This window comes from Miscanthus floridulus, chromosome 8, assembly GCF_019320115.1.
Source record: "Miscanthus floridulus cultivar M001 chromosome 8, ASM1932011v1, whole genome shotgun sequence".
NCBI classification, from domain to species: Eukaryota; Viridiplantae; Streptophyta; class Magnoliopsida; order Poales; family Poaceae; genus Miscanthus; species Miscanthus floridulus.
Genome location: NC_089587.1, coordinates 51,439,512 through 51,511,181, shown reverse-complemented (window position 1 = coordinate 51,511,181; position 71,670 = coordinate 51,439,512). Strand labels below are relative to the sequence as shown.

Genomic DNA, 71,670 nt, shown 5'->3' with positions numbered 1-71,670 from the left:
AGTTGTAGAGTACACATCCCTAGTATGGTAACTAGTTGCCATCTGTAAGCATGATTTTGGTTAGAATAAATGTCAATCAAGATCCTCAAACCAGCATGGAATGCAATAATAAGTTCATACAAATAGTACGGTTTGATATGAAGCACGTTACCTTAATCTAGATCCTCAAATCAGCATGGAACGCGGTTGGGAAAATGCAAACGGGTGAGGGAAGGGGGGAGCCAGAAGGTAGGCAATTGATGCAATGTGCGCTATCAGATGAGGGAAGGGGGACGCCCCTTTCATATAGACCTTACATGACTGATGAGAGTGAAGTGAATGCGGTAGGAAAGCTAGACACAAGAAGTGAATCAAGAAAAAGAGCTTTTGACCACCATGACACGCTTGACACATGAATGCCTGGTGTGGTTGTGATAGGTCTTTTCTGTACTTATTTCACTACAATCCAAGCAGTCATAGCAGTTGAGGGGCAGACTGATTGCTATGACACTTTATACTATCCTACAAGATCAAATACACAGCGGGCGGACTTTCTTGCGTTCGTAGTAAAAGTCAACAGCTATGGCTCATCTGTTCTTCATTAGATCGAGGCAAGACTTGTTTAGATAAACTCCTCACCGCATGGTTCTTTCAAGTTCAACAAATTTTATCAAAGAAAATTTCAACATCCATACACCCACATCCTCCGATCAGAAAAGGCAAACACCGTTAGTATATTAGGGCATCCCCAGTGATAGCAGAAAAATCGCTAGCAGTGCAACCTCCAAAAAATTTTAAAAATGGACATTAGACCGTGAAGCTAGACATGCTGTGAGAAACTTTTTCGATACATGTGCGAGACTAGCTACTGCGCTCTCGCTAGCAATGTGCTCTATTTCTTTCGTAGCCAATAGAATTTAGACTACGCTGGCAATTTGGTTCCTGTTGGGGATGCCCTTACAAATCAGAAAGAGAACCCGAAAGAAATCTACAGGCAAAAGCAACCAATAGGGGCTAGAAACAAGTTACCAAATAACCAAAGGAATTGAGCTACACCACGCTCAATAGAGTTTAACAGACCTAATACGAAGTTCAACAAAAGTTAACACATACATGGATGCAAATAATTAAGACTTCACATACGGTCGGCCCATAGACCATACCTAGTCATGACTCGTACTACTAATATGTCCCACGGATCAATGGTTGAGGCAGTCATGTAGGATCTCGTCCACATTCACCTTCGCTAAGAAGACATTAGTTGTTGGCTCGATGTGCTTGAACAGATCAGCAATATAATCTTCGTCTTCTAGTGCCGGTGGAAAAGCCTGATGTACCATCCGAACTTCCACCACTGTGCCAACCTCAAGCTAGGCAATGACTAGTGCCATGGTAGCCCCTTGACAGACGACTTCGGAAGCCACGGTCCACACTAGTAGGGCTCGGAGGCGCTCCTCTGGTGCAGTGACCGGATCGTCCGCTGTCTGCACTAGGAAGGCGGTGTCACAGGCGGCAGTAGCATCGACAAGCAGGTTCTAGACCTCTGCCTCGGAGGCCGCCTTCTTGTCTCACACCTAGGCAGCCTCTTGTTGGGCGACACCAAGTGCGGCGCACACGGCCTTTAGCTCATCGTGCAGCTTGTCGGCATCCAGACTGGCCCCTGAGTACAAGTCTGTGACCTTGAGGTAAGCCTCCTTTAACTTAAAGTATTCTTCATGGTCTGACTATGCATCACTAGAAGACTATCCGGGGTCAGACATGACTTCATGGTCTGACAATGCATCACCAGAAGACTCTACGGGGTCAGACAGGATCGGTGACAGCGTGCGGCGATGGGACATCTCTCTGCACAATGCAAGCCAAGTTCAAGCCCACAGGATAAAGGGGGAGAGCGATCTGATTGAGAAGGCAAATGACTCACCAGACTGTCTGGAGCAGCATGGGACAGAATCGTCACTGGTGGCGGCCCCCACCAGGGGATGGTTCCCAGGCCGCTTTCCGAGCGTGACCACGAACGAAGAACCCGGCTCTAGGGCCAATGATCCTCAGGACGCCGTCACGCCCATGTCCACCTATTGAGAAAGTAGGCAATTTCCAAATACTAGTTAAATTAAGCAGCATGAACACAAATACTAGCGTGAGCATTGCTTGCAGACTCTAGTTAATTAATGAAGAGAATCAACATGAACAGCGGTACACGAAAAAATCACCTCGTCAGGAGGAACTGGCGGCGGGTGTGAGACCACGCCGATGAGAGGTCCGTCTATCGGTAGAAGATGGCTGACGCTGAAGGCCACTGGGGACTCCCCCCTGCCACGATCCATCGTGTACTCTCCCATAACCTTCATCACCCATTGGTCTAGGTCATCCTCATAGATGGTGACCCTCGACTCGATTGTAGGGTCTGTTAGGCCTCGAACTCCCACTAGGGGTGGTGCCATATCTTCAAGGGGAGGACCCAATGGCCGATGAAGGTACAGATCACCCTCATTCCTGTCAGGCCTTGGTCCTTCAGGTCCGTGATCACATCCAACAAGTTGGGCACATGGTGCCTGTAGGCCTCCAGGGGCGGTAGTTCCTCCCATGACTCCAGGAGGTCACCACACAGCCGGTCAGGAGAATAAGACGGTAGCGGCGGGCTCTCATTGGGGACGTAGACCCATGACTTTTGCTACACCAAGTCCGTGGAAGGGTAGCAGTCAAGGCTCAGGTACCTGTCCTCCAATTTGGGATGAAGTTGGATCAAGGCGCCCCCCATTAGAGGAAGATGGACCCCCCAGGCGCTGAGCGAACCACCCAGAATAAAGACCACAATAGCTCATAGTGGGCAGGGACTCCCAGGAAGCCCTCGCATAGCATGATGAAGACGGAGAGATGGATGATCCCCACTAGGGTCAAGTCATGGAGGTAGAGCCCGTAGTAGTATGGCAACCACCAGAGTAAGGGGTACGCCAGCACCCTAAACCCAAAAGAGTGGAAATGGGCAAAAGAGACGACCTCATTCTCCTTCGGCCTCGGCTCCACTTCGGTTTTTGGTGGGACTCTCCACCCAATCGCGTTAGCGGCCTCTAGGATCACCGTGTTCAGTCGCAGCTTGTCAAATGCCTTGCGGTCGATGGATGACTTCATCCACTACGTGCTCATGGTCCTCGTAGGAGGTGTCGGTGGCGCAAAGGGCGTAGTAGGATGGAGGGCAAAAGCTTTGGGATGGAAGGAGGAGATCTGGGGAGGGAAGGTAGATGATTGCAGAAGGCAACAGATAACCTTCCCTCTCGTGCCCTTGTATCTTTTATAGTTTGGGGGGCATGGAACCACCCCACGCCTCACGACCACTGACACGTTTGTGTGGGCTGGCGGTTCAGCTTTGCCCTGTAACATCAATGTGATGGGCCGCGAGGCGACGTCCCTTCTAAAACTACCTGCTGACACCACCCACACGCGCGCGCCTACGTAGGAATCCAGAAGCCTACAAGACAAAAATGGACGCCACCCGTCTTTCATCAATACTATCCAGGTAGTCACGATTTCAAACCGTCGGACCTTCTGTGATAAACCTTATCGCTCCACTAGTATCCGGCTAGTGAAAATTTTAAATGATCGTTCTGTCTATAGGGTGCAAAAACATTTCAACAGTTGTGCATCCATCCTTTGACGGTTGCAATCAGCCCAAATCTAAATTCAGCTACTCCCTCCATCCCAAATCGATGAGTTAGATTGTCAAATTTGACAAAATAAAAAAACTCAATGTAATAAGAATCAACCGAAGTATATGAAGTATGAAAGAAATAAAGGAAGATAAATATAGTTGGACCAACATAAAAACTTCATTCCATTATAGAGAAAAGTGCATTACGTAGTTTTTCTCTAATCTCTAATATCTAAAATAACTCATCTTACCACGGGGACTCATGTCAGACGGTTGACAAATTTTATTCAGTCGATCAACATGAGTGAAGATGACAAAGTCTCCTCCCATAAACACAGTAACACTACCAAGTCTTTTCATTTGCTCGAAATTCCTAACACGAACAAAAATCTCACCACTATCATAGTCTTTGACAATTGTAACAAAGCAATCTTTACCAAGCATATAACGAACTGTAGCTTCAATAACGATCCATCAGGGCTATTGATGAATATGATGTCCCCAAGCAACAAGCACCCCTTGTACGATACCTGGTGACACTCCTAGCTGCCAAAGCGCAAGCTTGCTGATGGAGTAAACATGGGTGTTGTGGTATGATGACATCTCTCTGTATACATATAGAACAAAAAATACAAGGAAAAAATCATTAGAAAAAATCACATATGAAACACTACACCTTGAACAAGCAAGAACCAGCACAAAGCAATAGAATATTGCCTAGGTCATATCTTAGCCTCGATTGAGATCTTGACTAGAATAAAATGACAAAGAAACTAAAACTCACCTCAACAAGGACGATCACTGTTGTTCTATGGGCAATAGCTGCTAACAAAGTTGTAACACTACCTCCTTTCCTTGGCTAGCAACTTACAAGTGATAAGTAAAAGATACCAGGAAGGATATTTATACTCGACGCAGATGCTAACAAATGTTACAAGATGTGAGTCCCCATAGTGTTACTAATTACTAATAAAATAGATTTAGAATACGAGCAGTTAGAGTAGTAGTCAAGGGGTTGTCACGTTTTCCTGCTCTGATTACGAGAAAGTCTAGCGCGTTAAATACACAGAGCCGTGGACTTTCTCGTTATTAGAGCAGGAAAACATGTCAACCCCTCGACTACTACACTGACGATTCAAGTAGTAACAGTGATGAGCAATGGGAACGTACTCAAGCGATGGCATGTACAACACCTACTGCGACTCCAACGAGGAGGAGGAGGATCTGAAGTACTGCGACTCGTCCAGCGATGAGTCTGGCGAGTCGGCAAATCACCAGAGCACTAGCGAGGAGGATGTTTTTTTTCTCTTTCTCTAGAAACTCAAATCCCCTTAGAATCCATGACTTTTTCCATGTTGGGAAATCCAATAACCCATTGTCGACACAAAATTTTCGTATATGTGCCGAGGACACACGCAGTAAGCCGGAAGGGTCCGCTCGATGGAGCAGATCCGCCTAGCTTCAATGCAAGGGTGGTCGATCCTGCGCAATCCTCTCAAGATGTGCCAGTCAATTTGACCCTACAATTGACAAGGAGAGAAAGCTCATCAGTAATTAAGGGCAGAACGTGCCGGTGTTGCCAGACAGTCCTGAATGTACGGCTCTGAGAGTGATATGAGAGGAGATTGACTAAATAGTTGATCCCAGCATATTTGCAAGAATGAATAGGTTAAAGCTCATGGGGTTATATAAGAAGAATCGGTTATCATTCAGGATAAATGTTATTTAAGCAAATATTAATCAATGGCAATAAGATATCAACGATGATCGGTTTGTACTGAGCCAATGATTATAAGTAACCGAACTCCTTTTTATATAAACAAACAATTCAACATCACTTAACCATTTAATAAAGATAAATCTAATGAACATGTTAGATCTCATCTATCGCCATGACCAGTGGGGCATGAGGCAGAATCATGCAGGCCGTAGAAACAACAATAGACTCGACGACCCTAACTCATTACTAATATTAGTGGGGTATGAGGCAGAATCATACAGGCCGTAATACAATAACAAGATCATGGGGCTAACATATCTTTCAACTTATCTCTACTTCAACGATCTCGTAATGTGAACTATTCGTGAAAGCACTCGATATCGGCTAAACATCCGATTCAGGCATAGCGCACAGTTAAGGTCTTGCCTTCTTAGGAACAGGTCTACCAACTAACGATACCCACTCCACGGTGCCAATAGTGGGGTGAGAGGCAGAATCCCACAGGCCATGATGACGGGCCATGGAACGGTTCTCATTAACTAATAAATCTACTCAAGATCGGACATGCCTTAACCGCACGCTATGCACGATCAAGATTGATGCAAAACAGTCGATAAAAACATAACTCATCGCTTAAGATGTAGATTAGATCAGTTTTAGATTAGCAAATGATGAGTTAAACAAGATGTAAGGCCGATCTAGATCAATCTCAATCGGGTAGAGTGATATTGCTATAATTAGATAAACAATGAAAGCAATAAGCAATATCGGTAACTTAATGAATCTACCAGAGACTGCCATGCTAAGGTAGAGCTGATAACTTGACCTTGATCTAATTCAAGCAGTGGGGTGTGAGGCAGAATCACACAGGCCATACTTGAATTAGACAAGAGTCGATAACTAGCCTATACCAGAGTCGTAGTGGGGGTCGACCAGATCGATGCAGCCATACGAACAGAGGTATAAACCATGACGGTACTTACAGACAAGCAGTGGAGGTTGACCGGATCGATGCAGCCGTACTTACTAAAGAACTCACCGAGATCTACTCTACTCTTACTCCTAAGGGGTGGCCGAAGCCAAAAAAAAGTAATTGACTTTGTATTTGATTGGTTGATGTCTTTACAATAGCCAGGGTTTGATATTTATACCCGGAGTCTAAACACGAACCTTACTCGAGTACGATTCAATACAATCTTTGGCATAATGAAAAAAATTCCTAATTTAAGATAACTTGGACTCTAATCTTTCCCTTTTTGTAGAGTCCAGCATGTCTCGTCCCGACGCCAATCGTAGCCTCTGTCGTCATCTGCTGGCGCTATCTGAAGAAAGTCGATTCTGGTGCGTCCGAATCAACTAGCTCCGATCTCCACGCAGCCGATTCCTTGATGATATGATTTTTGGGAGCTTCCAAATCCCTGCAACTCTTCTTCCTAATTCTGGTGTAAATACCCTTTTAGTTATTTATGTAGGGTTTTCCATCCTTGGGTCTGCCTTCCCCTTGCTTCCAAATTGTAGGCCTTAGTTCAAATAACCGCAGATGCAGTCACACACATAAAAAAATAATCGGCTGATGCAACGCAACAAGCTACATCGAGTAGGTTTTTTTTGGTAATTTTTAGGTGTCAAATTCATGCATCTTTTAATTATTTATTTATTATCATCCTCTTTTAGTTTTATGTTTATTTATATTATTATGAAAAAACCAAAAAAAGCAACAACTAACTCATCGGATATACAAATAGGTGCACAGGAGAAAAAAAATGAAAAGACGGATATTAGGTAAGTAATATTTTATCGTAATCATTTCCTATTAAAACACGGAATAAATTCTGGTCTCTACTGAGCACCGCGCCGAGTAGTCCCACCAACATGCCCTAAAATTTTGATTTCGCACCTTGCCGAGCAGTCTCGCCAACACGCACCAAAAATTAGATGTCTCTCTTTTGACCTTCGCGTGGAAAATAGGTTTACCACGACATCGATTTCAGACAAGGGCATTTGTGGTAATGTGATGGCCACATAAAAGCGCAAAGAGTCGTCATCACCGCCTCCATCTCCATTCTCCACCCGCACCGTCTCTCCTCCAACTCCAAATCCTAGTCCCATGGCCTCCTTTTCTGCTCTCTAGTCGCCCCCTCTGCCACCCTGCTCCGGACCCTAGGCGTCATCGGCACAGCAGCTCGACTCGCTCTTGACTCTCCAGCCGCACCCTCTCTCATATATTTCCAAACCCTAGCCTCGATGATGGTACAAGCTAGATCTAGATCCCCTACCTCGGCACCTACCATGACCAACCGGATCTAAACCCTAGCCAGAGCCAGATATGTTAACCCTGCGTCAACGCCGGCCGCACCAGCTCTGTGACCACGATGACAAGATCGGATCTGAACACGTACACAGAGAAAGAGGTACCCAAATTCCTTTTATGATGTGTGATCTACTGTAGAGGCTAAACCAAGGATATGTAGATAGTGATGGGGTTACGTATTTCCTATAGTTGAGTGTAGCTGACATGTGCTTTATTGGATTAATGACTTCCATATAAGTTGTTGTTACGTACTAGTTAGGCACTTATTTGTAAACTCTTGCTTTGTTGTGTTGACATTCCATAGAAGCTTTAGTTAATAAATGCCTTTGTAATCTAGAAAGATGGAAGAACTTGGAATACGTGTGGGCCCAAAACCTGTGTCTCCAAAGGCAAAAAAAAGTAAAGCACAGAGGGTAGACACGGTGAAGATTTAGAATATATCCCTGAACCAGGGGAGGTAGTTGAGGGATTTGATGTTACAGATGAAACAGATTCAGATTTAGAAGATGAGCCAGTACCCCTAGCAATTGAGGTGCTTGTTCTATCTTGTATTTAGTTCGGAGGGGGGTACATAGCAATGCAATGCTTTACTGTTTGGATAGCAATACAATTTGTACATGCATGCTTGCTTAAGTTTGTATCTCCAATTTTAGTGTCCAGTGTCGAAGGAGCCATAGAGGAGGCTCTACCAGCAGGACAAAAGGCAACGCTGCCATGAGTCCTAGGTGAAGGCACTCCAAGCGAGTGAATTCAACATGACCAGGAGAGTTTGCTCATGGAGTTCGTACTCGGAGGGCTGTCGCTGGCAAAAGGGTGGAGGTATCAGCAGTAGGTGAACATAATTCTCCATCACCACGGACACCTGTATCCAGGGATCAATTCAAACTTTATGAATTAACTAGAGACATTTGTTGGGATGGCTCACTACCTAGCCCTGTGAGAGAGTGCCCACTGGCCAGATGATGATAGCCATGCGAAAGAGGAGCCCTCTGAGCTACCTAGCCCTATGAGAGACTGCCCATGGCCAGATGAATGATAGCCATGCCAAAGAGGAGCCCTCTCAGCAAACTCTCATCTCCACCCACCCATAAAATAATGAAAGTTGCCTAGGTTGATATTACCTTACAGATGTCTATCAATCAATTCGCACAAGCTATTTGATATCCATGTTTCTTTTCTAACAATCTGAATGTATGAAAACTTTGTAGTACCATTGCCTAGAAGTGCAAGGAAGTCAAGGCCTTGAACTCATGGAATTTTGCTAGACAAAATGAGCAAATCAATGGGAGGATTGAGGATGCCCATCTCTATTGCCGAGGGGAACAGAAGGCCACATGATCCAAGTGCAAGTTGCCAAGTTTGCCACAGAGGCAGGTGTAGTAGTCAGGCATCAAATATCAATTTTGACACATTAGAAACTATTACAAGATGCCCTCTGGTGTCGTCCATTACAGGAATTTTGTGGAGAGGCTAACTATATGTATGGGTATCCCTCTCTTGACATTCAACTCTACTTTGAGCAACTTTAACGGATTTACTTTTCATTCACACTACTTCATGCGTACAGTCAAGGATAGGACATTAACAAGGCTCACCCACCAACACAAGAATCTTGCTAGGAATGTATTGTAGTGTGGGGTACGGCAGGCACGCTATAGGTTGAAGCAAACCTACTTCAATGGCGTCCCTGCTAATCAGATCCGTACGACCTCTTCTGTCCCGTGCATGAGCGATGCACAGTGGTGTGAACTTGTCGAGACTTGGTCTAGTGCTAAGAACAAGGTGTGTGTGAACCCATTGATTTCCTATCTAGTCTTGCTATGGTCTACTTGTGCTACAATCTAACACAAATGAAGCTATAGGAAACATCTGAGACGAACAAGCGAAACCGTGCAAAAGTGAAGTACCACCAGTCTACAGGATCTCACTCCTATGTTGTCCAGCTACAAACATTTGTAAGTGATGGTTGTGTTTTATTGTTACTCTTTGCCTTTGTATATATATAAGGGAGAATTGTCTATTGGACATGCAAAGTGATGGTCATTTGCTGGCAGACACCACTTTTTAGCATTTTACCAGAAGACACTCTGGTTCGGTGAAAATAGGCCACACGACACTGTGGACCAGTTGCGGCCAGTTGAGGAGAGAGAACAGTGGTGAAATACATTCTTGCCCTTGTCGCTTTCTTCTTCCCTCTCTCCCTTTCTCTTTTTTCTGTTTCCTATCCCCACCACCCTCTTCGCTCCCGCACCCCACCTTCGCGCATCTAGCGGCCCGCTTCGACGCCGTGCCCTAGCCTCGTGCCTCCGACGGCCTGCTCCGGCGCCGCGCCCCTAGTGCCCAGGACCGCGCCTCCAACGTATGCACCCTGGCACCCACGCTCTAGCCTCGCGCCTCCGGTGGAGCGTCATGGCCCTACATGCTTAGCGGCCACGCCCCCACCCTGCGCCAACAAGCCACGCTTCGGCGGTCGTGCCCTATAGGCCGACGTCCATGTGCTCCCTCCCCTGTTCTCTCTCTCAGTGGGCCATGACGTGTGGCTGGCTGGGCCATGGGCCACGCCGTGGCGGCGGCGCCGAGCAGGTCCCCCAGCGTGACACAAATGGCCTAAAGTGGTGGGGCGGGAGGGCAGTGGTGAGGAAGGGGCTGTGGGAGGTGGGGCAGAGCTGGCTGCACCGGGTGGCGGTAGGGTATGGTCGGCGCATGGGGGCGTGGGCGCAAACACCTCGGCTCTCCTATCGCCGATAGCAGCAGCGAGGGCGGCTGCTCGCACGTGGTGCTCGTGGTCGCGGCAGAGGCTCGCCAGCTCGCCCGCAAGCCTGCATGGCCACGGCTACGGCAGCTCGCCAGCTTCATCCGTGCGCCTGCGTGGTCGAGGCTGGTCGATGGCGGTGGCTGCTGCTCAGCAATGGAAGAAGAGAAGAGGAGAAGAGGAGGAAGAAGAAGATGATAGGTGGGGCCCGCACAGTCAGTGAGAGGGAGAAGGGGCAGGACCCAACTGTGGCTTAGGGGCACCGGATGTCCAAAACAAAATTTTCTCTCTCCTCAACCGGCTGCAATCAGGTCCGTGGTGTCCTATGGCCTAATTTCATCGAACCAGAGTGTCTTCTAGCAAACTGCTCAAAACAGGGGTGTCCGCCAGCAAATGACCATTACTTTGCATGTCCAACAGACAATTCTCCCTATATATAAACAGAAACTCATGTGCAATGTGAACAGAAGGAGAACAAGAGGAAGGCCGCAGAACATGATCAAGGACTTGAATGAACAACATGATGATCTAGGACTTGAACAACATGGTCGACCTGATGATGATGCTTAATGCTGTGGAAGTCTTCAATGACTTCTATACCAGTACAAAAAAGGGCCTGAGCGATGCTGCAAGAGCAGCAGTTAGTAAGTACCTTCATTTGCTTTCCTTAAAATCTACTGAAACCTATTACCATAAAAGAAGGAAACGTAGCAGGAGCCTAATGTGGCAACATCATTTAATTTTGTAGTTGCAATTTTACACCATTCAATATGGTACATGTACATTGTGCTTATGTAATCTCTATCGGCAGTAGGCTGTAAAATACCTATGCATTAGTGCTTATGTAATCTCTATCAGCAGTCATCTAAGGAAGTCATAGTGCATTACTTGTTATGAATTAATCTCTTGGATTTTCAATTGAAGTCCTCTTCCACTATCTGTAACATAATGTTTTACTGATTGAATTTTACATGAAGCTATGGAAGGTATGTAAGTAGAACCTATTGCTGATGGGCAGCAACCAATGACTAGTGTTGATGTTGTTTCTAAGGTTCTCTGCCTCTACCTAGGGCAAGCGCCCCTCCTAGGCAAGCAGCAAAAACCTTTTTTGAAGAATGCGGGTATCTTGAGAAGCTCCATCAGAGCAGAGACATCGGCGAAGATGACACTTCAGGAGCAGCTTGCTGGTGAACATGAAAGTACATCTGAGCTCAGTTGAACTAGTGGATGAACTGAAAGGTGAGGATAGAAAAGGCTGAAAGGGAGCTTGAGGAATTCAAGCAACAGCAACATGAGGAGTACAATAGGCTCAGTAAGCTCGTCATTGCGCTTAAGCTCTCCTGGATAATTAACTCTCTGTCTTCAACTCCTGTGGCTTGATGCGGTGAACATTTATGGTCTGTTGTGTGGACGCATGTGATGGTTTGATGTTGTGATACTCTATCAGTGGTTCGCTGCTGCCGTATGAAATGTTAATTGTGGTTATTTGATTGCCAGGCTGAATTGTTATATAGTCAATCTGTGCAGTTGTGACAATCTCGAATTACTTCTTTGAAGAATTGATTGTACTCCACGTGGTAGAACCTAACATGCCATGTGATCAAATAAAAATGCGACACGTGGAGGAACTAGTGCATGACACGTGAAATAGCCAGAGCACGACATGTGGGCCATTAAAAATCCAACACGTGGAAGGATGTCATCAAGCCACGTGGTCGAGTAAAATGCAAAACATGGATGGACAGTGCCGTGACGCGTGGTCGAATAAGAAACGGCCACATGGACCAATAAAAATATGCCACATGGTCCAATGAAGAAGTGACACGTGATCCAACCGCAACACGACACGTGTGCCCATAGAAAACTAACATGTGGAACAACAGGAACATGACACGTGGTCTAGTAAGAACTTGAAATGTGCAAGAACCAGAGATGGCCACGTTGTAGAATAAGAAGGTGACACGTACCCGAACCATCTCCAATGCAACCGGCTATAGCATGTACACATAGAAAGCATCTCCAACGAAAGCACCCACCAGCGTGGCAGCCCCTCTGCCACTCATGCCAAAATAGTTCTATGATATTTTATTTTCATCACAGATCAAGCCACTTCTATGATGTTTTGCGAAAATCATCATAGAATTTCAAGTGTGACGCGACTTTTATGACGAACCGATTTTCATCGTAAATTCGTCATAAAACTGAAATTATGACGAATTTGGCTCATTCAGTGATGAAAGTTGATCATCATAGAAGTGGATATTCCTACTAGTGGCAACATCCATATGAAGTATTTGCAACATACCTCTGAAACATCAGAAATACTTGAAACAACATGCGCTTTCAGCGCAGCGCAACATCTCCTTGCTGCTTGGGAGAATAGAGGCTCGTCGGCGTGTGGAGTTCACCGAAGGCAGCGGCCCTACGACGCTTGTAGGCAGCAGTCGGGTGATACTTGTAGGTGGCGACGGTGATTGCGCGATGTGATAAGGAGGCAGCGCCCGCATGACTAGGAGAGAGAGCCAGATCTATCGGAGAGCCACTCGTGATGGGCCTGTCGCGCTGGTCCGCCCTTGACTAGGGTCATTGGCTCCGTTGCAACGCCATGTCGAGGGCCACTTGGTCCTCCGCGTCGTGGCTCGCTCGTGCTGAGGCCACTATGACGGGACGCTCACTCGCACCGTAGCTAGAGAGAGATGGAAGGAGTAGCGTTGGAGGCATGCGAGAGCGAGAGAAAGCGTAGGCCGGGAGGCACGAGAGAGAGGAGCGGTGGCTGATATTTTCCAAGGCACGTATGCGGACGAGAGAGGAACGGGTGGTTGATATTTTCCAAGGGGTGCGCAGGTGGACGGTACGTACAGACGTGGGCGGGTCAGAGTCTATCCATCCGTTCGAACGGACGTCCTCATCCTATCATTATCGTTTGACAAAGTGCCTAGTGGAGTACTTACAATTACAGGTTTACTTCAGATATGTGAGTGGCTTTGGATATTAGTTAATTGGGATGAATGCCCCATTACCCCCAACGGCTCCCTGTACTCCGCTGGCATAGCAGCGAGGATAGCCTCCATCGCTGATATTTCGTCTTCTTCGTTGTCGGTGTCCTTGTCAATGGCATTCCAGAGCCGTCGGGCTCTGAGCTTGACCTTCATAGTCACCGCCTACTCATCATAGTTGGTGCGAGTCAGCGTCGGCCAACTGGTGCCGCTGACCTCCCGCACCGTGCTCACGATGACCTCATGTTGTGGCTGGGCAGCCACAGCAGCGCCGCTGCTGTCGCCCATCTCCAAACCGTCCGTCATCGCTAGCGGTTAGTCCGGCGACGACGCTTGTACGGCTCTGATACCACTTGTTGGTCCCTCGGCTGCCCTGTACAGGTAAGCAGTAAGCTTACCAGCACACTCACTCACTATAGCTAGAGGTAGAAGAAGATATTGAGAACAGCTCACACACACAGCACAAGCCCAGCGCTGGCCGAAAGCTCTGCTTCTGGATGTGGCAAACTGAATTAATTTGATGCATTGCCTTGGCATAGTATATATACAGGTGCTAGTACCTCTACCAGGTACATAGTTATTGGTGAGTACATAAACTACCTACTCCTAAGGTATAAGGTTGGTGAGTACACCAACTACCTACTTCTAAGGTACAAGGCTTAACTCAGCCATCTCTACACTACATGGCTGAAATAAGCCATTCCTACTATGGCCTACTGCCTTACTACTACAGCAGCAGGGAGTGGTCAGCCGAGCCGACCAGTCCAATCTCCTGATCTTCAGTCAAGAGAAATGTGGAGCAGCAGATTATGTCTTACGAGAGCTTGCTGACCAACTTAAGAAATTTTTTTACAAAGCAATAGAAGCACTATTCCATGATCGAAGAAAATTCCAATTAAAATGGTGCAATATGCTGGTAATTTTTTTTAAAACTTTTATCGCATTGAGCCAGCAAAGAGCTTGCTCACCAACTTAAGAAAAAAAAATTACTAAGCAATAGAAGGACTACTCCGTGATGGAATAAAATTCCAATTAAAATAATCCCTATAGAAGGAAGGTTCAGTTGAATGGCAAATTTATCTCCATAATACAAAAGGGGTAATATTCAATAAAAATTGCAATTCACATAATGACAAAGGAGCTTTTCACAGAAAGAATTTCAAGCTTTAAACTCCTTTTCCTGCTATCTTCATAGGATAGATATGATAAGTTCGGCGGCAAGAAGAAGCCGCCACTGCTGCTGCCTTCTGCTGCGCGGACAGTGCTTTGCTGTATTTCAGTGAGCAAACCCTGATCACAAAAAACAGCTTCAAGTAGAACCTTTTTGGTAACTTCCAAGCTTCTATAGGATCTGAGGTTTCTTTCAGCAACTCCAAATTTTAGTTAGGTTTCTTTTGATATATCTGATTATTTTTATGGGGTGACAATCTTTATTTTGATCCATATTTTAGAAAGATATTTGAAGTGTGATATGAGGATGTGAGAAGTAGTAGGAGGGGAATAGGAAGATGCTGCCAGTACACAAGACAGACGCTCTGTACTGTCAAGTGTCAACATACTCCAATCACAAGCTCTACAAGTTGTTTGATGTGGGACATGGAGATATTAGCTCATAATTGACAAATGTTTATGTACTTCATGCCTTAGGAGTTTGTAATGTAGTCAATTGTATAGCAGGTTGGTAGTTGATTCTGAATCAGGGTATTGTCCTATTGATTTACAATATTCTCGGTTGTATAGATGAACGTGGGCTAATTTGGCACTGGCAACTGAGTAATGGAATTTTTTCACTTCAAAAAAGTCATAATTTTAATGGCAGCTATGTATTCATCCTCTATGAATGAGTTTTCTTTTGATATCCACGTGCGACACACACGTGCATGTTCACTAGTAATATTAAAAGGCCTAAAAAAAACGTGTGTGAATCCAAATCACAGAAAACAGTAATGGACATCCAAAGGGGAAAAAATGGTAAGTGCAATATTCCCTAACAAAAAAATATAAATAAAATAAAAGGGTGGTGCCATTTAGCTTTGGCTCAACCTGTCGCCATTCAATGTGCAGCATGTAGGTGGTGGTGTTGGTGCATATATTCATTTTAATAAAAGATAAAATGACTGTCCACTCCTTGTTGTCCTTGACAATACAAGAACCAAGATGCACAGTTTCATTGAGGTCGTACAATTCTGCTGCTTTGAAAATGGAGGGAAAAGAGAGGTAGCACTCTCGTCCCCAACCTCCCAAAATCCATCTGTCACCATAACAAATTGTTCGTCAACAAAAGCATGCATGATGCCATTGCTATGGATTCTACAGCCTGCTCGCATGTTTAGCCAGTTCTACATTTTCCGCCACCAGTTCACTTTGTTCTCCTCAAGAACTTTTGAGTAAGATCTTTGAGCGCTTGCCTCGAGCTAAGCACAACTGGGTCTTCGCTCGGAGGAAGATCATCAATGGCTACCGCAGCCAGTTTTGCGTGTTCAGCAGCCAGTAACCTCGTCCTCTCGATTCCTTGACTTTTCTGAAGGTATTTGAGGACCTATAAGTGTATAAAATGAGCACGTCTGAGACCACACTAGCCAAGATATGAACATTTCAAAACCCAAATTGTTGGCGCAATTTTTACCAGAAAGAAGGAAAAAGGTACACTTTCAATACAAACCACATCAACATTTGATGAAGGGTCATCAAATCCCTGTTCGACAATCTCGCGGAGTTGGGGGAACTCTTCCATCGCAAACAGTATGGGAGCCGTCACAATTCCCTGTCCATACATAATTACTTGCATGTTAATATATAAAAAAGTAAAATAGTATCTAGAGATACTGGAGCAATTAATTGTATTACTTGATTGATATCAGAAAAGGAAGCTTTGCCTAGTGAAGCTGATGTGCCTGTGAAATCGAGGATATCATCGATCAACTGATATGCTATACCCTGGCAGAGATTTATAGAGCGTGGGTCATCCTAGCGGTTCATGGTACGCAAGAAAGGCAACATATTCTAAAGGACAGTACCCAGTGCAGAGAGCTCCCGCTCTAGTGCGGGGTCTGGGGAAGGGTGTCAGTGGCAAGCCTTACCCTCGCCTGTGCAATGCGAGGAGACCGCGACTCAAACCCGGGACCTTCCGGTCACAGGCGGTAAGACTCTACAGCTTGCACCAGGCCCGCCCTTAAAGGCAACAGATTCTAGGTAAGGAAAAATACAACATACCAAGTGTCTGCCATACTGATAAGCAAGAGCTTGTACTTCTGTTGTTTGCCCAGAAAGAACTGCAACAGCTTTGCAGCTGTTTGAAATCAACGCAGCTGTCTTGTAGTATGTTTTCTGCAAATAATAATCCATGCTGTACAAGCATTCATGAACAGGTGTCAAATTAAGTAATAAAAGATTAGAAGTGTTGGGTTGTCATATAGTTGATTATTATAGTTTGGTGAATCCATCGACCATTCTTACTTTCCCTTTTCCAATTCCTTCAATCTAGAACTAGGTTAAATTTTAGTTGATGCTCGGGCCTCAAGCACTACTGATCTATTATGGCGATGGGTACAATTATTAGTGAAGATCCTTTGTCTTAATGAAAAAGTAACATCAGTACATATCCAATACAGACAGGTAAACAGCTACTTACACACAGATCAGAAACAAAAAAAAATGAAGAGCTTATAATTGATTGTCCGTAGCAACACATTCTAGTATTCTACAGAACTAATATGATACGGTGACACCATCACACCCGCACCCCACATTACACCTCAACCTTATCAAAGTTGATGAGCACTGTGTTTCATTAGTAAAAACTGCACTCGAGAATAGCTTGATACTAGGAAGTGAGAAATGAATTGGATATCTACCTGCAGCGTTGCGCTGGGGTTATTGTCAATTGCATAAGCTCACCAGTTACAAGATTATTTACAGCAGTTGCTAGTAATGATACAACCTGCAGTGGGCAAAAGTAGGTGTCTAGATGTTATGAACCTGTGAAGATACAGAGTGGAAAGTAACTGACAAAATCTGACGTTGTAGAGATGGATAAAGATGCAAAGTGTCATGGCACATCACATGCTAATAAAAACTGGTTATGTTTTCTCTGTGCGGCAATTCATGAGAATCCCCACTCATTTATTAGCAACATTGTCAATAAATTTGAACTAGAATAGTTTTTTGGCATAAAAATAAAGAATAAACATCACACCTCAGTATTGTCAAGAGCCACAGCAGCAGAAAATGCCCTGAAAAGTAGAAAATCACCAGCCAAAACTGCAAGCTGCAAAAAAGTATCAGCTTTACTATTTTTTTAGTGGTAGTGGCAGATATGACAAAAATATAGAGTTGATTTACATTTGCAAAGTTTACAGCATGGCTTGGAGACAATCTTTACTTATGAGATGAGGATGTGCTGAAAAACAAATCTCTTAATATGATTCATGCACCAAACCAGGGCATTTCATTGGGCCACGTCGCCTACTTCTCACTCAACCGTCAGATCTCAAACGAACATCACCAAACGCTTCATCATGGCTTGTACAGGAGTCCGGTACATTCGTGAAGTCTCTAGAAAGTCCCGGCCAGAAGAGAAAGCTTTCAGTCGCCAGACGGGCGCAGCCAGCTGGCGTCCGTGGTCGCGCGGGCACGAGCCGCCTCCGGTCTAACCAAGGCGCAGCGCGGGTGCGCGCGTGCCCGGGGCAGGCTTTAACACCGCCGCGTCGCCGCCGGCCGCTCTTCCCTTGGCCGGAATTGGCAGTGCCGAGCGTGTGCTCTGCTCTGCTCTCATTCCTTTCATGGGAACTAAGGAGGAGGAAACCTCGTAGGAGCGCGGGGCTACGGCACGATGAAGCACGGGCCGCGCATGGCCGGTGGCGCAGGTCCACGAGGCTTCGAACAGGCAGGGTAGCCACGAGGACGGGCGGCGGCGCGGGGAGCTGCGGCACGGCGGCGCAACCCTCCGTCGTGTGCCCGCAGACCACCTGGCCCTTCAATCATGGCCAACGGAGACTGATTGGGTTGTACCCAAAATCTGGCCGCCGCCACAATGTGCTTCGCCACCGGTGGCTCCGACATCCTCCGGGTCCCTGACCCGGCCAGGCGCGTGTGAGCTCCTGTGTCGCCTATCCACCCCCACCACCCCCCCCCCCCCCCCCCCCCCCCCCCCCGCACGTGCGCTCAGCACGCCGCCTGGCGCCAGGCCGAGCACGGCTGAGCCACGGCCGCCGCGTGCTCTACTCTGTTGCTAGCTTGATGATGATGTCAACATGACATCATGACTTGTCATATACTCCCTTTTCCCTTTGGAATTGGAAATAAAACCCTATGAGTCACGGCGTCACCCATGTGAACTTGCTCGAAGCCACCGCCTCCCCCACAGGCCACAGCACGGACATCCAGCCAGGCAATGACCCACAGACCATGCAGCCTGTTCGGCTGGGGCTGAAACGATAGTATACGATCGTGGATTATTACTGCTGGCTGGTTTGGTGTGAAGAGAAAAATATTGTTCTGGCTGGAAATTTACGATCGTTTACGACCAAGCGAACAGGGCGCATGCAGTGATGGTGTCTTTACTGCTACCTTGATTGACCACAGGAGATGGAAATGGAGATGAGTAGATGACCTGCTGCTGCTGTAGAGCTGCTGAGCCTGAGCGTTGGTGAGGGAAGAAGGTAGAGAAAGATGACGAAAGGAGTTTCCTGCTGCTACTATCCTTGCGCTGGATAGAAGAGGACTACCTGTTGCTGATGCTTGCTGGATGGATAAGAGACAGAGGAACTACTGCTCGGCACAGCAGTTCTCTCAACAGCAACATGATGCTGGGGATAATTTGATCCAATAATTTTGATTACTGAGAATTTTACTTATAAAGTATGGAATAAACATGTATCATCTGCAACAAATAAATACATATCCTACTACACTTGGTAAAACGATACCTACAGAAAAAAAAAAAGAAGGTCCATCAACGCTGCAAGCAGCCTGCCCACACTGGCTATTCGCGGCAAGGCCGCGAGCATTTCTAGTATAACCATTATTTACTTTAACAGGCATGAAACTGGAATACTGGGATTCGCATTAAATAAGAGATTGTTGACATTTTGTTTTTTGAGTAACTATAAAAAGATAAAATAAAGTACCTTAGATGGGGCTACTGAAAAGCAACTGATTGATTTGTACATGTTAAATAAAACATCTACCTTCAAAATGGTAATCCTTCATATTTTCACTTTTTACAGAACAATTATCAAACTACTCTGTATTTGCCTGTTTTAAATACACAAGTTAGCTATACAGAAATTATCATACTACCTTCTTTCCCACTGTGAAGTTCAATGAGTCCATGCCACGCCTAGTATCAGCATTATCCAAAACATCGTCATGGATAAGGCTTGATATCTAAGATGCAAGACAGAAGACGAATCATTGTAATAAATAATTCTGAATAGAGTGTCAAATGGCAAGGAGGTTCAGATGTGTACATGAATCATTTCAGTTATCTCAGCAACACGCACATGCCTTGCACGAGGCTTATTCTCTAAGCCAACAATTGGGTCACTCATGTCTGTGCTTATAGCTGAAGCCATCAATAGCAGAACCTGAAACATCAATGATCAAGAACTTACTGCCCTCAAAAAAAAAAATGATCAAGAACTTACAATGACAAAAAGAAATAAGTAATTATATAATTCGCTTGAACTAGAAAATAGTATGCCATGTCATAGTATAATGGCAAAATATTCGATAATAACACTCCAAAGTCTGGTCTTACAGTAGGGCACGTTCGTTTCCCTTCAGCTCCAGCTCTAAAGAAGTATCCAGCTGCTGATGTCAATTCGGGTATCTGTAGTCACAGTGGATCTATTAAGTTCCATGAGTATAGTAGTTCACACAAAAGCTTAAAAATTTGAGAAAAGGATAGCATTGTACTTATACAGTATTTCAAGATTATAGTATCATAGGTTTTAGGAGAAGACTACAATTGGATTATGCACCTCAGCAACCACCATTGAGCGTAATCGATCTGTGACTTCAGACACTTCATCTTTAATCAGCGCAAAGGGGTCTGGCAGCTCCTACTACACAGAAAAAAAAAGAATGATACATTAATAAATCAGAATTATGATGAATATTAACTAATTGCCTTTTGTGGTTTCCAAACTTTACATGATTGAAACAAGCGCGACATCAATATATAGGCATAAGCATAATACATATCAAGTTGTTTCTTAATAATTAATACGAGCTCAATACGAACAATATCTATAATTCAAGCTCAAGAAGAATAAAAACAGTCAACATGGCACTGTGACACAGTGACGAGAAGAGTCCATCTCTACCTTTGCTTTTGAGCCTCCTTCACTGAAAGTATTGTCACTTGCGCTGTGAAAATAACGTGAACTCCAAATAACTCTGTCCCAATAGCACATATTCTGTGAAGCAAGAAGCCAAGAAGATAATGTCGAAGCATCATATATAGTGAATCTGTGATGAGGGAAACTCATATTTGCATGCATACATGTGGTTTAATTTGACTGAGCAATTCAAGGGCATTGTTTCTACAGTATGGCTGTGCAGTGTGTGAGAATGGATTTCCTCTTTTGTAATCTATATCAAAGAAATGAAAAATATTTGAAAGGCCTATGTCTGCCGATATTATTTCAAACAGCTTACCCCTGGCAGCTAAACTGCTTAATTATCGCTGGGGGGGCGGGGGGGGGGGGGGGGGGATGCACTGCTTTGGTGCAGAAGCAGAAGGAATGTAGGCTGCACAAAGGATACTGAAAAGTGCTAACTTGGAAGAATAATCCAACAGCTAAACCGCTTACCCTGACAAATCAGTGATAGCATCAAATTAACTAAACGATAATTCATATCTAAAATGCTTCTTCCAAGAAATGCAATCATCAACTACTTTACAAGTATGGCTCGGTGAAGTAACAGCGTTTTTCCAAAAGCAGCTTCTGTTAGTGAAGCCGATAAAATCACCAATGTACAGTGCCAGTTCTAAACTATGGAACAGCACTTGTCAGGCCCCCATTCGGCAGTTGGCACAAGTATCACTGCAATGACTCTACATCCCTTTGCAATTGAGTAGTCAGCTCAGGGTCTGCTCTACTGGATTAAAACTTTAAGCTGTGGTGTACATTTCAGGACCTGATACAACTCTGCACGGTGGAGATGCAAAATGGCATCGCGGTTAGCCGGTTATGTAGACTTGGTTGTAGATAAAGATTAGGCATTTCAGTAAACATATCCCTCGAAACCGCAGATCCAGATTTGCTCTCCCTTTCTGTTATTGGACAGCAGCGTATCGACGTGACACAGAAAAACCTTTGCCCAGATAGCAGAGACTGAAAAAAGGAAGAGTATGCACAAATGGTGGTTTCAGATGCGGCGACTATAAAGGTCCCAAACTCTCACCTTTGGCGACTGAGCAACGGAAGAAGCGGCAGAGGCTGAGCGCCGGAGCCCAGCGAGGAGGATGCGCCCTGGGAGCATCACGGCCAGCAGCAATCGCCGCTCACCGGGTGAGCCGCCTGAACACCGTTGCCACCGAGATGTGTTGCGCAGCCGCAGGCGCCCCAGCGTCAACCTCACTCTTTTTCTACTCTGGTCTCTGGTGGTCTCTCATGAGTCATGACGCCGTTAATTTTAACAAGAACTGATTAGGATTTAGGATTATATATATTTTTCTTTTATTTATATAAACAAGTGTGGAGTAGGAGTATTAAAGTACGGACAATAGTACAGCCTGACTTTATAGAAAAACACTAATTTTTTTACTTATTCGATCTCTAGATTACTCAAGATTTTTTAGAAAAATATATAACCTAAGGGCAGCTCTAGTGTACCTGAGAGCCGAACCATCATGGCGTGCGCCGCACGGAGGTTGCCCAGGGTGAGGAGCTCGCAGACGGCGCTCAGCGCCTCCCCGTGGCGGAGCGCGCAGGTGTACAAGGTGGTGGTGCTGCTGCTGGCGCCGCTCTGGCCGGGTCGAGCTTGTCCTCCCCGTTGCGGAGCGCGCAGGTGTACAAGGTGGAGGAGCTCCGGTTGGCGCGCAGCGGCGGCGGCGCCGGGTCGAGCTCGTCCTCCCGGAGCCACGCTGGCGAGCACGGCGCGCCGGTGCGGCCGAGCTCGCTCGACTCGGCCCCGCTCGCCTCTGCTCACCGGCGACGGAGGACGCCGAGGAGGCTCTCCGCTGCAGACTCCATTTCTGCGAGATCCTCGCCGCGCAAGAAGCGCAGCACCGCGTCTGCCTGCACGCGCGGGTCGCCGGCCGCGGTCTCCTTCCGAGTCTCGAATCCCGAGCGCCTGCCGCCAAACTTCTGACGAGTGTCAGTGACCTCGGGGCGAGGAGAGCAGAGGCGCGAGAGAGCGGCGAGGTGGTCCAAGTCCGGCTGCTTTAGTCGTGTCGCCGTCTTGAAGCAAGGAGCGGACGGACGGACGGGTAGACGGTGAGGAGAAGCTGTACGGGGGCTTAGCCAAGCCTGGCTCCAAAGAACGGCCACTACTGCGTTTTTCTCGAGCCAGGCCTTGTGACTTGCTGAAGTCTGGATTCGGTCTCTAAACAAGCAACCAAACAATCTTAAGGGCTTAAGGCCTTGTTTAGATGCCACTAAAATTCTTTTCACTCTCTCTCCATCACATCAATTCTTAGCCGCTTGCATGGAGTATTAAATGTAGGTAAAAAAAATAACTAATTACACAGTTTAGTTGGAAATCACGAGATGAATCTTTTGAGCCTAGTTGGTCCACGATTGGACAATATTTGTCAAATAAGACGAAAATGGTACTATTCATCGGGTTGAAATTTTTTCAGCATCTAAACGAGGCCTAAGATGGCTTTTTGAGCCTAGCTGAGAGTTAGCCACCTAACCAAACAGGCCCTCTGTGAAGTTGGAACATTATGATGTATTACTGTTTGTGCAAAGCAAAATTAATTTTCAAACTGCATGTGTCCTAAGAGGTATAAAATCATATTGTAAGAGGATTTTGTCATAAAATGTTTGTTTGAAATGATAGCGGGGAAAAGGATTGTTTGAAATGGTAATGGTGAAGGTGAAAAACAAAAATTATTTCTATCAGCCTGTTCGCTGGTTGGTTTCTGGGTTGATAAGTTCGGATGGTACTGGTTTGTTGTGAGAGTAAAACACTGTATCATGGTTGATAAGTCCTGGCTGAAACTAACAAGCGAACAGGTTGTATCATGACATAAAATTCAAACATCCATACAAACCGCTATGCTAAAAATGCTACCTCAATCAAATGCCAATATGCTATGGAGGACCAATACGCATCCAACTAGGATTCATCGGTTCTGTGACGGTCTTTGGCCGTCATTTCTACGTTAACATCTTACTTAAGTCTCATTATATAAAATAAGTATCATTAGATTCGTTATAGAATATATTTTATAAAAAAATATTTGAGCATAAATACTAATATTATTTACTATAAAGTTGGTTAAACTTGAGTTAGGTTAACCTAGTACTAATCCTATAGTCGTATTTTTTTTTTTTGACGGAGGGAGTGACTAGGCATATGCGTAAATGAAAAAAAAAAACCAATGCATCAGCCTCGATGGCAAAATTGCTAGCGTTCTTGCAACTGAAACACCGAACCAGGGTTTGGACCAGCACAGGGGCTTGTTTTCACGTCAATTTAGTTCTGATAGGACCCGGATCTTGCCGTTAACAAACTAGTACGACGTGTTTGTTACAGATCGGATTACAACGTCGTCTATCTCTAATCCGTTCAAGTTATCAAAATGCTACTATAAGTAGTCTTTGATTTGGCCAGATTGTTTTGTTAGTTTGTTACACCAATGTCGTGTTGGCCTCTAGTCGCCAACACCATGGCCGCCGCCGCCATGTTCTCCCAGCTGTCCGACAGGTTCGCCAAGTTCGTCTGCGGAGTTTCGTCGTCTCCGACGACGCCGCCAGACGATGACGACGACCGCCGCAGCCACAGGGCTGAGCTGCGTTCTTTTCTCCTGCTCTCCCCGTCGTCCCCCGAAAGACGGCCTCGGCTGTCGTCCCCCTCATCGCCGTCCGTCTCCGTCCGGACGGAGGCGCCGGTGGACGATGACGCCGCCGCCACCGATGTCACGGAGGCGAGCACGGACCATGGCGACGCTCCCGTGCCTCGCGTTCGCGTCGGAGCACGGGTACAGGGTCTTCTCCCTCGCCCACATGCGCATGCTCGACGTGCGGCCAATGCCTCCGGTGCCCGGGCGCCGGCTCGTGCTGTCCCCGTACGGCGGGACGGTTCTGGCCACAGGACGTGTGCTACAGGCACCCGTGCCACCTCGCCGACCCCTTCACCGGCTCGCGCGCGCCGCTGCCGGACCTACCCATCCCGTTCTCGGAGAAGGAGCCGGTGGACTACTGCCACCGCGACGACGAGCCGCGCCCCCCGCGCTGCGCGCGCGTCACCGACGACGGGCTCGCGTGGGACTGGTCCCCGCGCGGCGTCATGGTGGCCCGCGGCGACACGGCCTTCTTCTGCGAGCACGGAGGCGAGTGGTGGACGCCGGTGCACCAGTCCGCGGCACGGCTCACACATGACCGTGAACTACCGCGGCGGGCTCTTCTTCGTCCTCGAGCGGCGCACGCTGGAAACCACGGTCATCGACGCCGGCACGCTGCGAGCCCGCGCGAGGATCCCCGCGCCGCTGGGCTTGGACTTGGACGACGTCGACGGCGCCTACCTGGCGCCCTCGGCCGACGACGCGATCCTCCTGGTGCGCCGCGCCGGAGACAGCCGCGGCGTGCTCTTCACCGAGGCGTACCGCGCGCGGCACAGGGGCAGCCGGAGGCCCCCGAAGTGGAGGCCGGTGCACGACATCGGTGACCGCACGGTGTTCGTCGACGGCGCGCACGGGTTCACAGTCACCGACGACCCGGCGGGTGCCAGGGCGAACCGCGTGTACGTGATCCTCGCCCACGGGGCTGACGCACCCGTGCGGGCGCCTGGCCGTCGCGTACGACGTCGGCTTCTCCGACCTTGTGAGGCCGGAGCGCATGGGGCGGATGAAGCTAAACGCCGGCGAGGTTGAGCGGATGTGGGGCCACCCGCACTGGATCATACCTAGGGATGGATGGGATCGTCGTCAAGGATCCATTAACTAATAGTACTGTTTATCATAGGTAGTTACATTAGTTTACATACTCAGGCACTATTTGTACGTAAACTATTTTTTTAAGCATTAGAGAAATATTATGGTTTTACAAAAAATACTTTGGTTCAAAAGTTATTAGATGTTTATTAAACACAACAGATATTGAAGTCTCTAGAACCATGATTTTGTTAAAATTGTAGCTCTTTTTGGAGTTCCAGAGATTTCATTATGACCTCTTCTTTATAGACACAATTTTGTGTCTTTTTAGCGTATAAAACCATAGCTTTGTCATACTATAATAGGCTTATATAGCTTTAATAGCCTTGCTTAGCTTGTGTAGCTTGTTTTGCTCTCTAGTTTAGCTTGTGTAGCTTTGTTAGTTGAGTAGTGCTAGTGTGCTTAGGCTTTGTGCGCTTTGCTCACTAATATGTGTAGGAATTCCCCGTTTGCTTGAGTATTAGTTGCATAGGTCTATGTGATCTAGAATTATGCAGGTGAGCTCTACCTAGCCTGACACCTTAGTTTCTTAATTATGATTTTGTGTAAGCTACTTGTGAACATAGATAGATAAATGTAGTATTGGCTAGATCGAGTAGTTTTAATTTCACATTTGTTTCAGTTAGTCGACGCATTTATTTTTATAAAAGACTATTCACCTCCTCTAGTCTACCATCTTGACCTATCAGTTGGCTACACCTCTAATTGTGCCAAGCCCCCCGGGGGCGAGCCCCTATGGTCGGCCGCACCCTAGCTGTCCGAGAGCCCATCAAGACCCGATTGTGTCGCCCATCCCCTGCCGTGCCTCCCAAGCCATGTCGCTCTTGAGCCGTGAGCTCACGAGAGAGGAGATAAGAGAGAGGGAGCTCAGGGGAGAGGAGGAAGGAACATGGGGGGCGCATGTGAGCATGCCACAAACAAACACATACGGCCACGAGGCTAGACCTGTTTAGATTGGAACTAAATGGGTGATTGTGAGTTTAGGCACCGGGATGACACAACAAAATAAGTTTGAGGACCTAAACGATTGATTTGTAATTTTAGAGATCGGAAAATAAGTGTGAAGACCTAAATGAATGATTTGCTAATTTTTAGACTAGAATAATATACCCAAACAAGTTTGAGTACCGTCAGTCCACTTTACTCTTTCTTTTTTTTAGCAAAATGTCAATATTGGAGCGGGAGAAATGTTTTTTTTGTTTGAAACTAACATTTTTTGTTTGGGCTCTACTCTCGCCACCAAGACCGTGACCCCGCGTAGTGCGTACAGACAAATAAGGCTCATATAAAAGCCCACCAAGGCCCATGGAACCCGACCATCCCGGCCTATAAACAACCTCCGTCGCCTCATCCTCGAATCCCCTCCTCCCCTAAAACCCTAGCAGCCACTAGGGTTTCTCCGCTCCCACCCCGCCTCCTCTCCCTCTCCTCCGATGGGCAAGTCAAGCAAGAAGGCGGCCGCCGTGGCCGCGGCGCCCGTGGCGGTGCCCAAGGGGAAGAAGCGGGATGCGGAGGACGAGATCGAGAAGGCGGTGAGCGCGAAGAAGCAGAAGGCGGCGCCACCGGCGAAGGCCGTGGTGCCGTCCAAGAAGGACGCCAAGAAGGCAAAGAAGCAGCCGCCCCCCAAGAAGGTTGAGAGCAGCAGCAGTGGCTCCGAAGAGGACTCCGAGTCCGAAGAGGAGGTATGCGGTGATGCTTGTTCTTGTTTCTCTCGTACGTATGGCGGGTACGGGATTTTTTATTTTTAGAATTTTTAATGATTTGATTGAGGTGGGGAGGGTAGACAGAAATAGCTGCTGCAGTAGATGATCTAGTCCCTTGCAGAATCTGAGTCTGAGTATGGCTTGTAAAGGTGATAGTTTTTTTATCAATTGAAGTTTCTTCTTCTGTAACATAGTTAACTTCTGTTTCCACAGGTTAAGGTACCAAAGAAGGCGCCTGCTGCTAAGATCGCTAAACAAGAGTCCAGTGATGATGACAGCAGCGACGCGACCTCTGAATCTGATGAGGTATGGCATTGATTGCAGGTTTCGGAGCTGAAAGAATCAGCAGCCAGCAGATTGAGTCATTGAATGTGGTTTTTCAGAGGATGTTTAGATGCTAATTCATCTTTTCATTAAGGAACCTGCAAAGAAGCCTGCTGCTAAGCCTGCTGTTGCGAAAAATGGTTCGAAGACAGGCAAGAAAGAGAGCAGCAGTGATGAGGGCAGTTCTGAAGATGAGTCGGATGACGACGATGACGACGATGATGTGAGTTGAAGCTTCCTGTTTGTCTTATGTCTTGTGCACAGTTAATTCCATTTTACCACCATGGCAGCACAGATTAATGTTTAGTTGTTACTAATCTAGGATAAATTGCCAGCAAACGAATTGATTATTTGAATGTACATTTCAGATGTTGAGCTACCAACTCATGTTCTTTTGATTCAGGAACCTGCAAAGAAGGCTGCTGCTAAACCCTTGGGTGCCGTTGCCAAAAATGGTTTGAAGAAAGGCAAGCAAGAAAGCAGCAGCGATGAGGACAGTTCTGACGATGAGTCAGATGATGATGTTGTGAGTGGAACATTCATGCTTGGCTTTAATTCCATTTTACCTTAAGATTAATGATTGCATTTTCATTAGGTTTTCTGATGCAATGCCATCTCTAACCTAACATGTAGATATGTATTTACTGATTTGTCATCATATTATTGCCGACTTGTATTATGTTGTGTGCCCTGAGATGCTTATTTAGCTTAGCCAGCTGATGGTATCGTTTCTCTTCTGTGTGCATTTTTTCAGAAACCTGCTGCCCCTCTAAAGAAACCATCTGTGATTGATGCACAAAAGAAAAAGGAGGATCCTTCTGAGAGTGACTCTGATGATGACTCAGATGAGGTGTGTGCATTGGGTTTGTTTATTTATTCACATGTATTTCGGTTAACCGTTGTATATCCTGTTCTTGTCCTTCACCATAGTTTGTGCCAATAATTTCCATGGTTATGCATTATTTGAGTTGTAACATGATTATTTTCAGGAAGTGCCTCCTAAGTCTAAGGCTTCTGTAGTGGCTACCAAAAAGGAAGATTCCAGTGGAAGTGAGTCAGAGAGTGATTCTGAGGTTGAGGTATGTGTAAAACATATTTTGCTGTAAACATTTGCATGTTACGCATTATGCCATTTTGATCACCTTATTTCTAAACTCATTAGGATGCAAGTAAAACTCAGCCTGCCAAGAGAGCTGCTTCAAAAATGAAAGATGAATCAAGTGATGACTCTGACACTGATGAGGACGAGAAACCTCCCCAAAAGAAGCAGAAGGTGCTGCAAATACTCAATTTGTTTATTTTTCTTTGCATATTTTCATTATTCTTTTCCTGTTGTTCCATTGTTCACATTGTTTTTCTTCTGTTAATAGGAAGCACCTTCAGCTGCAAAGAATGGAAGCAGCAGTGAGGATGAGGATGGCAGTAGTGAGGAAAGTTCTGATGATGAGCGTACAAAAGTTGAACAAAAGAAGGTACTTCACAAATTCTTCGATGTAGGCAACATGTTGTTAATGTTAACCAGTATTAACTAGATGCTTTACCAGGCACCAAAAGCATCAGCAAGCAGTGGATCTGAGGATGAATCTTCTGAAGATGATAGTGATGAAGACAGTGAAGAGCCTGCTAATACTCCAAAGAAGGTATTTTCTCACTTGTTACTACACAAATTGAAGTATGACTCATTATTTAAATGGACACATGTTTCACTATATCTGTTTGAATTTGCATTTATGACATTTTTGTTTGAATTGAAACAACACAGGAAGCTCCTATGCATGCCTCTGAAAAGCAAACTGCTACCAAAGAAGTATGAATCTGCGACTTTGAGCTTTTGTTCTTTTAATGAAGTTACATAGATGCAACATTTATAATTTGATACTGTGGCAGCCTAAAACACCTATGGGCTCCCAAAACGAAGCAACGGAGGAGGTGAAGACACTTTTTATGGCAAACGTCCCCTGGAGAGCTGAATTTGACGATGTGTAAGTTTGGCTTCAGGGCACACATTATATTGAACCTTTTTTGCAGCAGGTGTTCTAATACTAATGTTTGCAGGAAAGAATTTTTTGCGGATGCTGGTGAGGTTGTTGATGTTCGTTTTCCCACACATGAGGATGGCAATCGTAAAGGATTTTGCTATGTTGAATTTGTTTCAGCTGAGGCTGCTGAAAAGGTAATGTTACTATATATTTCTTGTATCTTGTCATTTTGAGATTATCTTTGAAGCTAAAGCTGTTATGCAATTTTTTTTCTGCTTAAAATTATGTCTTCTGAGTGATATAGTTGCAAATATGCAATTAAACAAGATATCTAATGGATTGTTTTCTAGCAGGCATTTAAAGAGAAGCAATCAAAAGAGTTGCAGGGTCGTGAAGTAAGACTTGACTTCGCTAAGGGAAGAAATACACAAACTCCTCGCAGTGGGTAAGAGATCTTAATGTCTCTTAAGAGCATTACGGTGCACTTTCTGATGCCTTACCATTGTTATTAACTGTGTATTGGATGGGTAAACTGTAACAGCAATGATGGATCTTTCCAGAAGCCAGCTCGGGGTAGCAGCAACTCGATATTTATCCGGGGTTTCGATAAAAATCTTGCAGAGGATGAGGTAATTTCTTTTTTGTTTAGCTATTTTTATCTCAGGAAATTTCGTGCCAATGTTTGACACTGAATCCAGATCCGAAGCGCTCTCCAACAACATTTTGCTGAATGTGGTGATATAACAAGGGTCTCTATCCCGACTGATTATGAGTCTGGTGCAATCAAAGGGTGGGTTTCACTACCAAAAAAACACCAGCATCCCAGTAACTATCCATCTGTGAAATTTAGGCTTAATTACTAGTGACAAGTGTGTTGATCCTCTTAACTCTGCAGAATGGCTTACATGGACTTCAAGGATCAGGATTCAGTGTCCAAAGCCATTGAGCTCAGTGGCTCTGACATTGGTGGTGGCTATGAGCTTTATGTTGATGAAGCCAAGCCAAAAGGCGATGGCCAGCGTGGTGGTGGCAGATTTGGTGACCGTTCCGGTGGCAGATTCGGTTCTGGTGGCCGGCGTGGTGGCGGTGGCAGATTTGGTGACCGATCTGGGGGCAGGGATGGTGGCGGCAGATTCGGCGGACGACGTGGTGGTAGGGATGGTGGCCGTGGACGTGGTGGCGGCGGCCGCGGCTTTGGTAACAGGCAGAGTGCTGGCACTCCTAGTGCAGGTAGGATTCATCCTGTACTTGTAAAGATAACTGCATTTTCGTTTGAGCAACATTGGGCTGCGCTGCCATACCTATTGGCCATGACTTACAATTTTCCAACTGCTAAAGCTGCTTTGAGCTCACTGCATACACATCCTCTTATTTGCACAGGAAAGAAGACCACTTTTGGTGATGACTGAAGATGAATGAGGGGCATTCGGCGAGGACATTTCTGGTGATGACTGAAGATGAATAAGGGGGGATTCTGCGAGGATGCGGCAAGAGAAAGGATGATCTGCTGATCCAGTGAAATTTTGAGTTGTTTTGTTTTGTGTTGTGGTACCGGTACTGGAATGTTGGTATCTTTTTTGTCAGTTGAAATATTGTGACCGTTGCGTTGCCGCAGTGATAGAGATTTCCCTTATGATGGCCCGTTTCGTGTTGCCATACTTAAGTTTTCCGTTAGGAGCGGCTGACCCCAAGTTTTCCGATAGAAGCGGCTGACCCCTGGCACTTGCCGAACAGAGTAGCAGCCATCGTCTGTGTCCCCTAGAATTTGCCCAACAGACTAGCAGGTAGCAACTGTGGCAAAACTGGCAGTGGGGCAAGCTAATACCGAAACGACACAGGACAGATGACATCTCGAACTTTAGCGATCAAAACTAAATTGGTTACGTAAAACGAACAGAGATACCAAAGCGGCTCTGGTGACGATCAGATCTACCAAAAATCTCAGATACCAAAGCGTACATGCAGTTTGCTGTGCCTGCAGGCAATAGAGTACATCTGACGCTTTTAGTTACTGCTTGAATACAGAAATAACTCTCTCCTAACAATTAGTATAAATAAACTGTCACAAATAACTGTCTCAGCGTGGACGTTCCAGATTAAAAAGGTGAGATGATTCTGAGACGTCGCAGCAAAGATGTTGCAGATTAAAGGAAAGATTTGAACAAAGATGTACTCCCTTCATCCCAAAATAGCCAAAATAGTGTCGTACAGATCAAACTTTCTAAAACTTGATTAGGTTTATAAAACATAGAACATTTGTATCTTCAAAAAAGTTTACTATAAATTGTATTTTATGATTTAGTTGTTCATAAATATTAATATTCTCTCATGTATATTTTGTCAAAGTTCAAAATATTTTACTAGAAGAGTATATTTTGTCAAAGTTAAAAATATTTGACTTGTCGTGAGGTGAGAATTGACACTCTTCTGATAAGGAAGCATAAAGGAAACACTTCCAGCAGAACTACGGTATGCTATCAACTTGCACCAGGATAATGTACCATGGTCTGTTTCAGTGTTTTGGCACCAAATTAAGGCACTCCAGCACTCTCTTCCTGATTTAGTTTGTCATGTCAAATGAATATTAATAAAACGTATGTGCACAATAGATCGGCAACTGCAGTAACAGACATCTTGAAATGCCAAGGCAATAGAGGACATCTGGCGCTTCTAGTTCCTGTACAGAATGTGTTCTAACAGTTAACTTATGTCAGAAATACCCGTCTCAACCTGGATGTTCAGATTAGAAAGGTGAGATCATTCTGAGATGTCGCAGCAAAGACGTTGCAGATTAAAGTTCGGGTTTGAGCAAATATATAAAGGAAATGCTTCAAGCAGAACTGTATGCTATGCTAATGTTGACGATCAGGATTACAATATTTAGTAACATTATAAGATAATAATCAAAGCAAAACATATACATATTTCTGCAATCAGGCAAAAAGCATTAGCATGACAGCAATTTGCACCAGGATCAATGTACAATGGTACGTTTCAGTGTTTTGGAACCAAATTAAGGCACTGCAGCGAACTCTTTCAGATGTAGTTTGTAATGTCAGATGAACATTAATAAAACATATGTGCACAATAGATCGGCTAGTGCAGTAAGAAACATATACGAAGAAAGCAACAGACATCATGAAATGCCAAGGCATTGCTACTTTACCTCATCGTTCCATTCCAGATTACATTCCCTTCTTTACAGTAGTCTCCCAATCTACCCAACCATCTACCTATTCACTACCAAGTACCGACAACCTAAGCTGCACCCACATACACAAACGAACACACCTGACAACGACTTGCATGAACAAGAGCCCCCTCCAATTTGCTATACCATTCTTCAAAATGCCTCACCAAAAGGAACCTCAGTCACCTACTCATCGCTAATCCTACAGTCAGATAAAAGAGCAACCACCTAGTGCGGGGCGCTTGCATCATCCCCATCAGATTCAGAATCCGAGTCAGAATCTGCAAGGAATTTTAATAATGAATTAAAGAGCTACTCAATCGATAACTCAGCATTTGTGGTGACAAATACTCATTTGCTCCACCGTACCACTGGATGAAGATGAGCCACTTCCTGATCCGCTTGAGCTGCTAGCTGCCGGGGAATCCCGCTCAATCTCCACCGACTGGTAATTCACCGTTGGCATCTCATCACCGATATCCACATACTCGTCCTCCGCCTCCATTTCCCTCTTCTTTGGAATGTCAGTCTCCTAAAATAGGCAACAAAAACAGGATCAACATTAGAACAGAGTCCAAACATAACAGGTTCATGAAAACTACAAAATAGAACAGCTAAGGTTGCTTCAGAATGACATACCGACTCTCCAATTTCAACCACCACAGACGGATTGACAGCAACCTCGACCATGTCATCATCATCCGGAACAATTGTCACATCGATGGCGTGTCCATTCATGGCAGCAGCATCACCATTCATCATAGAATTCCGCTGGCTTCTTCTTTAGCGCCTTCCTCCAATTGACCACAAATCGATCAAGCTCCCACAGGGTCTCGACATCCAGCTCATCAAAATCAAGCTCCACCTCCTCCCCCGTCAATGCTGGATCACTGTTCCTCTTCTGCACAATCTGCAGCACATTCAGCATCTTCTCCTCAGGCAGGTTCTCAATCTCCACCCTCAGCTTCTGCTTCTCCTCCTCATCCATCTCCCTCTTGTTTGGCTCCCTCGCCTTGGGCTTGGGCTTCCTCCCACCCCCCATCCTCAGGGGCGCTTGCACTGGCACAGAAACTGGCAGCTGTGGTGGTGGCGGCGGCGGCAGATCGAGCTGCATTGGTGGCTCGAGTTGCTGGCGCTGCTGCTCGAACCACGAGACGGCCTCCTTGTACATCCCCTCGAACGAGGCGAGGAGGTTGCCGGCGTACCTGTGCACGTGGTGGTCGGGCGGGTTGTACCGCAGCGCGTTGTTGAAGGTGAGCCGGACGTCGCCGGCGAACGCCTCGTGCGAGGGGTACCGGCCAGCGGTGAGGTTCTGCTTGACGGTGCCGAGATCCATGGGGCTCCGTATGATGGCGCGGTAGTCATGGAGTTTGAGGCCCTCCACGTCGACGGGGGAGTTGAACCACACGCTTTTCTTCGATCTCCGCAGCCGCATCAGGATGTCCGCGCACCGCTTCCGCATCGCCTCCACCAGCACCGGCGGCGGGAACGGGGACGAGCGGCGCGCGGGGGACTCCGGCTCCGGGCGCCGGCGCCGGCGCGGGCCGTCCTGCAACGAGTCGATGCGGGAGAGGAAAGCGCGGACGCGGCCGAGCTCGCCGGTGAGCCGCGCGCGGAGAAGCCTGGCCTCGGCGGGGGTCATTTCCGACGGCCTGAACTTCACGTGCCCCGAAGACGACGGCAAGGGCTCGGCCGCGGCGACCGCCGGGACGGCCCGCGGCGGCGCCGGCGGCGTGCCGCTGGGGATAGGGTTTGGCCCCCCGCGGGGTGGTGGCGCCTAGGGTTAGGGTTGGAGGACGGATTGGGCATGAGGGGGACGCGGGCGCCGCCCCAGTGGCGGTGGTGCGGGTGCGCGTGGTGGACCTCATTCCGGCCGGCGAGGACGGCGGAGGTCATCGCCGGCGACAGCGGGGTGGCGGCGACCCGCGATCTCACGATCTCCTCCGTCGCATCGCTTCGCGGGTGGGTCTGGCTGGGCCTGGGCTTCGCGGGCTTATCGGGCTCGGGCGGGCGCGACACGTTCGGCAATGCGTTGGGGGGCGAGGAGGTGAGGTGAGGTGAGGAGCGGAACGGGGGTGCCTTTAATAGCAGCGCGTGGGCTGCCCGCGCCGGGCCGGGCAGGATCTGGGCCGTCCTCTGGCGGCGAAGGGCAGGATCGGACGGTCAGCGCTGGCAGTTCCCGTGACCGTGGGCAGCGGGGCGTGGAGGGCGGGGATGCCGGAACGTGCCACGTGGAGGCCATCTGACGACTGGCCCCTGGTCGAGTAGGCCGCAGGCGGTTTGTGTGGTGGGTGGGACTCGGGACGGAGCCGACGATGACGTGTGCGTCTGGGAGATGTGGGGTGTCGTGGGGCCCGGAAGCAGTGGGAGTGGGATGCGGAAAGGGTGAGTATTCTGGGTGCGCGTGGGAGTTTTGGGGATGGGTTTCTCGCGTGAGTTTGGACCGCACGAATTGTGTGCGTCTCACGAGCAGTCCGGCTTCCGCGACCATTTTTTTTCACTTTTGGTGTACTTATCCTGATACAACCTTGACAGTTCCTAACCATAGTGAAATCAATCCTTTTTCCTAATTGTAAATCCTAATTACTTTCCCGTCTATAAAAGAATGCAATTATAGGAATCCGTACCGGTCAAACTAACTCAACTTTGACTAAGTTTATAGTAAAGTAGTATTAGCATTTACGTATCTATGAAAATAGATTCTATAACTGATCTAATGATATTTATTCATACCACGAATTATAAATTTAGTCAAAGTTCAAACTGTTTGACTCCTCGAATAGCCGGAATTGCATTATTTTATGACAGAAGGAATATTACAAGGTGACGCAAATGCATTGCACCAGTAGTCCAGTAGGCACGTGAGAGTGCACTTGAAAAAGTCTAATCGTTTTTATTACTCCTAAACATACTAAATTTGTCGCATTTAAGGGTGTGTTTCACTAGTAGAAAACAAATATTTTGTCTCGGCACCATTTTCGGAGTTACTCCCGGCATTTTTTGAACCCGGGAGTGAAGAAGATTTAATCCCGGCTATACCCTCGAGCCGGGAGTAAAGGTCGCTGCCCAACGCTGCTGGCTCGGCAGGCAAACCTTTAGTCCCGGTTAGAGGCTATAACTGGGACTAAAGATCGACATTTAGTCCCGGCTAGAGCCACTAACCAGGACTAAATGTTTAGTCCCAGCTGGAGGCTTTAGATGAGAATAAATATTGCTCTTTGTTCCTGGTTATAACCTCTAACCGGGAATAAAGCTTCCGCCAGTAGTCATTAAAATAAACAAATAGTTTTAGTTTATTAGTTTCATTTATATTCTTTTCTTAAGTATACTTTGATTTTTAGAGTCTTTTGGTGAAAAAATAATTTTAGATTTTAGAGGAAAAATATAATTTTCACACATAAGTTTTTAAGTTTTATTTTACCATATTTCGATGCAAAATTCTAGTGTTTTCAATTTATAATTCACCGTATTTCGTCTCACGCGGCACAAAGAAAAATGTAATAATAAAAATAATTATCAGAAAAACCTAACATCTTGTGTGGGCCCATATTTTGGGGGTAAATGACTGCCAAAAAAATTTCAAGCCATTTCGACATAGGTGAAGTCGACGTGCTTCACAGAGATATATAGAACCTTTCGTCGAACCCTATCTATACACCTAAGTTCTCTGGGATTCTGAGGTCCATGTGCTTTCTAGTGCTAGATTGGTCTCAAACTTTTTCTCAAGACTGCAAATGCCCTGTGTGAAGCCACCACCAAGTTCGAGATTTTTCAGAGCTGGTTTGGTGCTTTTTGCACTTTAATTGAATTTCCGCGCGAATTCACCGATTAATTATATGTTGAACTGAGTCCACCCCCGACAGGATCCGGAATGGTGCCAAACTTTGCCAAATGGTCTCTTGTGCCCTAGGAGACAAATATTTGTGGAGGTTGATGCAAAATTATATTGTTTTGAATATGTAATTCGCCGTATTTTGTCTCACGCGACACAAAGAAAAATGTAATAATAAAAATAATTATTAGAAAAACCTAAGATCTTGTGTGGGGCCATATTTTGGGTGTAAATGACTGCCAAAAAAATTTTAAGCCATTTCAACATAGGCGGAGTCGACGTGCTTCACAGAGGTATATAGAACCTTTCGTCGAACCCTATCTATACACCTAGGTTCTCTGGGATTCTGAGGTTCATTTGCTTTCCAGTGCTGGATTGGTCTCAAACTTTTTCTCAATACTACAAATGCCTTGTGTGTAGCCACCACCAAGTTTGAGATTTTTCTGAGGTGGTTTGGTACTTTTTTAACTTTAATTGAATTTACGTCCGAACTCACCGATTAATTATACAATGATTAATGAAGAACCTAAAGATTTACGTTACAATTACGTGAAAACTAATTTCCTGTCGAAAACCAATAAATTTAATAATTTCAATTAAAGTCTATATTTTTGCATTAACGAAAATAGTGAGTATTAGTTGCATTATGTTCAACATTTATAATAAAAAACACAATAGTTTAGGTCACATATTTTTTTTGTGCAGTAAATGGAAATAAAGTTTATTATTTTTTCTAAAAAAAATTATGTCTAGTATTGAATTTACTGCGCAAATAATAAGACTTAAACATTTAAATATAAAACATATATAAAATAAACTGATCTGCTTAAAAGTTGGCGGGAAATGAAAATGTAGCCCACCTTTAGTCCCGGCTCCTGCCACCAACTGGGACTAAAGGTGGGCTGCATTTGGTGGTCCGCCAAAAAATCCTTTAGTCCCGGCTCCTTCCAACAGCCGGGACTAAAGGTCCCCCCTTTAGTCCCGGGCGGTGGATGGAGCCGGGACTAAAGGTGCTTTAGTCCCGGGCGGTGGATGTAGCCGGGACTAAAGGTCCCCCCTTTAGTCCTGGCTGGTGGCAGGAGCCGGGACTAAAGGTGCTTTAGTCCCAGGCGATGGATGGAGCCGGGACTAAAGGTCCCTCTCGTATAAACCGCCGCCTCCCTTCTCTCTTCCTCCTCATCGATCGTCTTTGTCTTCGGCGTGTCCCCAGAGCTCCACCGCCACCGATTCGCCTCCCCGGCCACCCCCGACGCCGCATTCCTCACCGGAGGGCACCCTGAGGCTCGCCCACCTCGCCGGAGTAGCCCCGACGCCGCGCCCATCACCGAGGAGCCCCCGGCCGCCCCCGACGCCGCGCCTTCTTCCTCACCGGAGGGCATCGTCCTGACGCCCCCGACGTCGTGCCTTCCCCATGACATCCTGTTGCTCGTAAGCTCGATCGTTTTCCCAGTCGTAGCCCAGTCACGTCGGAGTGTGTCTCGCCACTGTGGCCACCATGGCTGACGTAGAGCTTCCTCCGGTGCGTCTGCTGTTGTTCTGGGTGTCGGGGTAAGTTCGCGGGGTGGTGTTGGTCATGCTGGTGCGGTCCGCCTCGCCGGAGCCTCGTCGCCGGCGAGTTTGGTCGGCCAGAGTCGGCAGCACCGTCGTGCGCTCTGTTTGGGTCGCTGACATGTGGGGCCGGGTCGTCAGTGAGAGAGAGGGAGAGAACAGGGAGATTTCTTATTTTCTAGATTTTGAATAGTGCAGCAACTTTGGAAATTCATAGGAAAATAATTACAGCTCCAAAAATTCTAAAAATTTGTGTGTAGCTTCTGTACATGTTCTATTATGGTTTAAAAATATGAAACTTGAAATTTGAATAAATTTTTAATGTTCAAAAATTCAGTCAATTAATTGATAAATGTAATTTCCATGATTTTTGTAGGCCACTGTATAACTCCAAAAATTATGAAATTTGTTTTGGTACACTAATTTGTCATGAGGAAGCTTACATAAAATTTTGAGGTTATTTGGAACAAGTTCGTTTTGAGCTTATTTCCAAATTAATTCAAAAATGGATAAAAGCAAACCCTAAGTGTTAGGTTTAGGGTTTGATCTTGTTTTGGTCATATTTCATGCACCATGAAAGCATCATGTTTACATTATCATTATGTTGAAGTATATGTTATTATTTCGTGTAGAATCCGAGAGTGAACCAATTATAGTTGAGCAAGTTGTGGAAGAATCCCCGGTTGTCTCGGGATTCGATAATTGTGGTACTGATCCGGAACCTGAGATCGTCAATGAAGGCAAGCCCCGGTTTATGCATTAAACCATTACCTTGTTTACTTTAAAAAGTTTATCACCTATTTTACCTATTGCATTAAGTTGATTAATTCAAATGTTACCTACTTGATGCATTGCCTACCTTGTTAATTGTTTACCATCCTTGAAGATGATTTCATTTACAAAGACGTAGAATTGCTTAGTATGCTTTATGGTAGGCTTTCAAAGTAAATGTTTCGATACAATCAAAGATGGCATACTGGCTAAAGAAAGAAAGAAGATAAAATCAATTGTGTTATATTCTGATACCATGTGGCCTATACCCTAAACCACCCTAAACCCTAAACCCTAAACCACCCTAAACCCTCCCTGGCCACCGACGCTGGCCGGCTGCCCCGTGTAGGCACCACCACCCCGAAATGTGTATAAAATGTCTATGAAACCCTAATTGCATAATTATTATTTTATAATTGTTTAGGCTCTCTATGGCCGACCCGAGAGACGACTACTTGGAGGCGGAAATGATGGATATTATCAACGTCGGCACTGAACATTATGCCGATGTTGATAATGACCAGCAGGAAGACGACGAGAGTCAATTCTTGAATCTCGATCATGAAGATAATTTCGGCGAGGTATATATTTCTCAATATCTAGCTCTCATTTATTTATTATGCATACATGTAGCCCATTGGATCGACCTTCGTTTTATAATACTTTTTGTGTTTCTATGCGTACATAGCCGTCTGGATCGACGACGATATCGGGAAACACAAAGAATGTTCGAGGGGCCAAAAAGTCGTTGGAAGGCCGCTACATCATCTTAGAATTCAACATGGCTACAGGCGAACCACTAGGACAATATGCACAGAAATTCATGTACCACTGTGGGTACCTTGTAAGGGACAAGCTCCCGATCAATGCCCGTGAATGGAAAAAAATAACAATGCTCCTCATATTAGTTGTCTCTGATAAGGACAAGGAGCTGATTTGGCAAGATGTTCTTGCACAATTCACGCTCCAAACAGATGATTATCATGAAGACATCACCCATGAAAGGTTGACGGAGCGAGTTAGGCACTGAACAATGAAGAAGATGGCCACCCAATTCCAATCTTGGAAGAAGCAGCTGTACAAATCATACGTCAAGAAGAACAAGACTCCAAATTGGAACGATAAGGGCCCAATCGCGAAGGCAAGGCCCTACTGGGAGGAATTTGTACAGTATAAGACATCAGAAGAGAGTGCGGAACGGACGAGAAGGAAACCAAGAGAATTCCAGACAAAAGTAATACCACCATAACATGGGATCAAGGTGGCTACGCGACTTCTGTTCCCAAGTGGCAAAAAATAGAAGCAGACCTTATTGCCAAGGGGGTCGTACCTGAATCAGCACCGTGGCCTGAACGCACAAAGCGTTGGTTTTTAGGTCATGGGGGAGGATTGGACCCAGTCACCGGGAAGCTCGTCCATGGCACAAAACTCGAAAGAGCAACATAAAGGTTGATTCAAATTCTAAAAGCTAGAGATAGTGGACTATTCTGGCCAACAGAGAGAAAGATGAACTGACATATTCCATCGGGACCGCTGAGCATTCTGGACGAACTAGAGGCAAAGGGGCCGTTCCGTGGGTGCAAGGTTTCCCTGAATGGATCGATTCGTACTAGAAGCCGCCAGAGACGGAAGGATGAGGAGGCAGAGAGGATCCGCATCTTGCAGCAATATGTTATTGAGTCACGGGAAGCGGTGCTTGAATCACAAAGGCGAGAAAAAGAAATGCAAGCGAAAATGCAAGAGGAAGTCGCAAGGCAAGTGCAAATACAATTGAGTGTCCACATGGATTACAATAGCTCCGAGAATCAACATTAGCCCCCCCGATCAGTTGAGAAGCAGTTGTGCTTCTATGGAGCTGCCTGATGCCATAAAAGATGCAGAGCTGCGCTTCCCCGTGGATGACGTCACTGAACCTTTTACATCATGTGAGCTGCACATTCCAAAAGATAATGGCATAGTGAAGGTGGCTATTGGTGTTGTAAACCCTATCGATCGTACCAAGACACCAAGAATCCATGGGGCAGTAGTACCAGCTAGATATGCTACTGTCTCGGTGGATAAAGCTATTGAAGGTTTTAGCGATGTGCCTCTTGACATCCACGGAGGTGACGGGGAGAAGACCGTGGGAGAAGCAGAGAAGTCATTCATTGCATGGCGCAAGCGCTACATCAATATTCCTAGGAAGCCATTGCTGCACAATAGGTATGGATGAAAGTGAATGAAACAATTTTTTTATTAATTTTATATTGCCTCTTAAATAACAATTGACTCATTGTCTTCTGTATGCACATAGTAGGGCCTCCCCCAACCTAAGTCCAATAGTACAATCACCAGACAAGCATAGTGCTCCGGGCGGCGGTTACGATGGAGTAGAAGACACGGCTGCATCCTCACCATCTCCAAGACGGTCTCCACTGCCGCCGCCACCGCCTCTAAGGCGTTCCCCAACGCTGCCTCGAAGGTCTCCAACGCCTATTCCCCCACCTCCAAGGCATTCCCCAACGTCGCCTCGAAGGTCTCCAACGCCTGTTCCCCCACCTCCAAGGCATTCCCCAACGTCGCCTCAAAGGTCTCCAACGCCTGTTCCCCCACCTCCTCCCATGAACCTAGGGAAGACGGCTGCAAACAAATAAGCCATCTGCCCCGTCGGCGAAGACGACCAAGAAGGCCCCCGTGAAACCAAGGCCAATTCCATAGAAATTGCCTGGTGAAATGAGTAAAGAGGAGTTAGATGATGAGGTTAAAAAAACCGTCGAAGCATTCTTCTCAGGCATAGGGAAGAGGAAGCAGCAGGAGCAGAAGCACTTCCACCTACCTCCAGCTAAACTAAGGCGGATGGTGGAAGCTGAGCAGAAAAAGAGGCGGCAAGCTCGTAAGCCCTCGCCACCATCAGACTTTGACCGCACTCTTAGCAAGATAATCAAGAAAGCTGCTAAAGCAGGGAAAACTATTGCACAACTCGGAGAACAAGAATTGCAATCAGTCCCTCCTCTAGTTATTGCTAATGAATATGGTTCAAACATAGATATGCTGGATATGATGGAAATACCTGCTGATAAAGAAGTGGATATGACGGAACTTGCTAACTTTTATGCTATGAGAGGTATCGACCTTGGCGATTTCCTCTTCGAAAGTGCGCCGGTAGCGGATGAATGGCAGAAATATGAGCATGGCAGGAAGTCTATGGAATCCTAAGACCATCAATGAACTGGGTACACAATTGTTCAAGCTAAACACCTTGTACCTCGACGCGTGTCACCGGAAAGAGTTCTATATTTCTGTTAGAATCAAAGATGACCATTGGTTCCATGGCGATGACGTTATGTACATTGAGTTTGTTGAATTACACCAACTAGTCCACCGGAACTCTCTCGACAAGACTCTCATCAGCTGCTATTATCTGTAAGTGATTCTTTCTACTAATTAATAATAAGTCATTACGTACGTACATGTCTGTGTTTATTATCCTCAGCTCTATATATATGATGCAGGTTTGAGATGGAAGAGTGCAAAAAGAGAGGGTGTACTTGATATTAGTTTCATTGATCCACATATCGTATTCAAAAACCCTAAACCCCATCCAACATGGAAAGCCAGAAACGGAGGCCAATATCAAGATGTTCTTAGAGAAGCAATGTGACAAGAAATGTATACTCTTCCCCTACAACTTCAGGTAAGTGTTCATAATGTCGACGATCGTGTATCCATATATATATGTTCACTGTACCTGTTAGCTAATTAATAAGTGTTAATGGACATGGCAGTGAACACTGGATATTGATGGAACTCGATCTGGAGAAAGGTCATCTAGGACATCTGGAACTCGATGAGAAAAGAGCAAAAAGAGTTCCAAGAGATGATAGATATTATTCAGAGGTAATTGCAGTCTCACTAGCAAAACTATTCCAGTCTCTCTGCATACAAATTAATGGTCCAAATATTTTTTATGTTATTTGGTAGCTGTTGGGAAAAGGATCTGTCAGGAACACCATATGAAATACAAAGTGCCACTGAAAGTAGTGCTATACAAAGTAAGTACTATATACCTATCTTAGTTCAATTTCCCTATGCTCGGATGATGACAAATCTTTTTCTGGTAAAGTGGGTTCTGCTGCAGCCCTAGGGGACCAATCTCTGTGGATACTATGTTTGCGAGTTCATGAGAGTGTGCTAAAAAAGAACTAGTCTAGAGAAAAAAAGGGTAAGTGTACACATATATATATATATATATATTCTTCATACATATATATATATATATATATATATTCGTGATAGATACAATTTATTTATCATTATTCTTGATACACACATATATATATACATACTAATATACTTTTTCTTTATCTCATATCTCAAATTGAAGACTCGTTGGTTGAAGGAAAAAAACCCTGGACACACACCATCTCAAAGCAATCCAAGAGACAATAGGTGAATTTCTGAATGATCAGGTCTTAACTCCCGGCAGCGAGTTTTACTATGACCCAAATATGTGATGATGAAAGCCAAATTTCATATTGATCCAAAGAACATGTGATGATGAAATGTACAATTAATGCAAACTTTACATGTGACGATGAAATATAATATTATGTTTTAGTTTACTTTTACTTGTGTTGCTTGCGTGCATTGATCGAGCGAAAACTTTACAGTACGCGCGTGTATACATATATTACTTTGTAGCGAATAATGCGTATTCGAAAACCAAATTAAAACAAAAAAGAATCGTCAATTGAAATAAGCAGGAAAAGAAAAAAAAAGACCCTTTAGTCCCGGTTGGTAATACCAACCGGGAATAAAGAGGCCAGCCCAGACGCTGGCGTGGCTACCTTTTTAGTCCCGGTTAGTATCACCAACCGGGACTAAAGGTCCACTTCTATTCCTGACTACTAACCCTTTATTTCTGAACTCCTATTCCCGGCTGCGTAACCGGGAATAAAGGGGGTTGGTAGCCGGAAATAGAAGCCCTTTTTTTACTAGTGTTTGGTTCGTTAACAAAGGTTGCCACAAGTCATCATGCCTCATCTCGCGTAACTTTAACTAACGTTTGATTCATGATGTAAGCTGTAGTGTGCCACCTGCTTAGGCGCCGCTCATTTTTTTATGTCGTAGCTCCACTAAAGTGTGGCACTATTTTCGTGTGCCGCACTTATGGCACGACTGAAGCTCTAGTGTGGCAACGTGCAATAGAAAGCCAAACATGCCCTAATAAATGTTAATATGTCTGAAAACAAAAATGGAGAGTGATAATCAACGTGAATGCTAGATAGATGCATAATCTCAGCTTACAAAATCTGAAAGCATTTAAAAATATTAATACTCACATATTCGTGATTGTGTGTCAAGTGCAAGACGTACGAACATGAGGGAAAAATGAATACCTTTGACAATTGTACTATACGAAATAAGATCTCTACGAAACATTTCTTGAGAAATATGGTGGGTCGTCAAATCTTAGCGAATATAAGAAAAGTAAATATTTGAGAGTGATGTGCTTAAACGGTTAACAAAAAACCGCATATGGAAATGTTAGAGGAAAAATATTTGCTAAAGATGGAGGGAGAGAGAGAATGCATTATTCTTCCTTATTATTAGATATATTCCAAAACTAGGGCGCTAGGAACCTATTTGCAAAGGGATCTTACAATTTTGTTCCAATATTTGACACGGATTGCATAAAATATATAAGGGGCTATTTGGATCACTTCATTTTGCAGGAATTGAAATCTACTTAATGGATTAAGCTATTTGGTTTGGAATTTGAGATTCTACAACTTTCCAAAGTTCACATGTAACTCTATCTCGAATTCATAGGGTGTGAGATAAAAATTAATTCTATAGATAACTATGCTATATTTATATTCTTCAACTTGTAGCACGCTCTTCAACTCGTTCCCCTATAGTAGAAATATAACACATGAGCATATCTCTTGCATGGCTAAAAATAATATACAAATACATTCCACATATAACCATAGTAGCTTGATTAATATATACCTAAATTAGAATTTATTAGAATGAATTCAATTCCATGGAACCACATGGGGCCTGAGGTTTATATCTACTAGGCATGTGAGACATGCTCCAATCTCAAGCCAACGCATGAAGATTCAACGCTCCATCCTTCTTCCACCTCTAACAAGCAGCATCAGCCACTCTGCCTGACCTTGTCCCATGTGCCATCGCCTTACACTCTTACTCCCTCTATCCTAGAATAGGAGTCGTTCTTGTTTTTCGAGAAGTAACTGTTTTTAACTTTGACCAATTATATATAAAAAAAATATTATAATATTTATAATACATAATTAATATCATTAGATAGATCGTTAAATATACTTTCATAATAAACTTAATTGGAGATATAAATGTTGCACGTATTTTCTACCAACCTAATTAAAGTTGAGAAAATTTGACATGCACGCATCCCATAACGACTTTCTTTCTGGGACAGAGGGAGTAGCACACAACAAGCCTCTCATTGTTTCCTCTAGGGGTTTAAGACGATGCTGAAAATTTCCTACCATTTTCTATTGATGATATAGTTTCCCGTTCTAACAAAACATTATTATTTTCTACCAATTTTATAATAGAATTGCAGTTTTGCATGTGTCACCTCATTGTTCATTTCATAAATATGATGAACTAGCCACCGTGTATGACTAGCCCCGAGCCCACCGCCGGTTCGGTAGTTTTGGACCGGTGCGATACAATAATGGACAACATATAATCAACATTATATAGTTGATAACATATACAAATAATATGGTAAAGTATTATTAAATTATATAATCGGCTTCGAACTAATCTAGCCACAGGCCCACAACTGGTACTTAAAAAAATGAGAATGAAAAGATAGAGTGCATCATTCATTAGCGGTTCAAATGTTCACTGTTGAAAAAACAAACTTAAATACTGAAATAGAGTGCATCATTCATTGACTAAAGCTCGCTGATAGGGATGGAAACGGATATAAGGATTAAGATATTTTCGAATATAAATACAAAATGGATGTCTCAAATTCGGATTTCTATTACGATATTTACTCAAGTCAACTCAAAATGTATATTATTAGATTTAACATAAATGAATTAAATTTTACTACTAAAGGCATGTTTAGTTCCTTTAGTCACCCCTCTAAAGTTTAGTCACCCCTCTAAAGTTTAGTGACCTTCTGTTTAGATCCATGTGCTAAAAGTGAAAAGAAGAGGAGAGAGAAAGAGAGTAAAGTCACCTGGGACCACTTTTAGTCACTTTTAACTACCCCTTAGAGACTAAAGCCACTAAACTTTAGTGGCCCCTTTTAGTCAGGGTGTTTGTCATTTTAGTGACTAAAAGCTACTAAAGTTTAGGACCCCTAACCAAACAGGCCCTAAGTACATTGTTAACCAAAGTGAACTAAATGAAAGTATACTTCTAACGATCTCCAAGATCTAAGTAACCTAAATTATAATGAAATAATATTGAATAAAATAATAGATCAAGTGAAGAAATTCAAATAAAATGGTAGAAAACAAATAGCCATTTTACTTTATCAATAGTATTGGGATTACAAAATTATCACACAAGCAGAGATTAAACCAGATAAAAAATACTAAAATTAATTTAATCTTTGCGTATCATTAATAATTTTAAATTAACACTAAAAGTTATTTATAGATATACTATTAAATGGGTTCAATTGCATTGTTAGTAATAATGAAACAAAATAATTGGTCACTCGTTATGGAGACAATACGTTTAAGTAGGTTCATGATACCTTGTTTTCTTTGCAGGTATGGATCTAGAATCGGATAGAGAAAAACACTGGAAAAACGAATTCAAGTATATCCATTTAGTAGTATCTATGATATAAAAACGAATACGAATACAGATACCCACGTTACGAGTTTTAGCGTATACGGGTATCGAATGATATGGATATCCATTTCCATTTTTCCATCCCTACTTGTTGAGATAATTGAAATGAATATACGTATTATTTATCTAATCTAGAGCTCATAAGGAAAAGGTATACTATACGTAGAATTTTGAAATGTGAAAAGGGAAGTCAACACAGTCAAGTCGCAGCATTCACTTGCAAGCCCAGCACAGCAGCAGCCAGCGTAGGGCCCCGCCCACCCATGGCAGGCGCTGCTGCACGCTGACGCCTACGACCACGCTGGGAGCAGCCGAGCATCGGAAAATGCATCCCTACAACGTGAAAAAAAGCATCGGAAAATGCACCGCAACCATATGGAGCTATCCATTAATCATCTTTTTTTTTATTGAGACCCATTAATCATCTAGAGATGGCAAAGCCGCAAAGGGAAGGGCAGGGTGGTAGCAATAATAATATGATAGCTTTTGTTGAAAACATGCACACTTTCGGTTGCTATAACAGCATTACTCCCTAGCTAGAGCTTGTAACCTAAGATAAGACCGTACCAGTCTACCACACATAAAAGAGCCGGCGAGAGTTTGTAGCAATGCAAGTCCTTTTGGCGGTGGGAAATACTAGCATCCCACAATGTCAAAAGGCATGCATGCCACGGCAAAAAGCACACCAAAAACCTTTTCTTGTGCCTTGTCACAATTGCATCGCAAGTTCCTTCATAAGGATGGCAACGGGATGTACCCGTCGGGTATCGTCGGAACGTTCTCTTCCCCGCTACGGAGAATTCATCCCGTCCTCGTCCCCGTTAACTGTCTCGGGTATAGATTCTTGCCCATCCCCGTACCCGTCGGGCATCTGTCGGGTAACAGATACCCGACGGGTACTGCATACTCGATAAACAAGGACACTTGGGGTCGCAGCTTTGCAATCAGAGACGTTTCTTCTTCACCCGGGTATAAGTGTCGGAGTCTCGGAGATGCCGAGGAGAAGGAGCGAGGTTGCGAGAAGGACGAGCAAAGGTGGCAGAGAGACTGAACTGAGGAAGCGAGAGGCACGAGCGCTTGTGAGGCAGGCGTCCTAGAACACACAAACTATATATATGATTGTTCAGATTTGGGCCAAAATACCCATGTTGAGATTCTTTGGGCCTAATACTCGCATGACAGCTCAAATAGTCGGGTTCCCCAACGGGTAACGGGGATGGGTAAACAGGGAACGTTCCCGTACCCGCTATACCCGTCGGGGATGGATTCTTACCCATTTAGATGCCCGCGAGTAAAGATATGCTCCCATTCTCATCCCCTAATGGATCAAATACCCGTTGGGTATCGGGTATCGGGGGCCCGTTGCCATCTTTATTCCTTCATCTCCCAGAGTTCCCAAAATATTCCTTCTAAAAAGTCTATGTTTGTCAACTCGTAAAAAGGTTTTAGGAGAAAAAAATAAGTTCATCACCGATAGTTTCTAATATTTGACTTCTAAAAAATCAAATGCTGGTCCCATTTGACTTTTTTTTCCTGCAGTCTTCTTTTTTTCCATGCGAACCTCTTCGTCGCCCCGCGTATCCACGTCGCCGCCGCCTGCATCCGTCGTGTTGCCCTAGCCCAACAGTCGACCACCAGGCAAGCCCCTTGGCGGCGGGTGGCGCCGGCGGCGGGAGGAAGGAGCCGCTGAGGGAGAGGACGTGGAAGCGACCAGCGAGGGTGACGACGGTGCCGGGGCCGCCATTGGGCTGACGGATGCACACGTTGGCGACGCTCCCGGCGCCGCTGAGCACGCACACGCCCACCTGGCAGCGGCGCGCGAACCTAGCCACGCTGTCGACGACGTCGCAGCCGACAGCGACCTCCAGCACGTAGGCGCGTAGCGCGCTGTCGCTGTCCTGCGTGATGATCACGGGCAGCTTGCTTGTTCTTGGACCCCGAGGGGCGGCCACGCGGGCGGTGCATCACCACCAGGTGCTGGTGCTGCTGGTCGCCGTCGCCCCCCGCCTGCTGCTGTTGGTGATGGTCGCCGTCGCCGCTCCCATTGGTCCCGACGCTGTTCATGGTGTTGTTGATGTCGTCAGCGAGCTCCTGTTTGTTCACGCCGGGGACACCGCCCCCGCCGCCCATCAGCTCCAGCTGCTGCTGCTGCTCCTGGAAATGCTGGAACGCCGGGTGCTGCTGCCCAGGGAAAGGGTGATGGTGGCCGCCTAAGCCGACGAACGAGTGGTGGAACGGCGCCACGGGCGGCGTGAAGTGGTGCCCACCGCCGCGCGCCGCCACGGGATCCATCGTCGGCCCGCCGCCGGCCATGCTCGCGCGCACGCACGCACACCACCGCCTTGCGAGCGAGCGCTCGGCCCGGCGGTGCTACGCGTCCCAATCGACGACGGTGCCGGTCAAAGGTGGAGGAGGAAGGGAGCGCGTGGGCAGGGCGGTGTGGTGGTGCTGCCCGTGCTGCTGCTCTCCTCCAGCGGCCGACCGCGGGAAGAAGGACTCCGTGGGAACGGCGGGAGTGTTCGGCTGGTCTTATCAGCCAGCTTATTCGCTGGCTTATAAGCCATGGTATAGTATTTTTCTCTCTAAAAAAATCAGTCATACAAATCAGCACCAGCGGCTTTACAGCCAGCCGAACAAGCCCGCCATCTCCGCGCGTGGCTTCGTCCGCGTAAAGTTACGTGGAAGGGGAGGCATTTTCCAAGTCCTAAAAGATTAGGAGTAAATATTATGAGTTGTTGGAGATGGTTTTTCCTTGTCTTTCTGAAAAAAATGAAAGAAATAAGGATTAGGATGATGCTTAGGGAACTCTCGGAGATGCTAATGACATTTCGCAGCGCCGTCAGGCATGCCACAATTCATGACGATGGTCCGTTTTGTACCAAACCACCCCTGGTCAACAGGAAATACCTGCGCCAAGACTGGGAGTTGACTTTTGCAACGCTTCCTCCAAGCGAAACATCGGTGCTAGTATTATTAGTCCCCTTCTGGAAATGCAAATTCGATACCAGCCAAAAAAAAAAAAGAAGCAGTAGATTTGGAATTCAGTACTACTGTTTCCAGAACTCCAGCCAGCCAGCTCAAAGAACATTTCTCACACTACCATTTTTCCAAACTAAAAATCTGACTCGAAATTTCCAGGTGAAAAACTTCATCAGAACATTAAATGCCTGGTAGCCCGGTAATAGCTAGGCTTTACTGGATCCATGCCGGCCGGTAAATAAGTAGTAGTAAATCAAAACGGAACCTATTGGCTTCTTCATGACAATGAACTTTCTCCATGGCAGCTGCACTGAATTGCTGCATTTGGGCAGGCACTGGTTGTTACGGGCGCACCCAAGAGATATCACTGGGAATTGATTGGGGATGGCCGAATGGGAATGGATCCAAGACGTGGCTGCGCTGCCATCCAAATCCAATCTCGCGTTGCGTTGCTTTGCTTTGCTCCCAAGGAGGAGGAGGACGGGCGATGATCATGACACGTCAAGGACAACAACATGTGCCTCTGCTTTCTGGATTCCGCTGCTGATGGACGCCCTCACTGTGCGTCCATCCACAAAAGTAGTCGTGCTCCACACTCGAGGCCTACACATTTAGGCACTCCAAATTTGCTATAAAAAAGGCATTCCAAATCTGTTGCAAGCTAAAGGGCACCATCATCGTCCATCGCTTGTTTTATATGCATGCTTGGTATTCAGTAATGCAAAACATTGAGCTGAACTCCTTTTAAGAGAACATCGTGCGAGCAGTTACCGCAATGTCTTAAGCTCAGTGAACAACACAATCGAAATAGGTAGGAATTAGTTTTTTTTTTAAGAAAAGAAAAGAAATAGGCATGAATTGTTCACTCGAGAGACAAATCGTCCGTATCCCAAAGACTATCCTCATCTTTCGCCTCTGCTGGCTGCTCATCTTCTTCAATCGTTCCATACGTGAGTAACCACCAGCCATCGGGCCTCCCTCTATCCCTCACATGCCTTATGCCTACAGCTAGCATCTTCTATCCTCAGGCCTGCAACTATGGTTGCCTCAGCTACATACACGGCAAGGTGCCATCGCTGAATCGAAGCCATCCGACTCCAAAATACAGAGGCGGCCCTCACAGGCATTCATCGAGCGAGGTTAGAAAACGGATAATAGAAGCTTCCTCTATTTTATACAGTAGGCCAATAAGGTTTCAAAGGAGAATCGATACTGGTTTGATAGTGCTGAAAAACATGCACATCAACCGCTTTGTTAAAAAGGATTCACGTGCAATTGAGAACAGTGACTGGTTCCATTTCAGATTCAGAGCCGGCCGGATAGCAATCGATGCCCTCATGACTCGTATATCTGTCCTGGGAGAACCAAAAAGCATCAGAAATATTACTACTCATGCTTTAGTTCCTTTGCTCAACATGAAAAATGGGGAGCAGCTAACGTTTATCCAATTGTTTCAGGGTTTGAGGAATTGGAAAGACAACATTTGTCAGCAGAAAGAGACATGCTGGCCTGACGGACTAGCTCATGTTGCCAGTGGTTACTAGCTAGCGGTATATATTTACACACTAAGAATCAATCAGAGACTGTGACCGTGATGCCAATTATATTAGCTGCTACTCCATTCTGATGCACCTACCAGCTGATGCCAAATGTCTCCATCCAAGAGCCACTAAAAGCTAAGCCGTAGCTGTATCTTTTCGGTTGCCAGCAAACATCAGGCTAGCTACAGTAACATAGTGCATCTTCTGACTTGGGGATTGGAGATGGCCTGGTGGATCAATAGAAGCTTGCAAGGACTGGAGAAATCATGACGCCTAGCCTACACTGAATCACATGATGAACCTAATCCCCATTGACAGTTCGTGCAGGAGTAGGAACAATGGATCCTTTTCGAAAAACATTTCTTTGGATGGGTTCGTTACATTACATGCTGATGTGTTTAAGGTAAACAATTCATCAGAATATGTTGATGCCCTAACTATTACACTCAGACTGATCAGAAATGGAAGGAAGTGCTCAAAATACTGACAACTTACCCTTAGAGGCCCAATCCATCAGGGTTGTGCCTAGGCATGGAAAGAGGCCCATGGGTCTTTTTTCTTTCAGCCTTATACATTAGATAGAGAAGTGAAACAAATTCAGCATGTTTTTATGATTTGATCCAACTAACCCAATGCAGCTACGGTAGTGCTAGCGCCCGGACGTCCGGACGGACACGCGTGAACGAACGCTCGCGCCTGCACCCCGTTCCCTACCGCGACGCACGTAGCGCCCTCCGCCCCCGCCAATCCCGCTCCAGAGGCGGCGTTTGTCCGGACGGAGCTCCCGTGCTTGCGTCCGACGCACGCATCTCCCTCGCCCCACGCCCATCTTGCTCAGGTCAAGCTTGAACTGCCACGGCGAGATGGAGGGAAGAGAAGGGAGGGGAGGGAGAGGGGAGGGGAGGGCGAGGCGCATCACGCGAGGAAGGCGTGAGGTCGGAGCGGAAGCCCTGCGGTAGGCCACTTTCCTTCCGCCACCGATGTCATTGCAGCATGTGTAACACCAAATCTACTTTTGAAACATCCAAATAAAACATGCAATATACGTCTGAAGATAGATGAAACATTTGAAACATGCGTGTATAGCCATTGCAACATGTGCAACACCAGATAAACTTTCAAAGATCCAGATGAAACATTTTAAACAAATGTATGAAACACATGAAACAATTGAAACATAGACCTGCAACATGCGTACATTGCTAGCAACAAATGCAACATCCCAGATCTACTTTTGCAACATTCAGATGAAACACTCGAAACATAAGTCTAAAACGCCTGAAACACTTGAAAAATATATGCAACGTCTAGACCTATTTTTGTAATATCTAGATAAAATATTTGAAACAAAAGCATGAAATGTTACGAGTCTATTGGCTTCTTCATGAGTCATGACAATGAACTTTCTCCATGGCAGCTACACTCAATTGCTCCGTTTGGGCAGGCACTGGTTGTTACGGGCGCACCCAAGAGATTGGGAATGGTCGAATGGGAATGTATCCAAGACGTGGCCGCACTGCGGTTTTTTTTAATTTTAACACTTTTTTTAAACTAATTTTAAATCTAACACGGTCGGGGTTTTAAAAAAAACTAACACTTTTGGCCACGCCTATTGCCCTGGCGCGGCCAAATGCCTGTGCCGCCATGCATGGTGGCGCGGCAGCGGGCTGACGTGGCGGCGACCGGAATCGCTGACCGGTGACGTGGTAGGGCTCTACCGCGCCACCGATCTTGGCGCGGCACTGCCGCGCCCTGATCCATGGCATGGCAGAGCCGAATAAAACCCCCATCGCGTCACGCGTCCGCTAGTGGCTGAGCAGCCGTCGTTGCCCGAGCAGCGCAGCAAGGCCGCCTAGCCGCCGTGCCCGCGTCCGGCCGCGCCAGCCCACCGCCGAGCACGCCGGCCGCCGCGGCCGCGTCCGGCCGCGCCAGCCAGCTCGCTGCCGAGCACGGTACGGCCGCCGTGCCTGCATGCCACCCCGCCACCCCCTCCGGCCATGCACGGCGGCTGCCCGTCGAGGCCTGCGCCCATGCCTTCTGGCCCGGTCTAGCGCGCTGCAGTGAGGTACTCCCCTAATATAGTTAGTATAGTTAATAAAGTTAGTAAAATTATTAAAGTATAGTTAATAAAGTTAGTTAGTTTAGTTAGTATAGGTAATATAGTAAGTTAGTATAGGTAGCAAAGTTAGGTAGTTTAGTTAATACAGTTATTGAGTCTAGTTATACATTGGATTTAGTCTAATTAGTTGTTGTAGTTAGCCTTGTATAGATGTTAATATTAGATTAGTTAGTATAGTTATAGTTAGAATATGTATTAATATTACTATGGACATTACGTACGACGATTTCGATGACTTGATGAAGTTTCTTGAAATGCTTTTGTAGATGGATTATTGTGTTAGAGTTTTGTATGGAGGAAGTGTTAGGAGAGAAGATGGTATGTTTGAGGATATGCAAGAAGAATTAGAATGGTGTCGGTGTTTTGGACCGGGGGATCCTCAACCAACAAGTAAATTTGTGCTGCGTGTTCCCAATTCCGGATGGTGATGCAAAGAGACACAAGGCTTATACTGGTTCAGGCAATTGGTGCCCTACGTCCAGTCTGAGAGATCGATCTTGTATTCTTTGCACCGAAGTGCTTATAGTAGGGGGTTACAAGCTAGGTGAAAGAAGGAGCTAGTCCCAGGTCTCGGCGGGGAGTAACGTGGGCTGCTTGAGACGTTGCTCTCAGGCGGCAGTATAGTGTGCGTGCTACCGGGTCCTCTTCTTTTTTTCCTCCGTCCCCTAAATGGCCCAAGTCCTTTTCTTTTATAGTTGAAGGGAGGACAAGGGCAGTACATGTGCTTACTATACAGCGTCGTGTGAATAGAGGCGGCGTGTCCGAGCCCTATAGCCTGTTCCGGTGGCGGCGTGGTCGTCGGGGTGGTCCGTCCTTGGAGCGTTGGGGCGACGTGCTGGTTATGTCCGATCCTGTGCGTCATGGGAGCTCTAGGGCTGCCTCGGAACGGGTGCGATGGTCAGCGTGCGAGTCGCTGTGGACTGACTGCGAGCGCGACCGATGCTCGGTTGGTGCCGAGGCTGAACCGCGGTGGGGGGTCTCGGCAGACGTGAATCCCAAGATAGCCAAGACCCTAGCGTAGAGCGCCGAGGCCTGGGGGGAGCAGTCGACCTGGTACACTGGTTCGGGGGTGATGACGATCTGGGCTAGTTCTCCCATGTTGCGTTGTCTTCGGGGCGGGAGTTACGGGGCACAGTGTAGTGCGGGCGCTGATCGTGGGCACAGCGCCGGAACACAGTGGCCGGTAATCCCCGCCATGCCCTGTCTTAACCGGTATGGCGCTGATGCGACTTCTTGTCCCGTCGGCCTCTCCGTGGTGTCGAGCCGTCGTCCGGCTGAGATTGCGGGAGTGGTTGACGCATTAATGGGACGCGACATGCTGTCGGGAAGACCGGTCAAGGCGGGAGCGACGGGTTGTTGTCAAGCCAGCCTCGAGCGATACGGAGGATAGCAGTCTCATCCAAGGCTGTACGCCCGGGGCCTCGGGCGAGTCGGAGATTAGGCTCCTTGCCGAGGCCTCCCGTGAGAGGCCTCGCGCGAGGCGGAGATTGCGTCAGGGCGCCGAGACCTCCTGTACGAGGCTTGAGGCGAGGCAGAGAGCATGGTGGGCTCGGACGGGGCTGGTGATGAGACCATGGCTTACCCTCTAGCTTTGTTGTCGATGGGATTTAAGTGACCATTTTGGTGTACGCTTAGGGTACCCCCGTTTTATGGTACCCGACAAATGGTTTGATGAACCTCCTAGCTTCAACGACCTTTGTATCCGTTTGAATGTAAAGTTTGGCAGTGATTTTAGACTGAAGGGGAGGTTTGATACTAGGAAGACTAGGGCACACTATGTCCTCATGCCCTTGCGCGACCCTGCTTACTGGTCCCGCTACACTAGGGTTCTCCAAGGTTCCAATGTGCCCATAGCTGAGGTGGTGGTAGAGAATGAGTACATGATGCAGGGTGTTCAGGATGACCCATCCATTGATGGTTTTGGAGGCATTGACCAAGAATTATGGGTCGAAGGGGAAGCAACTCAGGATAACATGGATTTGGACGATCAATTGACGCAGGAGCAGTTTCATTCAACTACAGTAGGTTGTATAAGCAATGACTTCGATGTGAATGCTTTCGAACAGGAAGAGGAGGAGCAGGAGGAGGAGGACAGGATTAGTGATGTAGTTAGCAGTGATTCAGATGATTCTGATGATGACCAAGAAGGTACAGATGCTATGCCAACACCAGCTGATGCCATGTCAGTACCGGTTCATACTATGCCATTACCAGTACCAACTGAGGTTTTGCATGGTGTCTAGGCTCAGGGTAGACTAGTCACAGATTTGGCTACAGATGATACCCCCTATGATTCATGGGCCAGAATTAGCGAAGCGCAGCAGTATGTTCCACCACCACCTTACACAGCGACTGAGCTTGAGCAACTAAGGTCCAAGAATGTACCTTTCAGGGGCGTTTCGAACTATAGGGATGTCAGTATGATGGATATGGCAGTTTGTGACACCGGTCTCCAGATATGTAGGAATTCATTGTACAACCATGAGAAAGAAACCCTTAGGAAGGGGATGATATTCAACACAATGTCAGAGATGAAACTCTTCCTTCAGGACTATGCTGTGTACCACCATAGGCCATACACCGTCACTTATTCGAACCAGGAGTTGAGGTACCACGTGATATGCAAAAACGGTTGTATGTGGAGGTTAAATGCACGAAAGAGACAGAGTGATGACAAGTGGAGGATAACTAAAATTGTCGAACCCCACACTTGCCTAGACAATAGGGGGGAGGAAAACCATCAGCAGCTCACTGCACGTTACCTTGTCCGTCGTATATTAGGGCTCATTGATGACAATAACGACATCTCGATGTCTTCTTTACAACAATCCATATCTAAATTCATTAAGTACGATGCGACGTACAGAAAGGCTTGGCGTGCTAAGCAAATTGCTCTAGCGATTCGATGGGGTACTTGGGAGGAAGCGTACAATAGGGTGCCCGCATCTTATGTGCAATGCATTACTATAACCCTGGCTTGAAATTATTTGTGGACACCGGAGGGATGTTTTTTTGGGACCCATTGAGGCATGTCCTATATCGTGTGTTCTGGTCATTCGCGCAAACGGAATATGCATTCTAGTTTTGTCGGCCAGTCATACTTGTTGATGACATTTTTCTGATAGGAAAGTACAGGGGCACCTTGATGATGGCTGCTGCTGTTGATCCCGAGGACCAGATAGTACCCATGGCTTTTGCTTTGGTAGAGGGAGAGAACAATGAATTGTGGTCATGGTTCATGTGGCTTATATGTGTGCAAGTGCTTGGCCCAACTCGCACTATATGTTTGATCTCGGACCGTCATGCAGGGCTTCTTAATACTGCAGCTGAGCATATAGATGGGTTCCCGCCTCTAGTACATAGATGGTGCATGAGACACTTTGCCGCTAATTTCTGGCGGCGTCAGCGAAAGCAGGAGGTATGTGACAAGGTAAATGCTCTATGTTGTGTACGTATAGAGCACCAGTTCAAGGAGATAAAGAGAGAACTAGACAATATGGTAAATGCAGCGAGAAAGGCCTGGTTAGAGGCGCAGATGGAACAGAACGCTCGACATCATGACCACTAACTCCTCGGAGTCATTCAACCGTGTATTCACCGGAGTTCGATCATTGCCTATGTCTGGAATTATTGAGTTCTCCTTTCATAAGTGCAACGAATATTTTGTGAAGAGGTGGGAACTTGCGTAGAGGAATATAGCTAAGCAGGGACATTTTGGAAAGGCCAGAGTTGAACATTTGAAGGAGGCCGAGGAATCGGCCAAGCAGCACATCGTCGAGCCATATGGACCCTGCCACCATATCTTTAGTGTACAGGGCAAGGGTGGCACATGCTTGGGCGATGAATGTTATGGTGGACAAAACTACCGAGTTGATCTTGAAAAGGTAGAGTGCAGTTGCAACGTCCCTCAGATCATGCATGCCCCTTGCTCTCATATGATCATGGCCTGCAGGGTTTGCGGGTACAACTATGAGGATCTGCCATATATGTCACCCTTGTATCTCTGTTCGAACACTGTTAGTATTTGGGAGATGAGCTTCGAGCCATACCTTGACCCGACACAGTGGCCACCTTATAATGGTTATGACTACATGCCACATTCAGTTCTAATGAAGGTAGGAAAGGGTAGGAGGAAGAAGAAGCGAATTAAGGGGGACATGGACGCTATGAGAGGGTACGACAAAGACATGTACGGCGGGGGAGACTTCAACGAGACCCATGGTAGGAATCTTTGCTCCATTTGCAAACAATCTGGTCACAAGGCTAGCTGGCATAGAAGACGAGGGCAGCATGTGATTTCATATTGTGTTCGTATTGCATAACAAGTAGTTCGAATTTTGCAATGCTACATAATGTTAATCTGAATATTGTTAACTTGAATACTCTAACCCTTTGTTTATCAATTTGTAATAGGATGACCCCTCCCATGCTGCACCAGTTGTACCCCCTTCTTGAGGTGGAGTACGACGACCCCCTTCTTCCACCGGACGACGAGGTTTCCAAGAGGCGTTTGAGGGATCCTTATATTCCTAGGACTTAGTTCATTACATCGAACTTATGTCGAACGAATATTATCGTCAAAAACTTGCAGACTCAAACCAATGAAAATGTTATGTGGCAACTTGTCGTCCATTTATTTGCTTCATGTTCGTTTCAACTTGCGCACGGTCGCGGCAGCACTTGTACAACACTGACAACAACTCAATTGAAGCTGGATGTTACCTGTCCATGTCACTCCCACGCCGTGGTCTATGGCGCGTCACGGACGTGCCATGGACTCTTGCACGACGGAACCTGGGCTATGGCATGGGCGAACCAGTGGGCTAAGGCGCTGTATTCGAGATAATTTCACCCGATTACGTTCATTTTAGAAATTTTGAACGCATGATACAAACATATGTGATCACTTAAGGTCGATCATGGGTAATCCGAGTACATGATACATGGGTACAATACATCAGTAGTTCAAATGGAATATAAGACAACACAATGAAATTTCTACTACATAGCTACATTGATCATTAATAAAGCATGAAACTAACAGACGGCGCGATAAAAAACCCTCAGTCAGAAACATACTGAGTAAGCAACTCGTCGTCTGAGTACCGATCCTCAACCACAACCCGGTTGTTATGGCTAGGCTCACCTGCATTGCCCTGATCTGCCTTTCGCCTGTAGTAAGCGACCTCCGCTTCATCTGCGGCCTCTACGGCCTGAGTGAAGAACGCGTCGTCATTCTCCTCCACCTGCAAGCCCGCCTCTGCTAGAGCGATGAGCTCGCTCAGTCTGCTAGTGTCATCCTTAGCCTCCTCCGCTTGAAAGCCTGCCTCTGCTAGAGCGATGAGCTCGCTGAGTCTGGCAGTGTCGTCCTCATTCTCGTCCCCCTCATCAGACAACACAATCAGTGATTCAACGGTGCGACCAGCTCACTTTCTGTGCTCATCTAACTTATTTTCCTCATACCCTGCACGAGCCACCTCCGCAACATGGTCCTCGTTGCATCCAATCCCTTCATGTATAAAATGCAATCAGTTAGCAACGCGACTATATTACATTTAAAATCAGGCAACGAAAAAAGGCTTCCAAGCACTCACTGGCACATAATGAAACAACATGCTCGGCAATGGAGGGCCGGGTGGGGGGCGGACTGCCGGCGTTCGTGGCGCGGTGGCCGGTGTGCTCGGCGGCGAGCTAGCGTGGGCGGACGCGGGCGCGGCGGCCAGGCGGCCTTGTTGCTTGGGCAGCGGGACTGGCCGCGGGGGTTTTATTCGGTTCTGCCGTGCCACGGATCAGGGCGCGGCACTACCGCGTCAAGCTCGGTGGCGCGGCAGAGCCCTGCCACGTCATCGGTCGCGATTCCGGTCGTCGCCACGTCAGCCTGCTGCCGTGCCACCATGCATGGCGCGGCACAGGCATTTGGCCGCGCCAGAGCAATAGGTGTGGCCAAAAGTGTTAGTTAAAAAAAAACCAACCATGTTAGATTTAAAATTAGTTTTAAAAAAGTGTTAAAATTAAAAAAAAAATCGCACTGCCTTGCTTTGCTTTGCTCCCAAGAAGGAGGACGGGCGATGATCATGACACGTCAAGGGCAACAACATGTGCCTGCTTTCTGGTTTCTGCTGCTGCTGCCTATTGGGCCCGTGGGCCGTAGGCCGTAGGCCTCCCTCACTATCCATCCACAAAAGCCCCTAGTCGTCGTGCTCCACACTCGAGCCCTACACATTTAGGCACTTCAAATCCGTTGCAAGCTAAGGGCAAGAGTGCACAATAAATATCACATTTATATGCTGTGCACAATCGTCCATCGCTTGTTTTATATGCATGCTTGGTATTTATTAGTAATGCAAAACATCGAGCTGAACTTCTTTCAAGGGAACATCGTGCTAGCAGTAACAACAGTGAACAGTACCGTTTTAGAAAATATAATTGTTTTATGCATATATATATATATATATATATATATATATATATATATATATATATAACTGGTGCTGAAAAACATGTACATCGACCGCTTTGTAAAACTTGAAAGGATTCAGTGCAGTTGAGAACAGCGACCGGTTCCATTTCAGTTTCAGAGCTGGCCAGGTAGCAATCGATGCCCTCATGACTCGTATATCTGTCCTGGGAGAACCAAAAAGCATCGGAAAAGACTACTCATGCTTTAGTAGTTCCTTTGCTCAACATGGTCATTACCTATCTAATTGTTTCAGGGTTTGAGGAATTGAAAAGACTACATTTGTCACCAGAAGGAGACATGCTGGCCTGACGGAGACTAGCTCATGTTGGCAATGGTTACTAGCTAGCAGTACATATTTACACACGAAGAATCAATCAGAGACACTGAGAGTGATTCCAGTTAGCTGCTACTCCATTCCGATGCACTGCACCTACCAGCTGATGCCAAATGTCTCCTTCCAAGAGCCACCAAAAGCTAATTGCCGTAGCTGTATCTTTTTCTTTTGCCTGCAACCATTACGCTAGCTAGTGTAACACACTGCATCTTCTGACCTGGAGATTGGAGATGGCTTGGTGGAACAGAAGCTTGCAGGAGTGGAGAAATCATGACGCCTAGCCTACACTGAATCACAAGATGAACCTAATCCCCATTGACAGATCAGGCAGTTCATGCAGGAGTAGGAACAATGGATGGATTCTTTTCGAAGAACATTTCTTTGGATGGGTTCGTTACGTTACATGCTCATGTGTTTAAGGTAAACTATTCATCAGAATATGTTGATGCCCTACCTATTACACTCAGACACAGAGTGATCAGACATGGATTGAAGTGCTCAAAATACTACGGACAACATATACCCTTAGAGGCCCAATTCGTCAGGGCTATGCCTAGGCATGGGAAGAAGCCCATGGGCCTTTTTCCAGCCTTATATTAGATAGAGAAGATGTGAAAAAGAAATTGAGCATGTTTTGATGGTTTGATCCAACTAACCTAATGCAGCTAACACACGACTCCTAGGGGCGAAGCTAGGTTATTGATAGGGGGTGCAAATGCACCCCCCAAAATTTGTAAAAACAGTGGTTTTGTCTATATTTTCACCATATATGCACCTCTAATAGTAAAAGTCTATGCACCCACAAGACAAGTGCACTACTCTCTTGTTTACTCTAGCTTCGCCGACTCCTGATACCTGCACGATTATGAGTTGTCAAGAAATCTGCTAAAACATGAATTGACTATGTCAGCTTTAGGAATTTCGGGTTTTGGATGATGTATGTAGTAGTCTAGTAGATGCCTTGCCACTGCTAAAGATCCTGAAGTTGAAGACAACGGATCACCAACGACATCGCACAACAAAAGCCCATGCGCGAGAAGGCACAGACGACCCGTAGTGGTGTTTTTTTTTAAAAAAATATTTCATTAAAAAGAAGAAAGTTTATATAATGGGTTTCGCTGTGATACTATAAAATAACTGTGAGCCCTTGTGATGGTTACGATCATCTATTATCTCCTAAGGTGAAATGAATTTATTTAATTTTTAAACCATTCCATTCATTTTGAATTGTAATTTGTTTTTCCAAGTAAATTTATAGAAAAAACATACCAACATATACAATATCAAATAATGCAATATGTATCAAATGAATCTTGTTTGATGTTATAGATGTTTGTATGTTTATATAAACTTGAACAAAGTTAGAGGAATTTAACTTAGGGGCCGTTTGGATCCCATTATTTTGGAGGAATTGGAATCTACTTAATAGAGTAGGCTATTTAGCTTGGAATTTGAGATTCCAAAACTTTTCAAAGTTCATATATAAGCATATCTCAGATTCATAGGGTGAGAGATGGAAAACGATTCTATAGATCACCGTGCTATGTTTCTACTCTGTAACTTATAACACACTTTTCAACTCTCTTACCTATAGTAAAAATGCAACACATAAGCATCTCCCTTGCATAGCTAACAATAGTATACAAATATATTTCATATACAACCATATTAGCTTAATTAATATGTGCTTAAATTATAATTTATTAGAATGAATTTAATTCCAAGGAGTGGGTGCCTTAGAATAAAGCCGAAACAACTTAATTACAGTTTAGAATGGAGGGAGTACCGGGAATGTTGGTCCTTCGCCGTCAACTAACGCTTTTGAACTTCCATAGTTAGCACATGAAGCTGAATAATATTATATTATTCTGGATGGGTTGTGAATCTTGTGATCCATCCATGTTAAGTTAACCACGCTTATATACAGGGACCTGGTGACACAGTAATTAAAAAAGCTAATGTATGAACAATAATCAACGCGAGAAACCGGCTTCAATTTCCTTACCCTGATGAAACTTAGGAGATATATCAGTGCCTCAGTGGTATTAAACAACATACTAATCAAAAGGCTGAAAAAAGTTACAGACTTTGATTCAGTAGTGTTCTTGGTCTTCTCTTCACATTGAAGGGTAGAAACAAAAAACCACCGGCCTGTTCGGCTGGGCTTATACGATCGTATACGATCGTGGATTATAAGCTGAAACAATATTTTTCTCTCACACCAAATCAGCGAGCAGTACATAATACACGATCGTTTACGACGAAACGAACAGGCTGCACGTTATTTATTAGTATATAGTTCTTTCGTGGTTACAATACAAGTGCCCCAACATGAACAGCTCTCTCTCTCTCTCTCATCAGGTACACCGAGCAATGCAAAACACTGACAGCTACTATAGCGTACGTAAAACGAAACAAAGGGATTGCCTTATGCTCAGACTAAAACAAGAGAGCAAGACTATCCAGCTCCAAGCAGCCTCCTCATCTCTCTCTCCCCTACCAAACTTAGGCTTTGATCTTCAGGCACTCGGACTTCGCCATGGGGGTGAGGAAGGCCAGCTTGTCGGCGCAGTAGTGCATAGGGGTGTCGACGATGACCTCCACGCCGCCGCTAGCATTGCACAGGGGCGGTGCCCTTGGTGACTGTGACTCCATGGCCGCCTCCTTGTCGTCCTCCGCGATCGTGTCGAGGTTCATCGGGAGCCTAGCACGTCTGTCCATCATCGATCGCAGCTTCGATGGCGCCACCTCCATTGTGATTCGCCCAGCGAGCTGCTGAGCCATGTATGCTGCTATGTAAGCCTAAGAATGCAAGGGAGAGAGAGGAGGCCGGGTTGAAGAAGAGAGAGAGTATGTGCTCAAGGGGGCATTTGGGTGCTGCTTAACAGCTTAAGTATTGCTTGTGTTGGTGTCTGGCTCCCAAGAGGTTGTCTTTGGGGGTTTATATAGCCCTTAGCTCCAAGAACATCTCACATACAAGTTGAAACAAATTGATGCATGTGGTGAATACATCACTGGAGAAAACATGGCATAGTAGTAGTCTCTGAAGGGGGTCTTTTAATTTGCAGAGAATGAATGAGCTGAAAGCGAAGGATGGGGACAGACAATGACCATCAATCAGAAGATGACCATACATGTCGACAGAAAATCCAGGGGGTCATATGTAGTCATATCACCCGTACTGTTGTCACCGTGCAACGGTGATATGATGTGAGTGAGCTCTTGTAGCCGTGCAAGTGTACGAGCGAGAGGGAAAAATGGAATTCATCTTTTTATTGTCCCTTTCATAACAAATAATAATGAGTAGTAGTAAAAAAACAGGAGGAAAGAACAATACAACTTTTGGCTTTTTTAAATACATAGTTTTTGTTATTTACTTAGATATATACTATATTTAGATACATAGCTGGCTTACGTTGATGTTTATGCTGAAATACTGTGAGAGAAAAATACTATTCCATAACTGAAAAGTAGTACTGAATAAGCTCAAACGAACTGAGTGATTAATATATTTAGAAAAGCCAAAATATCTTATAATTTAAAATAGAGAAAATATTAAAGAACGCCTACGCGACAATGCACCGGCTCATTGAATTTTGAAATATGCTCAATACATACCCACTTTTTTCGTTAAGTTCTTTCATCAAATCCTTCTTCCACAATGGCGACACCAACAGGGCTCGCCGGGTTGCTGCGTGCAGTGGCACCCTCGCGGCGACGGAGGCAGTGGCTTTCACGCGCCTTTTTGGCCATGAATGAGCAGGATCAGGACAGATATGATTTCGCGAGGCGATCGATCCGCTGTTGCTTGATTCGCCCCTTCAACAACCTCATCCGCTGGTGCAGGGGCTCGCCATGTCCGTTGCTAGCTAAGGGGGTGTTTGGTTCCACGGACTAAATTTTAGTCCATATTACATCGGACGTTCGGATGCTATTTAGGAGGACTAAACATGAGTTCATTATAAAACTAATTATACATATGGAGACTAATTTACGAGACGAATTTATTAAGCCTAATTAATCCATCATTAGCACATATTTACTGTAGCACCACATTGTCAAATCATGGACTAATTAGGCTTAAAAAATTCGTCTCGTAAATTAGTCGCAATCTGTGTAATTAGTTATTTTTTATCTATATTTAATACTCCATACATGTGTCAAACATTCGATAGGACAGAGACTAAAATTTAGTCGTGGAACCAAACACCTCCTAAATTGGTCGGGTCCTCGTACCTCCCTGCGTCCTCTCCTCATGCGTGTTTTGCAGATGATGTACTTCTGGGAACCATAGGATAATGGCCCTACAACTGAACTAGCAGTAGGCTCTATTTAAAATTACGGGTCGTTTCGTAAACCTTTTTAGGGACCTTTTGGAACGGAGGATAAACAAGGGGGAAAACGTAGATTTGGATTCCCTATGTTTTGAGTACTGTAACATGGTTTGGTTCATAGGAAAACTATATACGAAAAGTTTTTACACCACAGATTCTATATAGGAAAAACATAGGAAAATTGTCATCCAATCCGACCTTATTTTCTTGCTTTGCTCGTGTAGGCTCGAGACATGTATCTACTGAAAAAGGGATTGCTAGTGCTCGAACGTCCGGATGAACGCCTGCGCCTGCACCTGCACCTCGTTTTCCGTGCATGCAATCCGTTTCGTGCGCCCACACGGGATCCGCGCCGCCCGAGCCCATGTGAGGACTGCTCGCCCCCTCCGCTTCCCACACACATGCAGCCCGAGCCCGTCGGCCCGTTTTTTTTTGCTCGGCCCAAGTACGGCCCAGCACGGAGGCTAGCGGGCCCGGGCTGGCCCAGACCGGAGGAGCAGGCCGTGACTAGGCCCTACCCTAGGCACGTGGGCCGGCATGACACGACCTACTACAGAGCAGTCGGCCCGCTAGCGGCCCGGCCTGCCACCTCCCAGCCTCCGTGCCCCCCCCGCGCCCCGCCCCCCCACACATATAAGCGGCACGCCCAGTCGCCTCGCCTCCTCGCCCGCTCCGCAGTCCGTACTCAGTCCAGTCGCCCCGCCTCCTCGTCCGCTCCGCTCTTCGCTCCCAACCCTAACCATAATCCCCAGTTCCCCACTCACTCGCCGCGGTGCAGCCGATCCCCGCTCGCCTAGTCGCCTCACCGGCGGTCGGCTCCGCAGTCCGCTCCCAACCCTAACCCTAATCTCCACTCGATCACCGGCTCGCCACGGCGTAATCTCTGCTCTCTCTCTCGCCCGCATCGGCCGCATCCACGATCTGACGAATCTGAGCTCTCTCTCGTGATCTACTGATCTCGTTCGTCGTCCTTGACTCCAGTGACCTCGATCCACCTATCTAACCCTGTCTCCACTCTCCTCCCTTCTCCCTCTCTTCTCTCTCCCTCTCGGTGAACTATGTGAGTTCGTGGCCGTATTTCCGTTTGTCCCTCCTCCACCGTTCGCCGTCGTTTCTAATCGGTCTCTCTCCTCTAGGTGGCCCTCGTCATCTTCGGCACTGGGCTCTGGTTGCGCAGGTACTCCACCAACCCTAACCCTCGATCTGTCCTCTCCACTTCTTGTGTCTCTACCACTGACTCTGGATCTGTACCTCTATCTCTCTGACTCTATTTTTCTCCTCCGTGCAGGTCGGTTACCGATGCCTCATCGTCCTCTTCCTATGGCATAGACCGGGCACGACGGCCACGTGCACCGTTGAGGAACGGTGCTGGAGATCAACCGTCCGCGGTCAAGGTCGCCATGGCAGATGATGACGATGTCATCTATCCACTCATCGGTAATGATGACCTGATCACGGCAAGCCTGCTCCCAAAGGACGACGACGACATCCGTGACGATGCCGCAGCGTTGTTGGGTATCGATATCGGTAGCGGCTCTGCTCCGATCGATCTGGATGGTGGCTATCGGGCCATGCTGGCACGGGCCCATGCCATGCCGGGCCGGCCCGGCCCGTTGGCCATCTATAGCGGCGACAGAGGCAGTGGCTTTCACGCGCCTTTTTGGCCATGAATGAGCAGGATCAGGACATATATGATTTCGCGAGGCGATCGATCCGCTGTTGCTTGATTTGCCCCTTCAACAACCTCATCCGCTGGTGTAGGGGCTCGCCACGTCCGTTGCTAGCTAAATTGGTTGGGTCCTCTTACCTCCTTGTGTCCTCTCCTCATGCATGTTTCACAGATGATGTACTTCTGGGAACCATAGGCTAATGGCCCTACAACTGAACTAGCAGTAGGCTCTATTTAAAATTGTGGGTCATTTCATAAACCTTTTTAGGGACCTTTTGGAACGGAGGGTAAACAAGGGGGAAAACGTAGGATTTGGATTCCTTATGTTTTGAGTACTGTAACATCATTTGGTTCATAGGAAAACTATATACGAAAAGTTTTTACACCATAGATTCTATATAGGAAAAACATAGGAAAATTGCCATCCAATCCAACCTTATTTTCTTGCTTTGCTCGTGTAGGATCGAGACATGCATCTACTGAAAAAAAGGATTGCTAGTACTCGGACGTCTGAATCAATGCCTGCGCCTGCACCTCGTTTTACGTGCATGCAATCCGTTTTGTGCGCCCACATAGGATCCACGCCGCCTGACCCTATGTGAGGACTGCTCGCCCCCTCCGCTTCCCACGCACATGTAGCCCGAGCCCGTCGACCTGTTTTTTTGGCCCTGCCCAAGCACGGCCCGGCACGGAGGCTAGCAGGCCTGGGCTGGCCCAGCCCAGAGGAGCAGGCCTTGCTTGGGCCTTACCCCAGGCATGTGGGCTGGCAAGGCACGCTCTGCTACAGAGCAGTCGGCCCGATAGTGGCCCGGCCTACCGCCTCTTGGCCTCCGCGCCCCGCCCCCAGCCCCCCCACATATAAGCAGCTTGCCCAGTCACCCAATCGCCTCGCCTCCTCGCTCGCTCTGCAGTCCGCACTTAGTCCAGTCACCTCGCCTCCTCGTCTGCTCCGCTCTTCGCTCCCAACCCTAACCATAATCCCCAGTTCCCCACTTGCTCGCCGCGATGTAGCCGATCCCCGCTCACCTAGTCGCCTTGCCGGTGGCGGGCTCCGTAGTCTGCTCCCAACCCTAACCCTAATCCCCACTCGCTCACCGGCTCATCGCGGTGCAATCTCTGCTCTCTCTCTCACCCCGCATCGGCCGCATCCATGATCTGGCGAATCTGAACTCTCTCTCGTGATCTATTGATCTCGTCTGTTGTCCCTGACTCCGGTGACCTTGATCCACCTATCTGACCCTGTCTCCACTCTCCTCCCTTCTCCCTCTCTCCTCTCTTACTCTCGATGAACTATGTGAGTTCATGACTGTGTTCCCGTCTGTCCCTCCTCCACCGTTCGCCGTTGTTTCTAATCGGTTTTTCTCCTCTAGGTGGCCCTCGTCATCTTCGGCACCGGGCTCCGGTTGTGCAGGTACTCCACTAACCCTAACCCTAACCCTAACCCTAACCCTAACCCTAACCCTAACCCTAACCCTAACCCTCGATCTGTCTTCTCCACTTTTTGTGTCTCTACCACTAACTCTGGATCTGTACCTCTATCTCTTTGACTCTGTTTTTCTCCTCCGTGCAGGTCGGTTGCCGATGCCTCGCCGTCCTCTTTCTGTGGCATAGACCGAGCACGGCGGCCGCACGCACCATTAAGGAACAGTGCTGGAGATCAGTCATTCGTGGTCAAGGTCATCATGGCGGATGACGACGATGTCATCTATCCACTCACCGGCAATGATGACCTGATCGTGGCAGGCCTGCTCCCAAAGGACAACGACGACATCCATGATGATGCTGCTGCGTTGGTGGGTATTGATGTCGGTAGCAGCTCTACTTCGATCGATCTGGACGGTGGTGGAGGGGCGGAGCCGGCGCCATCGGCGATGGCGACATGGACATCGGTCGGCTCCAACAACACATTTCATACTATGCTGATGTCAAAACTAAATTGTATAAATTGTTTAACAAATATGAGAGCAAGTTTGGTGCAGCTAGGTCTCAAAGGGTTGCACAACCATCACATCATATAGGTAAGAAAAAGCAGGCATAGGGAAGAATCTTTGGTCGTGGATCAGGTGTTGTAGGTCCTTCCCCTCTCCCTGCCACTTCATCTTCATCTACTTCTACTGTTTGTGAGCTATCAGCTTACTTAGACAGTGACAATGTCACTTCTTATGAGGATGATTTTGACCTACTTCTGTGGTGGTGTGACCATAAGCTAACCTTTCTAATCCTGTCTATAATGGCTAGAGATATCATATCAGTTCCTGTATCTACTATCTCTTCGGAGTCTTGTTTTAGTTTGACAAGTAGGATAATTGAGGAACGGCGGCGGCGCTTGTCACTAGAGACTATGGAGATGCTGACCTAATTAAAGGACTAGGAGTTAGGAGAAAAAGGGAACAGCATGCTGTTGACAACCAAGAGCTTGAAGACTCATTCCAGAACTTGTACCTTGATGAAGATGGACCTGCTGGTGGTGCTCCTGGTACTTAGTGAGGTACTGAGGTTGAGACTTGACTCCTGAGTGTGTGTGTGTGATCTGTGACTGTGAAAGGGTGTGTGTGTGACTGTGAAAGACTTGTCTATCATTTGAACAATGGTTAATTAAGAGCTGGCTGCACTCTTTTTTTCTTTCTAGGATTTCTTACAAGGGTGACTTTTATCTAGAAAGGTTTTTAATGAGGCAGCATTACACTAAACAACTCATTTTGGTTATTTTTGTTGTCTATCGGCTTTGGAGTTTGGAGTTTGATATCTTTGCTGGACTGTGAATGTATCGGTCTATCGGACATTTGGACTTTGATTCTGTGAATGTATGAAACTGTGATCTGTGAATGTATCGAACATTTGGACTTCAAATTCTGTGAATGTATCGGACATTTGGAGTTTTGGACTTTGATTCTATGAATGTAAGAAACTGTGATGATGTGATCTATGAATGTATGAATTATGAAACTTTGATTCTGTGATCTGTGAATGTGAAATTGTTAACTGTTTGTGAATGCAAAGGGTAACAGACAGTGGGCTGGCATGGCCCATGATTCTGGTCATGCTTCACGGGCCGGGCCGGCTAGGAAATCGGCCCATAGGGCCATGCCTGGGCCGAAGGCTAGGCCCGTGGCCCTATAAGGCATGGCCCAGGAGGCACGGCGTGCCGTGGCGGCCCATTGGCTATCGGGCTATGCTGGCACGGGCCCGTGCCGTGCCAGGCCGGGCCGGCCCGTTGGCCATCTATAGCGGCGACGGAGGCAGTGGCTTTCACGCGCCTTTTTGGCCATGAATGAGCAGGATCAGGACATATATGATTTCACGAGGCGATCGATCCGTTGTTGCTTGATTCGCCCCTTCAACAACCTCATCCGCTGGTGCAGGGGCTCGCCATGTCCTTTGCTAGCTAAATTGGTTGGGTCCTCGTACCTCCCTACGCCGCCTGACCCCATGTGAGGACCGCTCGCCCCCTCCGCTTCCCACGCACATGCACGTGGGACCGTCTGCACCTGCTTGGCTATGCCCTAGCAGTTACAACAGGTGACTGTGGTAGGTGGATGCCATTGCAACATGTGCAACACCAGATCTACTTTTGCAACATACAGATGAAACACTTGCAATATACGTCCAACACAGCTGAAACACTTGCAACATGTGTCGGAAACACTTGAAAGCCGTTGCAAAACATATGCAACATTCAGTAAAACAGTTGCAACGTACGTTTGAAAATAGATGAAATATTTAGAACAAACTTTTACGTCTTACGTGTATGGCCATTGCAACATATGCAACATATAGATCTACTTTTGCAACATCCATATGAAACACTAGCAACATACCTTTGAAACACTTGAAATATACGCTTGCAACATGCGCTTTCAGCAAAACCTAGCAAGGCGGGCGGGAGGGCGGAGCACTGCACAAGCGGGATCCAACGCTAGGTCACGGTTGAGAAGGAGGATGGCAGCGGGCGGCCGGCTGCGTGGCCCCCGGTAAGCGGCTGCGCTGCCTTCGGCAATAGGGCGCGGTGCCCTAGCGAGCGGCACCCGCGGAGGAGGCGGCAGCGGCGGTCCGGCGAGTGCGGCCTCCCGCATTGGATAAGGCGAGCGGCGGCGGGTGGCACGGTGGAGGCATCCACAGTGGTTGGATGTCGTGGTGCGACAGTGAGGAATGTCGTGCAAAATGGGAAAATGTCGTTGTCTTTTTTAGAAACCGTAAAGGAATGAAGGTAGAGAAGAGCAGGCCTATTGGGCTGGTCTGCCGGCCCGGCATGGAGCGTCCGGATGGTCAGACGTCCTCACCTGAGCATTACCGAAAAAACATTGTTTTCTTGTAGGCCATCCAAACAACCATCCTTGAATTCTTTTATTTTGTTTTATGCTTGCATTTCTATCTTGCATTTCACAAAGGGCCTTAACTAATACCCACTCCGTCCAAAAATAAGTGATGTTTTATTTAGGTTTATCCTAAGTCAAACTATTTTAAATTTGACTAAATTTATACAAAAAATACTAATGTTTTTTATTCCAAATAAGTATTATTAAATTCATCATGAAATATATTTTCATATTCTATCTATTTGGTGCCATAAATGTTGGTGTTCTTTCCTAAAAAATGGTTAAACTTGATATGGTTTGACTTAGGACAAACTTAAAACATCACTTATTTTGGGGCGGGGAGAGTAACATAGAAACCCGGAGAGATATGTAAAAAAAAAAAAAGAAACCCTTAGAGAAAAATCGCAAGACAAAGATCCTATTTGCTTCCTAGGAGTCAGAGTTAGGTCTTTCTAGAACACCTGAATTTCTTCTATAAATCATCTGACCTACACATAGAGAGGAAGGGAGAAATGTTTTTTCCCCAATTTCTCATTGCTAATCTTGAACGTTTGGACAAATGTTTTCCTAAATGGCAGCCACTTTGTGAGACTCACAAAAGTAATAAACAATAAATACAAAAAAACAAGTCATTTGACCTCGGAGAAATGGTACAGCGACTGGTCACAAGGCGACGGACGCTCTCGACGCCAAATCGCCAAATCGCCAACGGCACCGGCACCAGCGACGTGCCGCCATTCATTGCGCCAGCTCGCAGCCGGCGAGATCGAGCCACCGGCGGTCGGCGGCAGCCGGCACGCATCAGTCGCCTGTCACTGTCACTGTCACTGTCAGCTGCCGCAAGCCCAGCACACGATCGACAGCAAGACCGCGAGCTGTTTAGGACAGTGGCACGGCCTACAATGTTAAAGTTTGGTTAGCCAATTCTATGAAAGTACAGTATTGAGAGTAGAGATATTTCTTTTATTATGCTATAAAATCACATTTTGCGGTGAATTAGTAGCATCAATATTTACGTTGTAAAAATGTATTTAGGTTTCTAGAGCTACTAGTGGTCAAAAGTAAAAATGTTTGCCTTCTAAAAATGACCTGCATCTAAAAATGACAGCAAACCCTCTTTTGTGTGTCAAATCAATGATTATTATCAGGGGCAGGAGTGGCGAGATTTTGATATGGAAGCAGCTGGATCATGTCACTACTCTTG

At 46.2% G+C, this 71,670-nt stretch overlaps 2 protein-coding genes and 3 pseudogenes across 5 annotated transcripts; 2 read left to right on the top strand and 3 right to left on the bottom strand.

The window, feature by feature from the left end:
* Window positions 1-15,435: 15,435 nt before the first annotated feature.
* Window positions 15,436-22,847, bottom strand: LOC136472001 (solanesyl-diphosphate synthase 1, mitochondrial-like). 4 transcript variants are annotated; one of them, XM_066469746.1, is made up of 13 exons: window positions 22,248-22,847; window positions 21,817-22,012; window positions 20,733-20,825; window positions 20,388-20,468; window positions 20,165-20,236; window positions 19,875-19,991; window positions 19,705-19,791; window positions 17,600-17,671; window positions 17,259-17,344; window positions 16,618-16,750; window positions 16,252-16,341; window positions 16,031-16,168; window positions 15,436-15,943 (listed from the first exon to the last, which is right to left on the bottom strand). In XM_066469746.1, exons 2-13 carry the CDS (start codon window positions 21,892-21,894, stop codon window positions 15,764-15,766), a joined length of 1,227 nt encoding a protein of 408 aa, XP_066325843.1. In that variant the 5' UTR covers window positions 21,895-22,012; window positions 22,248-22,847; the 3' UTR covers window positions 15,436-15,763. The 4 variants fall into 4 exon arrangements, with proteins under 4 accessions (XP_066325843.1, XP_066325842.1, XP_066325844.1 ...); XM_066469745.1 differs by having other exon boundaries at window positions 16,067-16,168; window positions 22,248-22,779; XM_066469747.1 differs by lacking the exon at window positions 22,248-22,847 and having other exon boundaries at window positions 21,817-22,054.
* A 1,674-nt stretch (window positions 22,848-24,521) lies between these two features.
* Window positions 24,522-25,526, top strand: LOC136469054 (uncharacterized; annotated as a pseudogene).
* A 1,331-nt stretch (window positions 25,527-26,857) lies between these two features.
* Window positions 26,858-31,155, top strand: LOC136472000 (nucleolin 1-like). Its single transcript, XM_066469744.1, has 17 exons — window positions 26,858-27,195; window positions 27,430-27,522; window positions 27,635-27,763; window positions 27,944-28,066; window positions 28,295-28,390; window positions 28,530-28,619; window positions 28,703-28,813; window positions 28,911-29,012; window positions 29,085-29,180; window positions 29,303-29,347; window positions 29,428-29,522; window positions 29,596-29,713; window positions 29,873-29,964; window positions 30,061-30,148; window positions 30,218-30,309; window positions 30,415-30,749; window positions 30,900-31,155. The coding sequence occupies exons 1-17, from the start codon at window positions 26,947-26,949 to the stop codon at window positions 30,926-30,928; spliced, it is 1,983 nt and encodes a 660-aa protein (XP_066325841.1). The 5' UTR covers window positions 26,858-26,946; the 3' UTR covers window positions 30,929-31,155.
* Window positions 31,156-32,616: 1,461 nt separating this feature from the next.
* On the bottom strand, window positions 32,617-34,759 carry LOC136471999 (transcription factor GTE7-like; annotated as a pseudogene).
* A 13,457-nt stretch (window positions 34,760-48,216) lies between these two features.
* LOC136469053 (AT-hook motif nuclear-localized protein 24-like) lies at window positions 48,217-49,006 on the bottom strand (annotated as a pseudogene).
* Window positions 49,007-71,670: the final 22,664 nt, after the last annotated feature.

What these genes read in the sequence shown, in the direction of transcription:
- LOC136472000 (XM_066469744.1), top strand. Translation starts at nt 26,947, where the DNA reads ATGGGCAAGTCAAGCAAGAAGGCGGCCGCCGTGGCCGCGGCGCCCGTG. An exon ending in AGCAAACTGCTACCAAAGAA is followed by an intron (nt 29,348 to 29,427) that starts GTATGAATCTGC and finishes ATACTGTGGCAG; the next exon opens with CCTAAAACACCTATGGGCTC. An exon ending in GAGTCTGGTGCAATCAAAGG is followed by an intron (nt 30,310 to 30,414) that starts GTGGGTTTCACT and finishes TTAACTCTGCAG; the next exon opens with AATGGCTTACATGGACTTCA.
- LOC136472001 (XM_066469746.1), bottom strand. Translation starts at nt 21,894, where the DNA reads ATGCTCCCAGGGCGCATCCTCCTCGCTGGGCTCCGGCGCTCAGCCTCT. An exon ending in AAGGAGGCTCAAAAGCAAAG is followed by an intron (nt 20,469 to 20,732) that starts GTAGAGATGGAC and finishes TCTGTGTAGTAG; the next exon opens with GAGCTGCCAGACCCCTTTGC. An exon ending in TACCTTTTTCCTTCTTTCTG is followed by an intron (nt 15,944 to 16,030) that starts GTAAAAATTGCG and finishes ATACACTTATAG; the next exon opens with GTCCTCAAATACCTTCAGAA.